The 72,089-nt window shown below is 45.5% G+C and overlaps 2 protein-coding genes across 2 annotated transcripts; one reads left to right on the top strand and one right to left on the bottom strand.

The window, feature by feature from the left end:
* Nucleotides 1-23,767: 23,767 nt before the first annotated feature.
* On the top strand, nt 23,768-29,038 carry otx2b (orthodenticle homeobox 2b). Its single transcript, XM_069661632.1, has 4 exons — nt 23,768-24,045; nt 26,006-26,213; nt 26,749-26,900; nt 27,467-29,038. Exons 2-4 carry the CDS (start codon nt 26,117-26,119, stop codon nt 28,088-28,090), a joined length of 873 nt encoding a protein of 290 aa, XP_069517733.1. The 5' UTR covers nt 23,768-24,045; nt 26,006-26,116; the 3' UTR covers nt 28,091-29,038.
* Nucleotides 29,039-46,498: 17,460 nt separating this feature from the next.
* On the bottom strand, nt 46,499-71,279 carry tmem260 (transmembrane protein 260). Its single transcript, XM_069662208.1, has 16 exons — nt 71,171-71,279; nt 67,713-67,744; nt 66,033-66,184; nt 56,665-56,842; nt 56,453-56,566; nt 56,141-56,320; nt 56,007-56,047; nt 54,797-54,883; nt 53,622-53,730; nt 52,580-52,752; nt 51,327-51,498; nt 51,010-51,149; nt 50,294-50,470; nt 48,646-48,699; nt 48,309-48,393; nt 46,499-48,156 (listed from the first exon to the last, which is right to left on the bottom strand). The coding sequence occupies exons 1-16, from the start codon at nt 71,277-71,279 to the stop codon at nt 47,896-47,898; spliced, it is 2,064 nt and encodes a 687-aa protein (XP_069518309.1). The 3' UTR covers nt 46,499-47,895.
* Nucleotides 71,280-72,089: the final 810 nt, after the last annotated feature.

Here is a 72,089-nt window from a genome sequence, read left to right as displayed (position 1 = left end):
CATGTCCAACCACCGGAGGGGGGGCCTGAGGAAGAGCGAGTGTGTGTGAGGCTGCTGCAGGAGCAGAGCGGCGCTGAGGAGTGTGTGGGGATCTCCTGCGAGGAGGCCGGCCCTGGGTGGTTCTCGCTGAAAGCCTATTTGTGGATGAAAGTGCGGCAGCCCTGGGGTCCACTCGCACAGAGAGACGAGGCCAGTGATTAAGGGGGCGTGAGGGCAGGACGGCCCTTTAATTTGGGGCTGCGGAGAGAAAAAGGGGGGAGCGGCGCTGGTGTATCTGTAGCCAGACAATGGCGATTACCTTCCTCTTTATCTGGCGGAGAGGGGGCTTTGAGAGAGCAATCTGAGGAGCGGAGGAAATGGCACGACACAGGATTAGTGGCACAACAGGACGGTAAATTAAATGTTGGAGATGAAAGAATGAGGCTCTGACATGCATCAATAGAGAGCATTTGCTGCATTCTAATAACAGCAGCCGAGGAGAAATACCTGTAGAGATTAGTGTGTGTGTGTGCGTGTGTGTGTGTGACAGAGAGAGAGAGAGAGAGAGAGAGGATACAGAATCATATAAATGACTTTGGACGTCTTTTGTCATGTGACAACCCTCAACGGGAAAGCAAACAGGAAGCGTGTGTTTGTGAGCATGAATGTAACTCTTCTACAAAGTGTGTGAGAGAGAGAGAGAGAGGAGTGGTGCCAATAGCAATCCATGTTAATGTTCCTTTACCTACTCAGGTGAGGTTTAAGCGCCATCACTTAATGAAAGGTGTTTGAGGGTTGAAGTGGTTCGGTTAATCGTCTGGTGTTATGTAACTTTTCTGTTCCTCTCGTTGTCAAAGCTACACAAACCCATCATCACCTTGGTCACCATCGTCTTGGTCCATAACATCCGTGTCCAAATGGAAACATGCAGCAGTGTTTCCCTGCAGCCTCATTCGAATCTGTGAATGTGAGTGTGGGTTTATCATTATGAGGCTGGCGCCTATCAGTACAAAATGTTGCACTGAAAAGACCCACAACACCTCCAGAAGCATCGTCAGCGAGCCCCAGCTGACTCCCACATGAGAGCAAACACAGCTCCTACGCAGCACTGCACCTCCACAGGACAAATAATCTGCTTTTATAGAGAACTGCACAGATTGTACGCTGTCTCTTTATTGCATTCGTGCATCCAAAGTTGGCCAAAACAAACAAATATTAAAAGATTCATTCAAGTCGTCGTTAGGGATAAAACAACCGTCACAAACATTCTCATTAGCATCTAGTTCAGTGACTGACAGGTATAACAATTAAAAAGTGAGACGATAACAACAGAGAATTGAGTGAACGAGTATAAACGACGCTCGAGTGACAGCTGACACAGTCAGCGAGAGCAGGTCCTGAACGCAGGCGGAAATGATTCAATCAAAGAGTATCTTTATCGAGGTTATTACTACACTGAAGCAGGATGATGAAGAGGAGGCTCGCCTTAATCTCAGCCACAATGGAGGGGAACAAAGGCGTACTTACAAGCACTATCAGCCACAAATATCAAATCAGCTCGAGCTGCACCTAATCCTGCCAGACAGCATTAATGCAGTGAACCTGCGGTCAGAGACATGCACACACGTGTGTGCAGAGGAGGTACACGCACGCACGCACACACACACACACACACACACGAGCATGGACATTCACACAGATGGCAACCTTTCATAGGTGGGGGCTGTAATATGTCTCATGTTTTCATGTCCGGCCTCGATTCAAGCCGAAAAACAGGCAGTACATTTAGGTTTATTAGACTAGTGAAGTAATACAGGACATCTCCTGTTCACTACACAGATCAGCCATAACATTATGACCACCTGTCAGTGGGTGGGATATGTTAGGCAGCAAGTTAACATTTTGCTGATGTGTTGAAAGTAGGAAAAATGGGCAAACGCAAGGATGTGAGCGACTTTAACAAGGTCTAAATTGTGATGGCTTGATGACTGGGTCAGAGCATCTCCAGAACTGCAGCTCTTGTGGGGTGTTCCCGGTCTGCAGTGGTCAGCACCGATCAAAAGTGGTCCAAGGAAGGAAAACCTAGCCCGTGTGGTCCGATCCAACAGAAGAGCTACTGCAGCTCAAACTGAAACACTTAATGCTGATAGAAAGGTGTCAGAACACACAGAGCATCGCAGTTTGCTGTGTATAGGGGCTGCTTAGCTACAAACCAGTCAGGGTGCCCATGCAGACCCCAGTGCACTGTTGAAAGCACCTATAAGATGGCCTGGTTTGATTAATCATGTTTTCTGTTACATCATGTGGATGGTCGGGTGATTGTGCGTCGCTTACCTGGGGAAGACATGGCACCAGGATGCACTATGGGAAGAAGGCAAGCCGGTGGAGGCAGTGTGATGCTTTGGGCAAAGTGCTGTTAGGAAATCTTGGGTCCTGCCATTCATGTGGATGTTACTTTGACACGTAACACCTTCCTAAACACTGTTACAGACCCCTTCATGGAAACGGTATTCCCTAATGGCAGTGGCCTCTTTCAGCAGGATAACGCTCCCTGCCACACTGCAAAAATGGTTCACGAATGGTTTGAGGAACACGACGAGTCAAGGTGTTGACTTGGCCTCCATATTCCCCAGATCTCAATCCAATGGAGCATCTGTGGGATGTGCTGGACAAACATGTCCGATCCATGGAGGCGCCACCTCGCAACTTACAGGACTTAAAGGGTCTGCTGCTAACTTCTTGGTGCCAGATACCTCAGCACACCTTCAGGGGTCTAGTGGAGTCCCTGCCTCGACGGGTCAGGGCTGTTTTGGCTACCTACACAATATTAGGCAGGTGGTCATAATTTTGATAATGACTGATCGGTGTATGTATTAAATGTTGCGCTGTATCTGCTCCAACACCAACTCCAAGTTCACTGGGAACCTTCACTCAAATTACAATTTTTTTATGATGTAAAACACTATCCATCCTTAATTTGATTATAACTTGATACTAAATATGTGGCCTTTGGGGATTTTTGTAACAAATATCAGACAACGCTTATAAAAAAAAAAAACCCAGAAAACCCCAAAACAGCACAAATAAATAGCTATCTTTAAGGAGAAACCAGGTGGAAATAAGAGAAAGAAAAAAGTGATCCCAGCTTGGACATTGTTTTATGTGTTTCGATGGCGACTGGGAAGGATTTAAAAATGACGTGCGCCTCCAGGGCGCTGTAGTGAAATGCAGAAAGCTATGGGGTCAAGAGGGTTAGGTTAAAGCTGACACCACTGTCACAGGAGAGTCTGTAAAATCTGTTAACTGCAACTTCCCCTCATACTACCTCTCTGACACACTCTGTGACCTCTGACCTTCTCCCCTCCCTCGTCCTCAGGGTCCCGTCCTCACTAGCAGCAGCAGCGGTGTCGGGAACGTCCTTGTTCAGGACGGCACTTGGCAGAAGGAAAAGGACACTGGCAACTTCATTATCCAACAATAACAGGCTAATTATTGTGTTTGTTAGCAACAAATCAGAGCACAACAGACTGCATGTCCCTGTCCTGTTTTGAGCATCTTAATTACTTACCCCCCCCACACACCCCCTCCCTCTCTCTGTTGCCACTGCTGCTGTTGTTATTTAGCATATAAAAGGCAACAGCTAATTGTCTGGACTATAAATATTCGGCATGCAATTAGCGTCCTGGCCTGCCTCTGCGTTGTGTTATCACCTCGCTGTTCGCTACGTGGCGCAGACCGCACACTCAATTCTCCATATCTAATGGGAGCTTGATAGCAGCACAGAACCTTTGTTTGTGAGAACAAATGAGCGAACGCCTCCCTGTCGTCCTGCCCCTTCACTTAGCTTTGAGGAAACAACACATTCACATCGTCATGAGTGAGGGCGCACGAGAGGGTTAATACCACAGATTTCACCTGTTCAAGGTGTGCTACAGAAGGCAGGGCACATTAGTGTGGCATATTTTATACACAAAGGCAGGAGTTTCAACATGAAGGAAATTAAAAGGTCACGCAGGGTCATTTTGTAGCTGCAATTAAGTGTTTGTAGAATGAAGACTGACTCTTTGTAAAGCAGCAGAGGAGAAGTTGTAGTCAGCTCGGCTCCTGCAAGAGAAATACTGAAGAGGAAACATTCCCCTCTGGCTACGGGGAGAAAGCAAAAGACCAAAAGCGTGAGAGACACGAGGAGGAGCTGAGTAAAAAGAGGAGTGGAAACACCGGGGTATGCAGCAACTCTCCTCCACCTCACCTAAAATCAAAGAGGAGGCAGAGGAGAGGTGCATGAGAGAGAGAGACAGCGGGGGTGGACGGGTAAGAGAGCCTTCACGGATGATTGCAGCCCAGTTTGAGCTGCTAAAGTGCAGACGTGAACTTCTTTCATCTTCCTTCAGGGTCACTGTCCATGGAGGGAAGGGTCCTGTCATCCTGCTCTCACTTCCCCACAGCGAGATTCCCAGCTCGGCGAGATTCCCACCCAGCAGAAGCCGTGGCACCCTGCGAACGCCGAGCAAACGCGGGCAGCAGAGAGTTAAAGCGTCACATGGCCCGAAGCAGGCTTTTTCTTTCACAAGGAGAGAGGCCATTAAGAAGTTCACTTTAGGACAAGTCAAAATGTAGAGGTAGGGCCAGAATGGATGCTTGGATGAAGCATGTGGAGTAAAAAGAAGACAAAAGCTAAAGTGGCCGTTTGGTTTTTAGATATAATGAGTTTAACTGGGGTGATTCCTGAGACTACGCCTTCTGAAGAGGGGGAAACCAAAAATGATTAATGGAGGACAGAAAAGCAGGTGGAGATTTAAAGGCAGAGAATGAGTGAGACTGACCCCGGTCTGCGTGGAGAGGCCGACTGGAGCCTGGAGGCTCGTTAGAGGAGAGATCCTGAGGGCTCCTAATTGGGCCGGCAGTCTGAGAGAGAGAAAGAGGGGAGTCAGTCTCAAGATCTGGGTTTGGAGAGGGGGGAAAGACGGAGGGTAGTGGGAGTTAATGGTGAAGGGGGAGGCTTTCCAAGTCACATGAAAGTTTGTGGGGATGAATGTGCCATAATTAGATTAATAAGTAGCTTAATTTATCGCAGCGGAGGATATCAGCGGCTCCACATTAGAGGCAGGCCCAGAAGATTAGCCTCGATCGGCGTTTCCAAAACACGATTAGCCCCCCGGCACAAAGACCAGGCTCTTTCACAGGTTCCTACCACCACAAGGGCCGGGATTAGAGCAACATGTTGAATAATCAGCAGTGCCCCTGCATGCTCCTCTCAAGTCTGCACTGCAGCTCCCTCCCTGTCCTGCTCACAACACCTATCAACTAGACTATTACAAGGCCAATTAGAGTCAAGAGCAGCTATGCTAACACCAGGTTAGCCTGAACCACACAGGTTCAGGTGGGTGTGAACTTTATCCACCTGCAGCCTTCAAGAAAACCAGTGTATGGGCAGTCACCTATTTGCCTGTAAGTCAAGCCCAGTCGATTAGCATCGTTCTGTGTGCACGGCTACTAAGTCACTCGGATATCCCAAGAGCCCCCAGGGGACACGCAGCATCATGGCTAATTGATTGTCCCTCCAACCTCCTCCAGAATGCCAATAAAGACCTCGGCATATGTTCGCTCCAGTCTCGGCCACAGAGCCGCATGCACCATGAATGCAGCGCTCATACTAAGCTTTAGATCCCTTGATCCTCTACATCCTCCACATCCGGACTCTCGTTTGAAAAAAAGAAAAAGAACAGTGGATGAGAAAAAAAAATTGACGGGCCTTGAGCCAAGATCTTTGCAGAGTAGGCCGTCCATGGTGGAGAGGGTGCAGCTGTTAGTCGTCTCCTCATAGGACACTTGTTAAACCCGCAAAATGTCAGGGACATGTTTTTAAGAAGAGAACACTTGACCAGTCTTTGTTTCTGTTTACCTGGAGATTACTGCGAGTGGCATGGTGCTGATAGCATCTCAGGAGGGAGGTGCACATCGTTCCCAAATGTTGCTATTGAGATGAGCTCCTCTTGACGTGCATTACACCAAAATTCAGCAGAATTTAATGCAGCACTAACAAGTGTTTTCTGCAGCCACTGGTGCAGATCCTGCCTGAGTGGACGCCCCGTCATGAATATGGACCCTCACCCCCCCGCAGCATGTTTATGAATCACAGTTGTCACCACCTTGTCAGGAAGATGAGTCCTGTTTACCCTTGAAAAACCAGCAACTTTTAAATTTCTCGCTGCCGTGCCACCAACTGCAGGCCAATTATCCTGTGTGACTATGCAGCGCCATGCGTTGGTGATAATGTGCGCAGAGTCAACATGTCCGACAGACCGAGCTCGCTGGCAGGGGTTGGCCTCCGCGAGCCCCAGAGCACCCTGGAATACGGGTCACTGCGGCAGGGCTCACCTCTGTTAGCTGAGCAGGAGGACTGTGTGTGTGTGTGTGTGTGTGTGTGTGTGTGTGTGTACTGTGGAGAACTGTGGGTCTACCTCCAGCACTGAGGAAACCTATTATCATTCATGCTTTTCTGCAAAGAATATTTTGTTCCTCCTGTATTTGCAACAACACATAAAGTTTTTAGTATTAGTAACATTTTTAGTGCTGTATGTTTTCTAATAAAATCCTCCTTTTGTGGAATTTAATCATTTTTTTCTCGACTGTAAATGTAAAACATTAAAAGCCTAACTAAGCTGTCATAAAGACATTAAATAGTGTGGTTTAAACTTGTGTTTTGTCGTAAATAAAAGTCTTTGTTAAAGTGCACCCTGGTGTCAGCAGTTTCTTATCCTCTATCACTCTTTAACTAAACCTTTAATACTTCCAATCTCTTCATTCCCCTCTATTATACGAGTCAGTGCTTTAAGCAGAAATCAAGCTTAGTTTGACTTTTTAAATGAGGAAGTTGACCTTTGAAATCCCTCGGTGGCATCAGATTGTTCACTCTAAAGGGTTGGCTGGAGTTGAGGAGACGACTTACCTAGCTGGGGTTACAAGGTAAAAAGCAGTTAGGATGTGGACCCTGTTGAAACAGTGCCAGTAACTTTTAAATCCTTCTTTAAGTGTGACTAAAGTTAGCATTGATCATGCAGCAGGCCATGATTGCCCGTCTTGCCAGCTTCCCCCGCGGTCAGCCAGCTCTCTCCAAAAGCATCACGGCCCAGCTCTTTCTCTGCACTCTGCTTGTTAGATAGCAGCTGTTACACTCTTTCCCGGTGAAGCAATGTCTGTTGCCGAACAAACGAGGGAAAAACAAACAAACCCCGGGCTCGATCGGGGCCGCGTGCAAGCGCGCGGCGTGTTGCGCTCCCTGCTCCGCTCCGCTAGCTACCCCGGCAGCTAGCCTTCGCCGTGCACCAAATTAGAAAGCCTTGCCATCAGGCAGACAGCTGGCAGCCTTCCCCCGGGGATGCCAATTAAGTTTGTAAATCATTTAGACAACAAAACTGTACAAGAGAAACAACATCCCATAGAGGCGGACGTCCCCACAACTCCCAGAAGTCCTCACCATGACCTCCGCTGCTCCCCCCCATCTGCAGCAACACCACCTCTGAGCGAGCACGGGCCCCAGAGATCAACAAATATGCTCAGAGAAATACATGAATAGCAAATCAAAGCCATTGATTTTGTCATGCTAATGTGTTGTTATAGCAAATTAAGATGTGATGTTTTATTAATAAGTTGGCGCCTGCTCCATCAGATAAAGATTGGCAGCTCAGTCTCCTCCTAAACAGACACAGATTAATCGACAGCTCCGTCATATCGTGCTTCTGATCACTTATTGTGACAGTAGACGACATGAGCACGTCAAACTTTCCATTCATGTCTTCTGATGCCACACACAGCGCTGCACAAACTACACCAAACTTTAGCAGCACGTTAGATCAAGTGTCCAAAACGGTAACCTGAGTTTGGGCCTCGAGGGGGAAAAAGCGGGTAGGGATTAGAATAATACCTAAGTAGCTTTCTGAAAATTGAACCCTTGAGTAGGAAAGGAATATGTTGGCCTTAGGCGAGAGTGTGACCCACGCTCTCCTGCTCGCGCTCAGACTTGTTGTTTGTTCACGGAGGCGGCCCGCTCCTCACGCGTTTCAGCGTGACACACCAGGATGTGACAGACAGAGTGACAGCGCGAGTAACTAATTGAGACGGGATGCAAAAAAAAAGATCCTCTGAGCCCTAAGTAAATGGAAGTGGGAGAATGCCCTCGTCTCCCGGCAGCCCCCAACCCTACACACACACACACACACACACACACACACACTCAGAGAGAGAGCACTATCCCTGCTCAGGGCATCTCTATCAGTGTTAATTAGCTGAGCAATGATTAATATGTGCGCTAAATGAAGTTGTTTAAAGTAATCAGTGTTTCCTTTGAAAGATCACTGGTCATGTCAATAAAGCGCTGAATTCCTTCAAGACAACACTGTTACAGCGAGAGGAGACAGCTTTCCACACAGGCCCAACTTATTCAGTCTCCATGGAGATTTTCTTCCTTCTCTTTAGTTTAAACCAAAAAGTTCTTCTTCAGTTTACTCTGACAAACACTCACACAGTTCATCAAAGTAGAGCTACATTAAATACGTGTGTTTGGCATCTTCAGCTGCAAGTTGTTACCAAGTTACTCCTTTATATAAGCTGAACAACATTTAAATTCAAGAGCCTCGTACAAAACCACTATTCCATCTGGTACCTATAATTACACTTTAAATAAAGCTCAGCTTCATATCTCTGTACTCTGGAAGTTTATTCTATCAACAGACTAACACATCCTGACAACATGTTGCATCAATAGTTCGACTCAAAGATCCATGCATGTTGTATTTGTGCAGCGCATAGACCAAATATCATGTACGTGCTTCAGGCACCATTTAGTCTAGTCATCATTTCTGTATTTCAGTGAAGCCAGAAAGTCAAGTGGAGGAGGCCGTGTGTTGTGTTACATTTATCACTGCAGACTTTTCAAATCCATCTACACTCATAGCTACATTTCTACACAATCATTATTAATTCAGGCAATGCTAAAAACTGACTTCAGCCTCTGCACCTTTAAGGGATAGTCTGGGCTTTTTGAAGTGGGGTTGTACATGCAGTAGTAGAGAAACTAAGCTAAGCACTGCTGCAGATGTGGTCAAGAGTACCACTTGAAAGAGTCACAGAAACATTTCCGTTTAAGTGTGCGCTGTATTTTATATTTTTGTCACCGCATCACCTCAGCGTCAGACAGCCCTTTCCCTCACTAATTTGTGTTACTCCTGTAGACTGCTAGATGCTCTACTATGTTCACCAGTTTGTCGCTAACTGTGTCTGTCTGCTGTTTAGTAAGCATCTAGCGCACACTTGGTCTGCACTTGCTGTATCTTTACTTTTTCGCTGAAAGTAGCTGCCGCCCATAAAAGGAACAACATGTAATATATTTATGCATATATACATGCAAAGTTGAGTTACTGGTTTCTCCAACAACCCTGCTGCAGTAATAACAATAAATGTAGCTCTGTTTGCTGAGTGTTTGAGTGTGTGTGGTGGAGCAAGTGAGTGAGAGAGACAGGAAGTTAGTGTGCGCGCAAGAGTAACGAGAGTGAACGGGGACCCGAGCGGACCAGCGGAGGACTGATCTGTAACTGAAAACAACAGAACGACTGTACAGTAAGGCTCTGTGTGTAATAAAGCCACGTACTCCTCATGACTGAAGCTGCGCTCCCGTGTCTCGCTCCCTGCTTGCTGCCGCGTGTGTAAAGTGACAGGAGTTAGCCCTGAAGCTAGCGGCAGCTTCGGCCCTGGGGCTGACCGATAAGTCTGCCCTGTGCTTTTCAACCACAGTTGGAACCATAGACTGTAGAAAATTGGTCGGAGCGCTGAAGCAGGAAAGGCTAACATTAGAATCTGGGGAGGAGACAACGCTCCCCGATATTTACAAGTTGGACTGCAGTACCCTTTTTAGATGCTAGCTGTCATTGTTACATATTTGTCCTTTAACTTTGATGGTGAGTGCATGAACTAAAGAATGAGTAAGATTAAGAGTCATATAACCAAAACACTCTGAGCTGTAAGATGCTAGTTCTTTTGTTACAATGCAACATTGATCAGTGCAGCTTTAATCTTACAGATCTGCTGTGTTTTCTCACACTGATGGTTCTTTGGCCTTTAAGGTTTGATTGCCAATGAGAAAACACCCTGACTTTAATACTACAACTGTACAAAACCCCCAACTTTCTTTCACCAGTAAACCTGATGTGCACTTACAATACCATCCTCCAGACTGGAAATCTACTAGCTGCATTTAAATAGCTAAATGTGACTCCCTCTGCCTGTGTAGTAATAATAAAGCGTGTTAGTTAGGAGTAAAGTATCAGCCACTGGAGGCAGTGCTGCACAAAGACACAAACTCTTACGTTCCTGTGTTTCCGCTCTCTTGTAAATCAAGAGCAGCAATCAGTAGATTAAACTGTTTCTATTGTCAGCGTCTCTGTGTCTGATTCTCTCCTCCTCATCATGGCTGCTATCAGATGACCTCTCTCCTCCGCGCATGGCACCAGAGCCGACACTGACGGCTTCATAATGCCGCTGCTGCTCGGTAAACGATCACTTTGCCTCCATGTTAAAGCACTCGCACCCCGGAGAGAAGCCAGAATTTAATTTCTGCTCCATCTAGATACACTTTTATTAAGAAGTGAAGGCTGGTAATTTTAGATACATGCAGTGTAAATGCACAGACAGCTAATGGAGGCCTTTCTCCTTTCTAATATCTAATCTCAGCCTATTGTCAGGATGGTCAGGGTTTCTAATCACTCTTAACCTTGCATCAGAGCCGTAACCCCCTTCTCTTTCTTTGCCCTCCAACAATTTAAACATCATTTTAACATAATAACAAGACTTTTGGCATCCGAGAGGCTGCACCTTCTACCAGAATCACCACAACTAATGGGATCTAATCTATATAATAAGGGACATTAATATATATGCAAATCAGCTGAGGCTGCATCTCTCATGGGGGAGATAGACCCAGTCGGCATACACTTGTATCATTTCTGTCACACGTGTCACTTAGTTGTTAATTACTGTTAACATTCCTAAAATGCAAATATGTAGTTCTGCAAACACGGCAGCACATGTATCCTCAAGTAATAATGTTCAGGGAGGGGAAAAAAAGGCCCCTTCCCCCCTCGAAGGTCCAGCAGTGAGGAGGGAATTTGAGGCATTGGGGGGTTGAGGGCTGCAGGTCGGCTGTTCAAAGCCACTCTGTGCATTGTTGGGTAGTAGGGGATTAGGTCTCTCCAGGCTGCAGAATTTGCTTTCTAATTAAAAGGGATAAGATGTAGAAAAATAGTGAGGGGCATTACTACTGTAGAAAAGAACGGGAGGGGGGGTTTGAAAAGGAGAAATGCTGAAAAGAGGGGATAGAAGTTTGTAGTGTCACCACTGGTGTTTGATCACAAGACTGAGCAAGAGTTACCAGCCTCTTGTTCTGACTCTCACTGCCCGTTCTCTCCCCTCGGTGCTCTGCAGACTCCGCGTAATTAACTCGCCTCACACTGACGCACTTTGAACCTAGAAAATAACACGAAATGTCATGTAACTTTTCCTTTTCATAAGCAACTGGGATGGTGGTCAACATAAGAAGTCACTAGCTTCAGTTGCGGTGTCTTTGCTCAGAACATTTCAAACTTTATGACGTGGAATAAAACATCCTACTCGGCACATTATCCTGTTAGTTACGATAGTAAAGACAAAGTTAACAGTGTAAAAACTGAGGCAGTGTTTCATTAAAGCATCTACAAAAAGATTCAACAAGAGGCCGACTGCAACAACAGAGATTTACTCAAGTACTGTAGTGCAAAGAGTACGTACGCGTAAATGTATATATTGGGAATGGTAGCAGTAGCTAGTTAGCTTAGCTCCGTTTCTCCAACATTTTCCTCCGTGCACGGACGAAACAGTCCCGGACTTGTTACACGTCTATACACTTCTAAAGTGGAACTTAACTGTTGCCAGCTATTTTGACAGGCATGTTTGTTGCTGTGCAGTGGCAATGACACATCGTAAAGATGTGTGTAATTGCGGACTTGGTTTATCAGCTTTCTGCTCTTGTTGTCCCTGCTGCTGTGTTGACCCTGTCACATCCCCTCTGCCTCTACACTGCCCCTACCGTTCATGTGCACACTTTTGAGGATGTGCACAGCCGACGTGCCAAACAGAGCAGCAGCCATCATGCGAACGCAAACATGTAGTTACAAGCAAGTATATCTCCCCAACGATCTTGAACAGGATTGGCAGTATTGATAATGGACGGATGGACATGAGAGTGATTTTAATGTTATCACTGATCATTCCACTTGAAAGCTAGTCGGCGTATTTCTGTAAATGTTGATGCTTTATTACTTCGAAATCAGGAATAGTATATTATTTCTGTTCCTCTACATTCATTTGACAACTATCAGTCAATTTCAGATTAAAATTAAAATTGTGAGTTAATACCTAACAAAAGTTACAATTACCACCTACAACGGTAAAATGCCACATAACTTCCTAAAAGTAAACATCGCGACCAATAAGTTTGGCCTTTTCTCGAGTCTTGAAATGCAACACTCTAACTTGTAACCCAGTGACTCTTTGGTACTTTTATTTACTTTAAACACCTGAATACGAACCACCAGTGATAAAAAAGATCAATAATGAGGAGCATTGTGTTAAAGTGAATTGTTAAGGATCTCCAGAATATTGAAACACTTGTTTTGAACCACTTAACTGTATAATACTAAACCCAGGGGGCTGCTCAGAGACCCAGCATGTGTTTCTGTTTAACCCCTTCCTCCACTGTCCGTCCTTCCTTCATTCAGCAGGCTGCTGTTTTGTTACCTTGTCCTCCAGCAGGGGTCCAGCTCTCCCCGGGCACCTGAGTTTTAAGCACACACCGAGGCTTGCTTATTTTCCCCTGAGCCCTGGGAGGTTAACGACATGCCAGCGACACAAGACCTCCTCCTCTCTCCCCCCTCCCCTCTCTCGGTCGGCACACATGCAGCAGGGTTTTGTGTTTGTTCTGCAGCAGCACAAGCCCCTGTAAACCCTGGAAACTCCATCTCAAACAGAGCTCATTTCTTGGTAGTGTCTGGTTGCGGAAGAAGCCCCCCCCTCCCCACCACAAACACACACACACACCACCTCCTCTATTTTTACCAAGCTCCATGAAGCTCTCACCTTTTACTCCCAGGCAATCCGATCCTATTTGGAGTGTGTGACGAGGGCCATTCTCCATCACCTCACTGATCAAGAGCCCCCCTGTAAAGCGGGCCCAGGGATGAGCAGGTACAGATTTGGGGAGAAGAGGGAGTGGGGCATGTAGTGAAAGAATCTGCAGTGAGCCAAGGAGAAGATTAAACGGCGGCTAACCGTCAGTACTCCCTCTAAACCCCCTCCTCCTTCTTCTACTTCACTGGTGCCCTGAGGGGGGAGCACCGGGGGGAGGGAGGGGAGGAAGAAAGCGAGGGGAGGCCGGTGGCACAGTGGTGGCTGAGCCATCTTGTCATCATAGCAGGACAAGCACATTGAACCGTGTCCTCTGTACCCTCCCATCTTATTCCAGACACTGTATCGCCCTCCGCTGAAATCCATCAAAACCCCTCTCTCGACCCCCCCGACCCCCCCTTGTTGGAGGAGTTCTCTCCGCTGGTGTCTTTTCTTTTTTTAAAGGGCAGAGATGAGTCCCGGGCTCTGCAGTCTTTCCAGGCGTCCAAATTAATTTGCGTCTGGGCAGCAACATAAGCAGCACGGGGCTGTTTGACGAGAGTGTAGGGCAGTGACATGCACTGGCAGCCGTGCCTTGATCTCTTGCTTTCTTTCCTCGTCACTTTCCGCCTCACCTTAGTGCCAGACTCATGCCAGCCTCGTCCACATGGGTGGCGCACACACACACACACACACACAAAAGCCTGTGTTTAAAAGAGGAGAAATAACTGGGGCGACTTCAAACCTCTGCTCAAGTGTTTGCAGTATCAAATACTCTCCTTAATGCAATCTTAAATTACCAAAACACACAAATCACAAACTGTGCTGTCCTCACAGCGGCTGGAATGAGGACGCGCGCACCAAATGAGCAATTTCAGAAAATCCCTCGGCTAATTTTCTGATCAATACCTCGAGAACAGATCAGTTTCATAATAACAAACACGCTAAGGACATCTACAAAACAGCATTCCTTTAGTTTGATGAATGGACGTCAAAGTGAACTTAATGCAATTTGACATGCATTTGAAGTTGTGATCCAAAAAGAGGGACCACAGTTAATGCCTAATTAGCGTCCCTAAATAATAAAGCAACTTAGACTAATAATTATTGCGTGTAGCCATTCTACCAGTTGCACTGACAATTAACCTTCCTCAACTGGTGAGTCGCAATTTGAGTAAATCCTGTTATCAGCAAATATAACACATGGCGCACACACACACACACACACACACACACACACACGTTTCAAACAGCACTCAAGGAAATCTATGCAGTGTTTACGGTCGGGAAGCAGAACAACAAAACAAACAGCAGATATCCACTTTCAGTAAACACCGCCCAGCCACTTCTACTGTATCTTGGCGGTGGCTTAGAGTGGGTGGGGAATCAAGTTTAGGTGTCTGCTGTGAATGTCATTGAACTACTTGTGTTTACGCAGGCTTAATATTGCCACGACAAGGTCTCTTTAAACGCACGGCGCGCGCTGCAGAATGTATCGGGTCAGTTCTGCCTCGGGCTCTGGTTTTACAAATGAGAACGAAATCGACAATTAAATAGTGCTGCCTTCAGAGGGGTGGAGGAGTTGAAGTACCACGGAGAGGTGGTGGAGAACAACGTGCGGCTGTCTTTGCTGACCACTGTTCCAATCACAAATGCAGTCCAAGTCTGTGATATGAGATCGCTGGAGCCAGAAACGCGATTACCCCGAGACAAAGTAAAGGTGCAAAGATTCAGGATGGAGCATTCTCCCAAAATGTCTCTCCCTCATCCCAATTTGGCAGCACTTGGCCTGCTGCCCACTCACATTGTGTGGACGGCCCTGCCACTGTTGCCATGGGGATGTATGGACCTGCGCAGGGCCCTGAAGGCAGCACGGCCTGGTGGTTGAGGTGGGGGTTATCATCAGCAGCAGACTCCGCTGGGCCCCCATCCAGAGGCCTGGGTGCAGCAGAGGAGGTACCCCCCTCCACCTCCGCTGGGCCTCTCTCCCGGTGGGTGCTGCTGCTGCTGCTCTGAGGCTGTGAGATGGGACTCGGTAGCGTAGGGCTCCGGCTTGTCCACTGGGGGTCGGCTGCCTGACTCCCGTAAGCCCGGGCCAGACGGGGTGGGCTGGGGTGGGAGGGGGCCAGGCGAGGCGAGCTGGACCGTGGCCCAGTGCGGTGACTGCCTGTCTGCCCAGGCGCTGGGCCACGCTGCCACTCCTCCCTGGGCTCGTGCCCCTGCACTTGGATTTCAAAGGGATGTGACGGGGAGGTGGAGGAGGGGGGCTGGCTTCCCTTCTCCAACGCAGGGTCCCTACCACACCAACTTCTCCAAAGCCCACCCCTCAAACAGCCCTCTCTCCCAGCCCCCAAATGCCCCTCCAACAGCTTTTCTGCTTCAGCCATGAACCCGGGCTCCCTCTCACACTGTGCCATTCCCACCACTGCTGCCTCACATTTGGGTGGAGAAGGGGGGAGGTTGTGCTGCTACACTGCACCCATCTGCCCCATGTCTTTCCATGCTGTGGACCATGATGCTGCAGCATGGCTCTCTGGGCGCCGTAAAGACTTTGGCAAGAACGCCGGGCCTTGGAGCACCCCTCCCTTTGTACTCGCTCTGTCCGCCACATGCACACACTGATGCACACCATCTGATTTAAAACGTATGAACACTAAAACTAGTGATCACGCTCGTGTGTACAGACAGATGGTGTTTAATACAGATGGATGACTTACACTGAAACATAATAAGTTAAACACACACTGACTTTACTTGAAGCTACCTCTCTGAACGCCAAACCGTCTGACTAAGATCTGAGTCAGATGCGGTGCCACTGTGTCTGTGTGGCAACCAGCTCGTTCAGCAACTGGCCCATCATCAGTGAGCATCCTACAAAACCAAAAATGACACTGACAGGCTGCGTTTCAATTGGCTGAGATCTCCTTTTCTCCCTCTCTCTCTCTCTTTATCTAGGTTTCTCTCTTCATCGCTCCCCGCATGGCATTTCTCTGGCAGGTCCTCCACTGAAAATTCCTCCCCTCCTGGTCTCGGCATTCCCGCAGCCAGCCTCCCTGCCCGGGTAGAGCGGAGTGGGCTGGGGTTTGGGTGGGATGGTGGGATGGCGCTCCACCCCCCAAGCCGGTCCTGAGCTACGGCTACAACTCCAACTCACAACACATTCCTCCGGCCGCTGACCAGTAACTCCAGCAACCAGGAGAGAGGTGAAGAGGAGGGGATGGAGGCTTAGTGCTGGGGCTCTCTGTGGTTTAGAAAGTCCAGGAAGCAGCTTTAACTCCTCGATATGGTTTCACTTTTGGGGAAAACTCTCAAAGTGATCAGTTTAACGAGAAGCCTCCTCTTTGGTTCTCTGATGCTCAACAAGGTAGCAGGATGTGGTGCAAATCAAAGGCTGTCAGTCCAAACTTGCTCCAGCAGCAGTAGGACAGGAGCCGGACCGTCCCCTCCTCCGTTTCCCTCCTACTTTCTCCCCCCCAAGCCGAGCCAGGCGCTCTGTTTACTCTCCTAATTACAGGGGAGGGGCCGGCTGACAGGCGAGCCATCACAGATTCCCCACAGGCCCGGGGCTGGGAACGCTACAAACACCCGCCGCTGTCTCCCAAATGTGACGGCGGTGATGTCCAACTGTCACGGGGGAGCCTTCGCTGGCAGAACCCGAGGGCCCAAAGAGAGATATTAAAGACATGAGAGGGATTGGCAGAGTTGGCACTAACAGGGGGTACGCTTGAGAAGTCGAAGTGGGGAGCTGGGGGCATCGCCAAAGTGTCATTCAAAGCAAAGTGGGGTTTGGACAGGGCACAAACACTGATTTACACACACACACACGCACACACACACACATCATTGCACTTGCTCTTATCGACACCAAGGCGGGAGAGTTACATGTACCAGACGAGAAATCCAAGCAGTGGAGCCACCAAACCATGTGATGGAGCATGTTCGTAAAGAAAGTTAATCCTCTGGATAACATTATTCTCTCCTTCTGGACTGTCTCAAACAGCAGGCTGACTTCTGACTTATTTTTTACAACATTTCAATAAAGAACCAGGCAACTATATCTGCTTTTACAAACACACACGTCTCACTTTGATTCCTAGTAGCATAATTATTTAAAGGGCCCCTCATTAAAGATTTTTTTTTGCTTATTTTACCTCACTTGGATGTTTTATGTTGAATGAGCAGAATGATGCATGTGCGGCTCTAGAAGATGTTTTCAAATGAATCTTTGCAGACCTGACTGAGGTCGAGATTTTGTGACATCACAGTGGCTCAGGAAGTCGATCACAATCCACTATTTTATTTGGCTTTCGCCTTCATTATATAGGACAGCTGAAGAGAGACAGGAAATGTGGGGAGTAGAGAGTTGGGGATGACACGCACCAAACGAACGGCAGACCAGCAGTCAAACCCGCAACCGCAGCCTCCGCACACGAGGCGCCTGCCCCACTAACCGAGCCAAACCAGCGCCCCACAATCTAATATTTGACCGACACATGTGCGATGTAATAACTTGAAACCTCCAGCACCTAAACACTAAAGCCCTTTTCCCACTGGTCAAAAAACCCACTAACACTCGGCTCTTTTGCTGAGTGGGAAAGTCTTCATTCAGACCCGGGTCAAATGACTTTGCTGTAGACCCGTGGTAATTAACAGAAAACCTGTGTCGACACGCTAATCTCCGCCCCCTTCCTGGCGCGATGCTATGCTCTGTCGGTAACTTCGGTGACTCCTTGTCATCTCAGCTACAAATTCCGCCCTTCTCGGTCCGAGCAGCGCTCGATCATCGTTCCAAATTTGTCGGAGCCGATTTTGATAAACTGACTGAATGACTAATAGATACAATAAAGACCTAACCACCGTAACATCTTCACTGTTTACTAACCATGTTTCGGGCGCGTTTGTGACATCAGGCGGTGACGCAGCAGAAAAGAGACCGACAGGAGTATACTTCACTGGCAATGGGAAAAGAGACAATTAGCATTTATTACCTTCCCGGGTCTGAAAAACCTGCGTCAGTGCCCTAATTTTGGTGGGAAAGGGGTATAAAATGGACTTTTCAGTGAAGAAGGAGACGTCTTGTGTCTGGCAGTTAAACTTTTGGGATTAACAACATTTGCATATTCAGTTTTTTATAAGGAGGAGAAGAAGTATTTGTGATTTTAAGCATTTTAAAGGAGATGATAGGGATATTTTTATCAAACACAAATTATTATTCAAAGCAGAATATTTTATATTTCGTAGAGCATGTCTGGAGGAGGAGGGGCCTTTAATTCATTTGTTTCCATGTGGGCTACATGTTTGTATGAAAGGTGATATACTGTATTAAAGATGAGTTAACATTTTGCATGGTTCTCCTTATCAAAAGATGAGGCACTTAAAAAGTCATGATGGATAAAAGAAAGCAGTTTATCAATCTGCGAGTGTAGCGTTGGTAAAATATACACTGAGTTAATAAACTGAACCAACAGTGTGTGTGTGTGTGTGTGTGTGTGTGCACTGCTAACCCTCCTCTCAGGGAGGTATAATCCAGCAGAGGTTGTTGCTCCTGTGCTGTTAGGGGGTCTCAGAGATCCCTGTGGAAGCACGGTGTCTGACCCTCTCACACATTCAGGTCAGATAACCAAAACAGCACTGAGAGAAGGTTAACAAGGAGGACTCGCCTCCTCTCCCAACAGACGGCTGAAACCGTCCCTCCGCTCCCCGTCGACAGCACACACCTCACCCCGAGAGGCAAGACAAGAAAACCATTCGATAAATCATGAATAGTCACAGTTGTGCGAGTGCTGTGACCATTTCTCAAAATTTATTATGGGGATTACACACAAAATCACACAATGTAACATTTCCAAATGTGTTATGAATGCCTCCCAGAATCCAATTCAAATCCTAGGTTACCAAATAAGCCTGAACAAATCCCCCCACATTGAGTTCTTCCTCCTTTGAAGACTTGAGAGGTCCGGTCTGCAGGGCAGGTTTTACCACGCCGTGCAGACACCTCAGCGCACGCAGGAGGAGGCTACTGACGGCTAAAGGTGGAGAGAGAGAGAGAGAGAGAGGCAGGGAGCAGGAGGGACGTTTGACAATGATTATTTATTTGCAATTATTTTTTAATTAATGTCAAAGACAATGTGGAGGAAGAGAGGGAACAAACTCCTACCAGAAAATGACACCAATAAACAGTGATACAAAGTTAACAAAGCTGGCATGTGTTTGCAGAAGGACAGTCCATGTGAGGACGAGCTCTTCACTCAGTTTAACCTTGAGGCGGCAGAGTCTCCTCCCGTCTTACATTCGTCCTTGTGTGTTTTTCCTCCAGTCTTGACTTTGCCTCCTCATTGATGATCTGAAGGCGACTGTGTTTAATTGCATCCGTTTGTTTGTTGGGCGAACTCCTGCACAAACACAACACAAACAATTACGGCACTAATTAAAAAGGCATGTCATATTAATGGAAAGAGCAAACTTGGCAAACACGAACAGCCGCCGTGTCACGGAGGCTCCACGTTTGAATGCAGGGTGGAAATGTGCGAGGAGAGTAAACCCAGGATTTCATGATCGGGACACTTTTTCATCACAGAAAACTAAGAGTAGAGAATCATTCCATTGCTTTTTTCTTTAATCATTTTAAGCAGAACTTTAAGCAAACTAAATTAGTAACATTGTGTATAATCGTAGAGATAAAATCCCAGATGCATAGTGCAGCCTGAGGATTCAGTCTGTGCCTGTGTGTCGCTGAACTCTTCCCAAACTGACTCTGAACGGGGCTTTCTCCCCCTTTAATCCCCGGGGAGGAGGCTGAATGTGTTTTGATGACCTCTCGGGTCACTTACATGTTACATTACACAAAGGTTTAGCTCCTTTGTGATAAGGGGACAGCGTGGGGAAAGCCCTCTGTTTAGGCACCTTGCTCGCTACGCGGTGCAGCGGTGGTGGCAACGTATCCATCAAACCTGCCAGGCTAATTAAAATACAGCCTGTGATTATCCTACTTCAGCTCATCTCTCTCTCTCTCTCTCTCTTACTGTCACCCACACACTCGCAACCAAACACACACACACGCACACACACACACACAGCACATGTATCTACAGTTATTAGCTTTTATATGGAGGTTTTACAAATGATTGAAACCTCTCTAAACACTATACATCACCTACACGTGACTACATTAAATAATAGAGATTTTTTTTATTACTATCTTTATGACACATTTTAAGATGCTGGGCTCGCTTTAGTGTATTATATCTCTGAAGAGATTCACCGGATAGTTTAGGTGGAAAAAATAAATTCTCTGTTTAACAACAAAAAATAAAGAAGGGAAACACAAGGTTGATAAAAGTAACAGTAAAGTGAATTATTGTTAAAAGGTAAAACTGCTCAATTTGAATCCTAAATGCTGGAGGACATTTTTTTCTTGACATCCGAGATTATCAGCGTTTCTGTGTGAATTAGCTTTAGAGGATTTTATTTCCTTCTTTTTTTCTGGCTCTTTTTTTAAAGCACAGAATAAATTCCACCAACACATTCCTCGTCTTCAGCCATGCGGATATCAAACAGGAGGGAAAGAGGCAGAGGAGAGGAAAGTAGATGCTTGGGAGATGTATGAATGTGGTGAATATGCAGCTTTAAATTCAGAAAATCATTTAGAAAAAAATGCCACTACCTTATTGGGCTGTTGTATTTTTATTTGTTTTATTTAATTTTTTAAAACAAACATTTATCATTTCAATAATTTATTGAGTATTTCTTTTTATGCCTGCACAGGGCGCAGAGCAGAGGGAGAGGGGGGCTGCCTGCCCAGTAATTATCCAATCTTGAACTGATTTTTCTTTTTAATGCTATCAAACAAGGGTCAAACATCAGGCCTGTCCAGTGTATTAATAACACGAATAGGCTCCGCATTAGCTGCTGGGAATCACAGGTTGCAGCAGGCCTGCAGAAAGCTCGCCCTCAGGTTGAGAGCAGCAGAGGCGGAGATAAAAGCGGCGTCGTCAATTAGCCGGCAGTCAGAGGGAGCTGCTCGCCAGAGGCGTTTCACTGCTTCTGCCTTTAAACGTCCTTTTAAGATAGCGGGTCCCCGCGGAGGGCCTGGCTTTACACTTTAATACATTATTTAGCTATTTAAACGCTCAGATCCTGCAGATATTAGCATCACACGTCACGATTTTACACGCAGCTGTTTGAAAGTCTCCCGTTAGGATGCATTAGCACGCACATGCAAAAAATATCAGCAAAGAAAAAAACGTATTTTAAAATATATTGTTTTTAGTTTAAAGCTAATTATTCATGTGTTTAATTCTGGGACTATTAAAGTCTGACACATAACAATAAAGGCTGTTTTAAAAGGGGCTATGAGTGTTTATCAATTTAAACATCAGATGCGTTAAATGGGATGATTTTTGGCTGGGGTTTGGTGGGGGCTTCAAAAAGAAATATGGGAAGGCTAAACCGTGACCTCTGTGATGCTTATAATAGAAACAAATGTTAAAGCAAAAAAATTATCTGTACACCTGTTTGAATCTGCCTTCTATGATATATTACATGAATATATTTAAAAACATTTTAATCAACATAAACAGGCGACATTATGTGATTTTACTCGCCTTTTAGATGACAAATAAATGTATTTTAATCGGCAGTAAAATCCTGATAAACACTAAATAAGAAACAAAGTGGATACCTGCATGTGTGGATGTGCTGCAGTCCCTCTCCTCCAAACAGAACTTCTCCTCTGCTCAGATGAAATCTCATGTTTGGTTGTTAATCCATAGTTATGATCCATCCTCCCGCTTCCTCTGATCGATAACCTGTAAAAAGAGATGTCACTGAGTTTGTACAAAGTTCACACCAGTTTGTGTTTGCGGGCTGCAGGTGTGAGAGGAAACCAGTCCTCCCAGCAGCTGCTGTCAGAGCACCTTTGACTCTGGCCTTCAGCACGAGCCACAGAGAGAGGCAACATGACGATTCATAAAAAGCCACCGTGAGCCTGCCTGTGTTTATAAATCTAAATCAATATTCAAATCTGGTTCAAGTGAGCGGGTGTGTCCGTGCAGGCGCGCACTGTGTGTGTTTGAGACTGTGTGTGTGTGTGTGTGTGTGTGTGTGTGTGTGTGTGTGTGTGTGTGTGTGTGAGTGTGAGTGTGAGTGTGTGTGTGTGTGTGTGTGTGTGTGTGTGTGTGTGTGTGTGTGTGTGTGTGTGTGTGTAGGTGTTCCACAAAGCCTCTTAAGATGATACATTTACCAAGCCGTGACAAAAACCCTCGGCACATTATTTTGAGATGGGCACGAGGGTTCAAAATTCAAGTGACACAGAGGAGGCTGATTTTTCCCATGCAGCTTGAAGGTGACACAGGAAATACAAAAAAGAGGAATCCTCATTTCAAATGACTTTTATATGATTTACATTAAATACAAAAATACAGTATTAATTATTATTATGATTATTTTTTTATATTATTATTTTTTTCTAATGTTATTATTATTATTATACAGCACAGAAATCTCTCTTGTAAGTTATATAAAAATGTAAACACGCCTACCTTTATTCTGCTCTTTCTTTTCCTCCTCCTGCAGAAATCGTTTCATGTGAAATAAATGAAAGTCTCTCTGCTTCTCCAGCCGGATTGTTTTTGCTTTTCTCCCATCATTTCTCCTCCTCTGTGGGAGTAAAACGCAGGTCCGGGTGCCTCCAGAAGTCGTCGGCTGCTCGGTGGGAATTCTGCTGTAAATATTGTGGGGGAGATATTTTCTGTGCAGGCCCGCGTGCGGCTGCATGTTGGGGGAGCAGACTGGCTGGCTCTGCGGACGGGAGGACAGTTTGAAGAAAATAAGTCGCTCTAAATCCCCTTTTTTTAAGCGACGCGCAGGAATGTGAGAGGACGGAGCAGCTTTCACAGGCAGAGCGCGAGCTGCAGTCCAGGAGAGAGTTTTTTTTGTTTACCCTCCACAGTCTTTTTTAATCACAGATTTATTATCATGTAAAGTTTTTAACGCTTTTATACAACAAATATTTTATTCTCTTAAAATCTACAATTTTATGTCGAGATGTTTAATGTTCCTCGAAGGTCTGGAACTTTAAAAATATAAAATACTTTTTTGGGTCACATTTATAACACTTAACGAATATAGTGATGCAATTAGAAATATTTTATGTATCCAACCTCTAATAAACTGTATGTACATTAAAGTCTTTATTTTACGCACACATTTCCGCTCTTCTTTTCCTCAGCTTAATGAATCTACTGGAAAACAGTGAAATCAAACATGAGATGTAATAAAAATGTGAATAAAACGACTTCCTTGCTTTAAAGTGCACTTGTCGTCATCCCCCGGTTATATTTTCAGTGTTCCCTCTGCGCGCTGGGATGGGGATGTTGTCAGTCGCCCTCGCGCTGCCATTGGCTGAAAACTGTGCGTCAAAAAAGTAGCTGGAGACATTTGTTTCCCAGAGAAAAAAAAAGCCCTCATCCTCCCCACCGGTGTGAGAGACGGAGACAGAGACAGACCTCAGCTCGGTCCTGCGGCTCCCATTGGCTGGCACTTTGTACAAAATCCAACTCAAAGCACTTCAGTCACAACACACCAACAAATCCTAAAGGCGTTCATGCAGCCTCCTCCTCCATCACTGCGCCGCTGTAGCACCGCTTCTGCACCCGATGTACCCGCTCAGCGTTCAACTTTTATCCGCACTGTTGTTCTGAGTCTGAAGACGGCTGCTCCTCTTTCTGCTCCTCTCTCTGCTCCTCTTTCTGCTCCTGCTTTTGGCTGCTTTTGTGCTTTTTTATGCGCCAGGACGCCGTTTGTCTGCGCTGAGTTTTATTATTTCTCCTGGAGGAAACCGAGCAGACAAAGAACTTTACAGCCGCCGATAAAACGGTAAGTTTGACTTTTATTATCATCATTTATATTAGATCACTATTATTATATTATCATAATTCTTTTTTTGATTATTAGCCTTTATCGAAATAAATAATCGCAAAGCCAAAGAAGTAAAATCGAACATGTGCCAACAGGAGACCGCACCAGTTCTTAAAACACATTTTAAATCAGATTTTTGAAATAAATGTCGCAAAGATTTTATTAAACTACAGACGAAGCTCTTAAACTAAGTGTGTTATTTAATTTAAGGAGACTACAGAGGCAGCAACTGTGTGTCTGCTCGCCAAAGCCTTTTACAAGAACACAAATCTCAAGGATATAAAGTGAGCTGAAGCAAAGTGGTGAAGTTAAATAACGATTCTCTGCTGATGGAAGCAAACACACTCCTACAGCTACATTAAAGCTTTTTACAGAGTAATGGTTGAGATGATATTGTACAAATGTCACCCTCCCACTGACTGAAGCCAGTGCTGCAACCAGAGCACAGGCTCTATATTCGGTAAATTAAGTTTCTACTTTAAACGGGAGTGTGTCACACCGCAGAATAAAGATTTACGCACAAAATAAGACAACAAAAAGAGATAGATGAGGAGGACTGAGACTAAAAGCTGCAGAACATTTAGGCCTCTAATATCGAAATTAGTCTCGGGGCCTTTCCCCCTCTGCTCTGCCTGCACACATGAATAATGTAGAGACAATAAACCAACACGTCCCCTTTAATAAGTCATCTGCTACCCGAGTGTGTTTATGCGTAAATCCGGAGTTAAACTCCATTAAATCAACATATCTAATAATTACAATTCTCCTCTGTAGTTTCTAATATTTGTACAGCAAATTGCTGATAATTATTGACATGATTGAAAACATATTCTGTGCTTACATTTCACTTCAACATTAATTATTGAAGAGGGAACCGCAGCTGATTCACAGCATCGTTTCCAGGAGCCTGCAGCCCTGTGCACCGTGTTCACACAGAGTGCAGCTCCGCTCATACACGCCACTCGGATTAGCTCGTTAATTCATCAACAGAAAAACATTTATCATAATTAATTCTCGGACAGGGAGGTTGTTATCGAGCGGGTGTGTGCAACTGGTTGACGGGTGTGTTTGGAGTGTGACAGATTGGGATGAGGGGGTTAAAACCGTTGGATATTGAAAAAAAAAGCAACTAATCAAGACGCGCAGTGGGGATGACGGCTGAGGGTCACTGGAGATGAAGTGACAGCGATCACACGTTTCCCCATCAGCATCACAGGGCACATTTATTACTGTTAATACAACTGAAACAACGACGTGTTCAATATGGAAGCCCGTGTTTTTTTTACTCTTCGATGCGTCCCTGCATCAAATAATGTTTTTTTAAAAAGGTTAAAAAAAACCGAATATTTTTTCCCCTAAATTGCCTCAAACATCGAGGCAAGGCTTGTTAAAAAAAGCACTTGACGCCATTTTTATTAAGAATTTAATGACAAAGGAATTTATTTAGCAGTTTGCGCTGAAAGATTATTTATGTTCACTGTCTCCCTGACTTTATTTTAAGATTTATCAACACACGTTATTAAAATAGAGTTAAAGAAACAGAAGCAAAGCACAGTCAAATTATTTCTCTTCACTGTGGCAAACATGTTTATCAGGTGTTTTATTTTAGTTTGAATTTAAAAAGCCCGAGCACTTTAAAGTTCCCTAATTTAACTTTATAACACTTCATGATCAAGAGCCTCTTATTGATCTTTAAAGTGACTTGTTGCACTTTTAGTGCGGGTGTTTTTTGTTGTAAGGGGGCTGGAGGGGGGGTGAATTGATCAGGACAGCTGGATGTGCGCTTGGTTCTTTTTGAGGAGCTCCGTGCGTCTTGGAGAGGGATTATTTCACGACAGCGGCATATAAACAGTCCTGATATTTATTCCCAAAGTGCGTCCTCATCGATCTCTTCCTCCCTTGTCTCTTTTTGGAACAGGTGCCCGCTGTAAAGAGGAACACACGGCGCGCAGAGGACACCAAGTGCATCTCGGGAGCTCCATCCATTTTCAAAATTTTCTCCAACTTCAGCCCTCAGACAAACATTAGCATGATGTCGTATCTAAAGCAACCACCTTACACAGTCAATGGGCTCAGCTTAACTACTTCCGGAATGGATCTTTTGCATCCATCAGTGGGCTATCCAGGTGAGTTCACAGCATGTGAAGAAGAAATGCAGAAGAGGAAAAAGCATCGCTGGCCTGAGGCTACAAGCTGATGGATTTAGAATTTTAGAATTTTTAATTTCAAAACTTTTAAATCTTGAAATTGTTTTAAAAATTAGGGATGTACAATCAGGACAATTACTGACTGTCAATATATTATTTGGCCAAAAAATGTAATCTTGCGCACAACTTGGAGGGGACAGAAGTCTCATCTTGTGTTAATTTATTTTGAGACATGCCTTTCGAATAAATTACAGAGATATTGCTTTGATTTCTGCAGACTGTATCATTCTTTTGGCACATTAGACTAAATTACGTCAAGTGCTACAATTTGCCCCCGGCGTCTGAGTCTCACAGGACTCGTACGTAATTACGCAAACAACGACAAAAAATCACTCTGTGATTCTGCTACAGATCTGCCTTTGATTTCTTTTGATCTTTTACTTGCTTTTTAGAAGTGGAAACATCAGCACCAAAATGTAATTGATTTACAATTTCCTTTTTTTTGTTTTTCCAGCAACGCCACGGAAGCAGAGGCGAGAGAGGACTACTTTTACGCGCGCACAGCTCGACGTTTTGGAGGCGTTGTTCGCCAAAACTCGATATCCGGACATATTCATGCGCGAGGAGGTCGCCCTGAAAATCAATCTACCTGAGTCCCGAGTACAGGTGAGTTAATCAGAGCAGCTGCCTTGTCTGAAACATGATCGATGCGGAGAGATAAGGTTTTTATTTGTGTGGTGCGACAAGGTGGAGCTGTAGGTCCCAAACATTTAAACCATTAAACAACTGCACAGTGTAGAAAAATAGTTTATATAGGCTACACCTGAATATATATATTTAAAATTCATACATTTAGAATAAATATATACATTTAAAATAAATCTATTTTATATCTGCACTGAACGAAACTCTCATCTAAACCCGTGACTGACAGAATATGTGAAGCTCAGCATTTTGGCTGCTTTAAATCAAGTGGAAAACTTTTGCCAGTGGGGTGAGATAATTCCACTTAACGAAAGATTCCTGTTTCGAGAATTTAAGCAATTAAATAAGAGCGATCCGTCCTGGTAGCGAAACTAGTTTGAGAAAAATCTTAATTTGATTAAAAAGTCTGTTTATGGTAAACTTTTTAACTGGTTGTGCTCTTCTCGAAGGCGTAAAAATGTGGGATAGATTTTCTCTACAATGAAGGGATTTCGACACTAACATGTTCCACTATGTGCCTCTTCCAGGTCTGGTTTAAGAACCGGCGGGCAAAGTGTCGCCAGCAGCAGCAGCAACAGCAGAACGGGGGCCAGAACAAGGTCCGACCTGCCAAAAAGAAAAGTTCTCCGACCAGAGAAGTGAGCTCGGAGAGCGGCGCCAGCGGCCAGTTCACGCCCCCCACCAGCACCACCACCGTCCCCGCCGTCCCCACCAGCACCGCCCCGGTGTCCATCTGGAGCCCGGCGTCCATCTCTCCGCTCGCGGACCCCCTGTCTACCTCCTCCTCGTGCATGCAGAGGTCCTACCCCATGACCTACACGCAGGCCTCGAGCTACAGCCAGGGCTACGCCGGCTCGACGTCATACTTCGGCGGCATGGACTGCGGCTCTTACCTCACTCCCATGCACCACCAGCTGTCAGGGCCCGGCTCGACCATCAGTCCGATGAGCACGAACGCGGTCACCAGCCATCTGAACCAGTCCCCGGCGCCCCTCTCCACCCAGGGCTACGGGACGTCCGGCCTGGGCTTCAACTCCACGGCGGACTGCTTGGATTATAAGGACCAGGCGGCGTCCTGGAAACTGAACTTCAATGCCGATTGCTTGGATTATAAGGATCAGACATCCTCGTGGAAATTCCAGGTCCTGTGAACAGAGCAATCAGGTGTCATTAAAAAACAAAGTGCACAAACAGTGACGATCACACCTCAATAAAACACATCGGACTGGTTAGCAGAAGGCAGGGCTCTCAGGGGCCTCGAGGTGGTCTTTTGTCCTCCTAGAAAGAGGAGAAGTTTAATTTATTTTAGCACTGGCACAGAGATTTCCCCCCCCTGATTATTCACAGGTTGTAGCCCCTCACCCATGTCTGTCTGTGCGCCTCTGTGCGTAAAAACACCTGTTGAGGAAAAAAGAACATCACAGCCACGGAACTAATGTTTATCCAAGAACAAAACTCAGTTCATTCTTCCTCTCGGGATGGACAAACCTCCTTTAAGCTTCTCACACGACTTTGCCCAAACTGCAGGCAGAGAGACACGAGGATGGTGTGTGGACATGGATGCACTACTTTATTTAAGAAAAAAGTGTTTATAAGGAATCAATATGTAGTTTCTAAGAGACAATCAGTGTGTGTCTTATATAAATGGTACATATGTGTTTTTTTTATCTGTGCTAGCCTTCGAAACTGTGATCTGTTGTATTGTATGCAATCTGTGAGCCCCCCTCGCATCAGACTCTCTGCTGTGATTTTAATAGATTTCTAACTTTTGGTTTTGGAACAACAAGGATGCTGATGGTTCGATCACCGGCACCGCAAAGAGAGACGAGACTTTCCGAGCACATGGTAGTAATAATGAAGGGTTTCAGTCCCACTGGAAGTGACTCTCGCGCTGCTGAGAGCTCCACACTTTGCTCCCCCCCCCCTCCCTCCATTGATCTCAACACGCGGTGATTGTGGATCCGTTACTGGCTCCAAAGATGGTGTGACCTCACCGCTGAAAAGACATGAATAAAGGTCCTGTGAGCTTACTCTTTCATCAAGAGACGATCTCTGTGTGCGTGCATGTGTGTGTGTGTGTGTGTGTGTGTGTGTGTGTGTGTGTGGAGAGGGGAAAAATGGAGAATAAACAAAGCTGCAGGCAGGCAAGGTGTGCACAATTAACGGTGTGTATATTTTGAGATTTGAGTTAAAGAAATATTCATATGATAATACTTCATCTTCATTTTAGTCCTGACTTAGGGTTAGTTAATTTATTATCTAATTTATTAAAAAATCTGTCGATTATTTGAGAACATTTTGAAAGAAAAAAAAAAGCTCACTTTTAATTTGAAAAGGTGGATAACGGAAGTCGGGTAGGTTTGTTAATTAAGCCAATAATTAGCGTCATAACGGCGCACAAACATCAACATATGTGATATTATCCAAAAGCCTACATTAACCCAACAAGGATTTAAAACACTTAGTAATTATTGCTTTTAGAGCCAGATAATGCCCGTTGTAATAATAAAGCAGAATCCTCCTCAAGGTGTGTAAACGAAATGTTGCACAAAAACAGTGACCCTGGGTCACAGTGGATCCTGGCTCCGCTCAGATGGGGGAACTATTTTTTTTTCTTAGTTTCCGGTCGCTAGGCTCAGATCGTCTGAACAAAGAGAGTGCTCGCTTTGTGAGAGCACTTTTTAAATCCCGGCCTCCAAGAGATGTTAATCCCAATATTTTACCGCCGGGGGTTTCTGTGGGGCAGCAGTGGTCCCTTTCAAAGCCCACACCGCGTGGGTTTACACGCCGGATCTACAAATGTGCGCAATAATACCAAGCCGAATATTTCATCTAAAGAAGGAAAAAAACAAGCACACGTTTATTCTTATTTTTATTATTTTAGTTTTTGCACAGAGAATCTGCACTAATTCGTTTTAATTAAAATGTTCGAGGGCCCTTGAATGCATCTCTGCAGCGGAGCCAAAACGACAGAACAAAATGATGCTGAGCATATTTTTTGCTCGTTTGTGTTTTTTTAGTAGTTGGAAGTGTAGGTGATAATTTCTCTAAATATTATTCTTGGTTGTGAATAAAAAAGTGAGCACTAAACCCTAAAAATGTCCTGCTTGTGCTGCGTTTTGAAACCGGAACTCAAGAAAAAAAATCACCATTAAATTCCTGTAAATGTACGTGTAAAATACTGAAACATTATGCAGCGGCTTTCAAACAATCTATGACTTGGTTTGCATTCAGGACGCTACCTAAACGTTGCTTCTTAAACGCAGCCGAGCAGTCAGAGGGTTAAATCTGCCTCTAAAGCAGCGTTTGTCTGCGTTCACTCTGCGTTAAAGTCCAACGTTACACCGTCAGCCTGACGACATGAGAGCGTCTGTGGGATGTGTAATGAGTCGACATGGCTCTGCAGAGGGCTAATTGTTAGAAGTCCAACATTCAATTAGCATCCTTGACATTGCCAATAATCTCTCTTTCATTGGAGGCTCCGCTAAAGGAGAGCACTAATTAAAAGCGTTGCTCGAAATAATCGAAGCGTTAAAGAGAAGAGCGACTTTGATTCCACTCCTGCGTGGACACAAAAATAGGTGTGTGTGTGTGTGTGTGTGTGTGTGTGTCTGTGAGTGTGTGTAAGAGTGTGTGTGTTTTAGGGGGGTTGGATTGTACTTTTGAAAGACTTCATCACACAAAAGGCCGTATCCATAACTTATTCAAGGGTGAAGCAGAAGTGTCTGTTTATATCCGGGTCCTACGTTCTTCTTATTTATCACACATGCTGATTTTGGCGTTATAATATTCAGGAATCAATTATAATATCGCCGCAGTGCAACGCCAAGTTTAGCAGCATGCATATACATCGTTATGGCGATAAACAATGCAACAATTGAACTTGGAAACAATAGCAGAGGCTGACAGAAGCCTGAATATTCATGAGCTGCGTCTCCGCTCAGTGTCAACAACTCCTGCAGCCAGACTGTGCAGAAAAACACAGAGACAGGGAGGAAAAAAAGGTCACTTTCAAATGTCAGCTGTGGAAAATCTCCAGTTTTTAACGACTGAGAGAGGCGAGAAAAAAAGAATTAAAAGTTTGAAAAGGGGAAAAGATCCGGACTCTAAACTTTGATCAACTTTATCACAACAAATAAAGTGGGACTACATGAAAAGGTCGTAAATGATTCAAAGAACTCATCAGGGAACACCAACATTTCCCTCTCAATAGCACAGATGATTTCAAAATAAAAGCTTTAATTTAAGTCTAAACAATGCACGCGCATGGCCCTAATCAATGCACACTGATACATCCAATATCAGCTGACGCACAGTGGCTTCTTCCCGCGTGTTATTGTAACCTTGGAGCCTCGTTCCCTCAAAAGTGCACAAGTCATGAGGAGGATTAGACATCCGGCCTCCACGATACTTCATACATACATACAAAGAGTTTTAATCAGGAGCGAGGCAGCGCTATAAGGAGCATATGGGGGCAACAGACGCGGCATTAATCCCTCCTGGTTTTTGTCTAACAGCGCCCCTTGTCCCCTTGTCCCCCTGCCCCGCTGCCCGCTCCGTCGCAAACACATCATCCTCCGGAAACCATCACCGGCCTGTTCACAGTTTCTGTTCAAAAGGCCGCACCGCCTGCAGGGGGAACGAGGGGTTAAATCCCCGATAATGTGGTCTGGTCATCAGTTATGAAAATTATATCAGAGCAGCAGGAACAAACGATCTTATTTTGAAAATATCAAAAGGAAGTTTAAGCTAGGTTTTCCTGCTAAAATGTGTAGGTGTTTCCCCCCAAAACAAGTCAAAATATAATTTACTTTTGCTGTTGGACTCACTAAACTTTCATTAAATATAAAGCCTAATGAATGGGGATGAAAATGCAAATAAAACGTGTTATTTTGATGAAGAACAAGAGAAAGACAGACAGAGTGAGGTTATAAAAACTTCCTAGGAATGTGGGACAGTGTTTGAAAATGTAAAAAATTAATTTATGGCTCTCAATTAAAAATCAACACAACTTGCATGAGGCTGCTTGATATTTACAGTATTTGCATGTGGTTTTTTTTGCTAGACAATGTGATGAAATTAAAAATAAAAGCAATATTGATGTGGAAAACTGTGCCAACAACTAATAAAAAAGCAGAAATAAATAATACTTTTTAAGCTAATCCAGCAGTATCCCCTTGAACGTGCTTATCCGGGCTTAGTCGACATTTTGTGAAATTATTTAAGTTTGTGACATCATCAATGAATTTGATAATCTTGTCAAAGATTAAATTAAAAGCGTTTTGTATAGCCTACATAATAACAGATTTAGATGTTTTTAAAAAATGAAGTCTAAAGAGATTTGAAGTAAGCGCAGTAAAAAGCATGTTATTTTAATTTCTCAGACTGCTCACACAAATCCGTGGATTTACACAGATCCACAACTGATAATGATACTCGCAGCTCGACTAGCTGGAGGTCTGATGAAGCAAAGAGGGCCACACATTCTTTCTTTCGGCACCGGCGAGCGTCACAGAAACCTGCAAGATAACGTTAAAAAACACTCACAATATGTCACTGTGTTTTCAGGAGGGTCTTCTGCCCTCGTAAGTGCTCTTTAACAAAACTGTCTCGCCAAATATGCCGAAACATTTGGCTTATAATGTTCATAAGCCCCACAGGACACAGAGGGCTTATCAGTTCATTAGCCACTTGATGGCCTATTTCAAGTTATAGTAGGAGGGAGGAGGGCGATGGATGAGGATACCACCATCCATTACTGAGGCATATTTTGTTAAGCTATTCAGGGGCAGAGAAAAAAAAGCCTGAAACCCATAAGAAGATTACCAGATCTCAGCATATGTTAAAAAACACATTATTACTATGCTTATGGGTGCGGTTAATACCTAGTTAGTTAAAGCTCACCTAGTTTGGACTAAAGAGGCCGTGCATTTAAAAGGACAGTTAAACAGGAAGTTTTATTTTGACGGTTTGGGATTTATCAGCATAAATCAAGCTTTTTATAAACTAAAATAACAGATATAGTAAGATAATTTATGGTTGATGACTATATTTTTCTTACAAGCAGTAATAACAAACTAAAAAGGTTAAAACTTACTGTTAGTGTACTTTATGCTTGCATTATTATTAAATATCCTCCTATCATTAATAAAAATGTCCTTCTGAGACAAATGGAAATGTTCTCATAGTGGATTATACCTCGTCCTAGTGGTGACGGCCCACACGCAGTACGTCCACGACTGCTATTCATTAATGATGCTGAAGTCCTCAAGTTTAAACACACACAATTTGGCCACTCGTTATTAAACAGAGCAGTGGTGGACGAAGTACATGACTTCATTACTTGAGTCAGAGTATAAATACGCCTGGTCAAATATTACTCCAGTACAAGTGAAAGTTGCTCAGTCAAATGATGACATGAGTTAAAGTACTGGAGTACCTTCTTTTAAAAATACTTCAGTATTCAAACTACTTTTTAAAAAAAACATTGTATTTTCACAAAGCGTGAGTGACATTAGCTAGCTCATATATTACACATGTACACATTACACATTCCAGATTTGAAGCTCCAAAATAAAAGGAGCAATAATAGGAACAACCAAAAATACCTGATGAGCAGGGAAAACGTCAGCCAGGCTTTACACAGTGAGAAAACCACCACTACATGAACCGCCTGATCTGAGTGACGTTTGCTCTACGTTCAACCATGAAGACGCGTGAGGTATAGGTACGGCAACACCACTTAGACAAACCACACGCAGAACTACACGAACACTTATTGTCTTTGGGATTTCAGAAAAGAAAAGAAAAGAAAAGAAAATTCATCAGCTGACTTCAGAGAAAAAGGAGCGAGTAACAAGAACATTCATAGAACTGTAGTGGAGTCATAAACACAATATTTGTCTTTTAAATGTTGTGGAGCAAAAGTCATAAGTTTGCCCAAAGAATAATACTCAAGTAAAGTACAGATACTCAAAAAATGTACTCAAGTACAATTACTTTGTTGCTGTCCACCCCTGAAATAGAGCGACATTGTGCAGAGCAAATGGCATGTGAAGCAAAACTTGAGAAACAGTGTTAAAAAGTGCAGCCAATTCCTGGACTTATATGTTAGGTCTGAAATGTAAATATGAAGAGATAATAGACAGAGATGCTGCTAAATAATAATTTTGTGTTTAATAATAATACGTCTGCATGCAAAGAAACCAGAGGTACATCTTACTGTTTGTTCCTCCCATATCTCAAGGCCTTCTTCTATGGATGGAGCTGCTCAGCCATCTCGTGTTCGAGGTGACAAGATGAGGTTGAAAGCTCCTGAAACAAAAAGTGAGTTGAACATTATGTCTAGTTTTTATTCTTTTGAAGCTGCAGTTTTCAAGGTCAACAATGAAGCTTTATTTCAGCATGAACGGCATCCGGGCGTGTGGTCTGAGGGAACCGAGTCACAGCAAAGTGAGGATTTTTTGGCATCAAATGTGAGTCAGAAACAATACAGCACACACCAAACTTCAGTAGTGCTATTAAGCAACATTTACATAGCGCGCGTTTGATTTTCTCTTCTGGCTTAATTCTTACTTTCAACTGAAATTGTGGGGGAATAGCAGGAACAGCTGACACTTGACACTGCGTGTAAGCCATGATCAAACTCCATAGTTAATGGCCTCAAACACACCTTTTGATCACAAATAGCTTACAAATTTAATGACTTCATGGTGAACGGAGCCAATTTCCCTCCATTCTGCCAGTGTTCTCACCACAGGCTGCTCGGCGTTTCAAAAAACAGCCACACAAGAGAAAAAGTAGTGCAACAATATCGTTTCGCATTAATCCCTGGCCGCATAACTTCTGCAACGTCGGTGAATTAAGTCATAAAAGGCTGTCTTTCTCTGTGAGTAGTTCAACAAATATAATGCTGCATTTTCTTGAATGTGTTAGACTGTGTGACGACATGTGTCTCCCCTGTTATACGACGGTAGCTACCTGTGAAAGACCCTCTTCTCTCCTCCTCACGAGGCCGCAGAGACTCCTCATTAGGACAATTAACACAGGTGCCTGTGATGAGGCCTCACTGATCATTTACACCTTTCTAACAAACACTCTATCTCTTAATCTCCTGCAAACATCATTCTCTACAGAGACAGGAGGAGGAACCTAAAATTAATTAGCTGCATCCAACAGATTAGAGCCTGGAGACCCCCCCCTCCCCTCCCTCTCTCTCTAAATGGACAGCAGTTAGTTAGACTACAGTTCAGAGAGGACACGCAAATCAGCCCGAAGGCACAATCCTTCCTCTGCTTATTTCAATATTTCATTGAGTGTTATACATCAATGAACTGTTTCAGGGTGTCGTCGCGCAGAAGCTAAGCCTTTGGAATTCACGGCCCGCAAGTGTATGCCTTCATCCAACGTGCTCTGAATACACGACGAGCGCAGGCGTCTCTATCACACAAGTGCAAAACAGAGTTTGACTTCCTGAAAGAGCACATTCACAAGACGGAGCTGCACAAACTTTAAGTTGAACATATTCAAGTGGAAACCTGAGAAATACGAAATAACAGGAAGATCTTCACAGATGATTTAGATGTGCAGTACATCAAATTAAGAGGTAGAATTAAATAAGATGCTGACAGGGAGAAAGTACTGATGGAATGATGGAAAGCTGTATGAAGCATAAGCATACATAAGCACTTATCCTGCACTAATCTTCATATGTAGGAAGTTAGCATACAAGGATGATAGCCTAGTGGTAAGGGCTCAACAACAACAATAAATGTCTGCAACTTGATACCACCTCAGAAATTTTGTCGCCTCTTTCTGTCCTTTGGTTTTCTGTCTTAGTCTTCGCTTTCAAATGCATAATATGCCCAAAAAGGCCTTTGACAAATAAGCTAGTTATTTAGCTTCTCCTTTCTCTAGCTGTGAGTCGCTAAAAACTGGGACAATAGTGAACAACAACTCCAAACTAAAGATATAAAGCCAGTTTAGCATGTATAATGACATGTTGGAATACAGTTAATTTTGGGACTTTTCCAGCATGATGCAAATACTGCAGTCAGAACTCACTTACATTAAACACATATGTTACAGGGACAACTACAGAGTTAAAAAATGAAAGCATTGGGTGCTCGCGTGGCTCACCTGGTTTAGCATACTGCTGGCTGAGTCGTTACTGCAGCTGCAGACGTTTGAGTCCATACAGGCCCTTCTCCTTCACATTTCCCGTCTCTCCTCAGACCGTCAGCCTCTAAAATAAACACAAAATGCCCCAAAATACTTAAAAATAAAGAAATAAATATGTGGATTTTGACCCTTTTCACAGCAGACTCTGACTTGTGCTGAAGAATAGCACAGGTGTTATTAATTGCTTTAACGATGATGATTACAGTCAACGGACACTTGATGGAACCGAGCCCTCGTTAGCTAAATTTGTTTCACCTGTGCTTTTCCTGCTGTTACAATCAGGATGTCTGCAGTTAAAGACATTTATATTCTGTTCCTCCGTCTTTACCCCTCTTTGCTTCAACTGTTTTATTCCAGTGAACAGACATTTTTAAAAATCATCTCACATGAACATGGCTCTAGTGAGAGGTGCATTATTGGGCAATTGACAATGAAGAATGGTTGACAAGCACGTAGAAAGACATAACTCAGTGCAAAGCATGGAGAGTACTCAGCCTGTGGAGTAGCCTCAGGTTTGTCGGTTTACTGTTAACATCTGATGGCCCAAATATGATTCATTGGTGCAGTTTGTCTCCTTGGAAGAAAAGGGAATAAACTTTAATTCACACAACACTGAGATAAAGTGCTTAGTATGAGGCTATTAATAAGCATCACATTTTACAGTACAGCTGCATGAACACACACGCAGCAACAGTTGCCTGCTGAAGAGATGATGCTCGAGGGCCTCAGAGCCAATATGGCCGTCAGACAGACTTCTCCTCTTAATGCAGGCCAAACATTTAATATGGCTTAAGGGTTAAGAATCTCCTCCAAGTGAAATCTTCGAGGGATATTCAAAATCTCTCTTTGGTTTTATACAGCTAATTTGACAGTTTCAAAATCCCTCGATCCTTTTTTGATCAAATTTACCTCCCCTAATCCCCCCGCTCCCCCTCCACCTGTTAGTCTGGGCCTGCCTGCGTGCCTCCCTCTCCTCTCCTGAGAGCATATGGAGCAGAGGCTGACCCAGGGAGTCGTTGAGTGTGGGGACAGATGCAGCCTCTCCTCTCCCCTCCCCCCTCCCCCGTCCCCTCTCGGTCCACCCGCCTCGACCAGCCCTTCCCTCATATCCACCTGTTTGGGTCACAGACCAGGGGGACGAGTGGCTGGTGCGCGTGCCACACCAGTGGCTTGGCCACTGCGTTATTATCCCCCGCAAGACAAAGGGGTATTTAGGGAGGCCGGCTGCCCGCCCGAGGGGGACACAATGCCATGAGGCTGGCAGGCCTGAGGACTCGGGGGCCGTCGATCACGTGCCCGCTTTATGTGAATGAGCGTCAGGGGGCATCTGGTGTGTGTGTGCATGTGTCTAACCTGAGGTATTATGCCAGACGAGGGGGCACAGGACAAAGAATATGACGTGTGTGTGTTAAAGAGGGGCCAAGGGGGGCACTTAAAAACAATTGCATCTATTATAATCAAATGAGGTCTGCACTTGAATACATTTTGCTCTGACTAATAACAGGTCAACTTCTGCTGCTAATGAAATTCATGTTGGGGTACTGCTGCTGAATGCTTGTAACTGATTTTGACATGCAAGTTAAATACTTGTCAGTACTCTAAATATCCTTCAGTGAGCCTTTTAGTGACACATGTTGCACTTGAGAGTAATTTTAATGCTTCAGATTAAAAATAAAAACCTGACAAAATATTCATAATTCAAAAGTCCATTAAAAATCGTAGCATTTTACAAACTTAAGTAAATACTTCTAACATTCTGACTACAACCTGGTCAACATGTGCAACAGTCCAGATCAATAACAACTGATCAGTTCAAACAAGCTATAATTATCTGCTCCCATCTGTCCCTGTGCTGTGTGATTTATTAACTCCAGTGAAGAGCGACGGTGTTATAGCTGCAATATCTGCTTACCGTGAAATGCCTGACAATAGTGGTAAATAGTAGTATCTTAAAAAAGCTGCATTAGTATCAGTTATAAGTGTTTCTAATGTGGTGTTTTCATTATTTCGGCCCGCTCAGAAACCTCAGTTATTCATGTGTGTGTTTTTGTTTAGTCTAGACGATGTTACATCATCCTGGCAGGGCTGTCTGTATGTTATTGTGTCCATTGATGCTTACTCCATCGTGTCATGCTCTCTCGTCAGGCACGGTTACACATGGCTTGTGGCGCCCTGACCTACAACTCCCCCCCTCTTGTTTGTCAGCGGTTGTTTGGCCTACTTTCATAAGGACAAACACAGCCATTTGTTTTGTTTTGAATTTCCATGAAAATGGAATAAACAAATGGCGGGGAGGGGGACAGTTGGAGCAGGTTGTCTGCGTGTGTGTGTGTGCGTGTGTGCGTATAAAAAGATGGCTGAATAAAAGAAATGTATTAAAAAAGTAATTAAAAAATGTCCCTATGGATATTTATTGTCCAAAATGCTGCACTTGTTTTAACAATCAACAGGAAAAATATTAATTTGCTAACTTTTTTCTTCAGTCTTCCCCGACCTTCTGGACACCAACTGAACCACGAGCCGCGAGGCCAGCAGACCGCCACACTGAATGAGCCCCTCCCTCCCCTTTTCTCTCACTCCATGGACAGTAAGGATGCTACAGTTCATTAATGAGTCTGCTCCATGGCTCTTTAAGAGTCCTTAATTAGTGGCACACTGACACTGGCCAGCCATGCACCAGGAGGGGCGTGCTGGGAAGACTGGGAGGCACACTGGGGGAGGGGAGTTTATATTAACACTGTGGGCTTCACTGTTCTTTAAATATGTCGTGGTAAGAATCAAAAAGGGCATCTAACCTATTCTGGAACAATTGGATCCTAAAGAAAATCAATTGTCTCGACACGAGGAACTCGATCAAACAGGATTGATTAGCTCTCTGAGAGGGAGAGACAGTGAGAGCGCTCCGAGCCGAGGCGATGGACTGTAACAAACACATGTGATTGAAAAGCTTTAAATGGGTGTCAAACAAGCAGGGACATAATGTTTGACTTAAATTATCAGCAGTCCCACAGGGGGCTTCTGGGACCCGCTCCCCAGAGCCGGGGGTGTGTGTGGAATACAAACAGGGGATTCACCAGTGACCAGCGGGTCAGCGCTGGAAGAGGGGACGGGTGCCGCTCGCTCCTGTGGGACTTGGCGACATTCCTACAGCAGCTTTTTTAATTTGCTGGACATGACCCCCGCCTAGCAGGCGCTAACGGGACAGACAGCACTTCAAACATACAGACACAGTCCCTCGAGTGTGTGTGTGTGTGTGTGTTTGCTAGGCAGGTGGGGGCGCATAGGGGGGTGGGCTGTTGTAGGGTCCCAGATGGGTTAATGGGGAGTTTAGCATCAGGATTACAATGCAACTGTGTGGCTTTGGAATGAGTAGTTATTACCCCAAGCCCACACTGGCGGCCTTATTTTACTGCTCACCAACTACACCGCTGAAGGACAGGCCATGGTTCAAAGCACAAATACAGAATATATCACCATTATTATGAGCAGAATTTACACAAATATTAAACAATAATCTAACTTTGGGAACATTTTGAACCAGAAAACTGTTGATCTAACCAGAAATAACATGAACAAATCATGTTTCCAGTGTATTTTGATGAAGTAGGCAAAGCTAAACCTCGTCTAGCTATCATTATGAGTCGCTGTCGTCGATTAAAACACAAAATATGCTCCCTCTCATGGCCACAGCTGGTCATTACCATATTATAAAGACAAATACATAGCTAAAATGATGTTTGTATTTCTGTGTCTTTCCCTGTTTTCTCTCCTCTTCTCCATCTCATCCCCCCCACTAGAAACACTCCATCAGGGTGCTAGACTAATCTGTTTGTCAAAACGTGTCTTTCCTCTGTACCAAACATCCCTCCCTCGCTCCCTCCTTCCTTCCCTCCCCAGCTGCTGGCCATCACAGGTCCAGCTCCAGCCAGCCAGCCAGCCCAGGGAGATTGAAATGTTAAGGGCAGGGACGACAGCTCCACTAATTAAATTCCCCAGGTTAATCCCTGCCGATCCCCTCATCGCACTCTCCCACCAGGCCCTGCAAGGAGACAGGGGGCAGAGACCGTGGGGGGAACAACAAACAAACCCTCTGCACCAACAATGAGGAGGAAAAAATCCTAAAAACAAAAGACATGTGAGAAGGAAAAGACTGGAACACCGCGCGGAGGAGAGGGCGGTTAAAACCAGCAAATATGTGGACAAATAAGCATCTTTGTGAAGCACCGAAATGTGAAAATGTAAAGTAAAACTCTGCTGAGAAGGCCTTGTTCTTACAACATATAGACTTATCAAAGCTAACCGCTAACACACACATGCTGTCAACTCTGCCCTTACATTCCTAGCAGGAGCCTCAGACCTGTCATCATCTCAGCATGTACAGTGGCCTCATGTCTGACCCTGCTGCCACTGTACTACAGAGGACAGCTGACACGCTGACCAACAACTAGCAAACTATGTGACCTCCCACCTCCTCACCATATCACAAGTGCAGGGCTCAGAAACTACCTTCAAACTAAACTAACGTTTTTCTCCTTTTAGAAGCTTTTATTCTGAAAGAGACGATCAACTGGCCAAGACAAATAACGCTTTATATAACCTTCGAAAGATGTCTACAAACTTGGTGAGCAAACTAACATTATGTAACTCTCCACAAATTAACTCTCAGTAGACTGAAAAATAAAGACAAATCTACAGCATATGCCTGCCAAGTTAGGGGCTGAATGGCTGTAGTGGGTGCAGGAAGGTGGGTGTAAAATGAGCTGAACAGAGCAGGTGCTTCTGCACAAAGTGGGTGTGGTGTTGGAGAAGACGTGGGTGTATTACACAGTGTGGGCGTGCTGCGTCACACACACCACGCGCCTGCGTTGTGGCTTCGCTCAGAGGTGTAATGCCTGATTAGGGGATTACAGGAAAGTGCTTCTTTGCAGTTCTGTGAGAAACAATTATTAACATGTTGGTGTCTCTAATCCTGGATAAACACAGCTTTTCAAGAACAACAGCGAGTCTTTCTTCCCCCCGTTCTTTTTAAAAAATCCGTGTTTAAACCCCGTAGTCACTTGAACTCCAAAGCCTAACTAATACCAGCGGCGGAGACAGGCCAGTCGTGTGGAACAGTGTCATTACAGAGGTTGTGCTCTTGGTGGAAGACGTCGCCGGCCAGCAGGCCTTCGCATCAGAGGGGGAATCCAAGTTTAGCTCGGGGAGGGAAGAGCATTGTGCTAAGCGTCGCTCGTTGAAAGGGCATTAGACGGAAACATGTTCACAGCCTGTAATCTTTCATTTGTTTGTACACTTTACTCGTGTAATCTGCTTTCTGCTAACACAGAGACGATTCGCTAAGTCATGCTGGGGGATCAAGAGACCCAGGTAGAAGCACAAAGACACGACTGAACTTTAACATATGCACAGTTTTGTCTGCTAGCATGAGAGTTCAACTTTAAGTATGGACATGCTAAGTGATTAGTTTGAAGCATTTTTCCTATATGATTTTAGGGCAATAACAAACTACAAATCCCACTTTATACCCCTGTAGTAGCATTAAGTGAGTTTGTAAAGCAAGCATCTAAGAGCTAATCACACACCTGAACTGATTTTTGAAGACAATTTAGACCCAGTTGTGAGCGATAAAAGTCGAGCAGGAAGCAATCAACACACTGCTGATTCCTGAACCACCACCAGTACACCCCCACAAATGTACCTGCACACACACACACACACCATCATTTCAGTGTTGCCTGTGGCTTTGAAATACAGCACATCAAAACATCCTGTAAGTTTCATTTCTGATAGCCTTGAACCTGCTGACTGGCCATTTTGTCCACTAGCTGACGCTTTGAAGAGTAGCTCATCTCAGTCCTGTCTCCTGCCGCCATCCTGTGCGGTCCTGAGAGCAGATGATTGATGATGCATTCAAGGAACATGTGATTATAGGTTTCTTTAAATGCATGATGCTGGGTTGATTATCTAGAATTGATTGAGATGATTTTTTATTGACATCTGAGTCGGTTACCAGTGAGTCCATGGTTCCACAGGAGAGGGGGGCAGGGCGAGCGCAGTCCTAAAGGTGCTGGTGTGCGATGTTGGGGATGTGTGCTGCCCATCTGGCAGGGCAGGGTTTAGCCCTAATCTCAGAGCCCCTCGGCAGGGGAGCCCCAGACTGTTGATCACTAGCCCCCCTGCTGGCTCCTCCACACTCCTGACCTCCTCGGCGCACAAACACACAAGAAAACAAGTCTACACACAACATCAGCACATAACCTGCACAGGGCTACGCAAGATTACATTCATATTCCACAAACCTCTCATTTTACAGGCGTATGTCAATATTGGGGGAAGAGTTTGTTGTCCAGTAGAGACACAGCGGCTTAGGAAGCAGCTCCGGTACACAAATACACACGCCACGAACGACAGGAAGGAAATGTGACCTGACCAACAGGACAACAGAGAAACATATCCACACGCACGCAGAGGGCGCACAAACTTGTTTTTGTGAGGCGACGCAGAATAACACATTTATCACACACACGAGTAGAAAGCGAGTAAATATACACACACATAATTACAAAAACATAGACAGATAGGCAAACACACAAAGACACCCAGAAGCAGTCACCCAGCCATACACACCACACACCTAACCACTGATAATCCCCCAGACACAGGAACACACTCGCACACACACGCACACACACACAGAGCGTCATTATGTTTATCACTGTGAACCAGCCCACCGACACCCATCACTCTAATTCCATTTGTCTGTTTAGATTCGTTTTGCTTTAATCCTCCCTTGTTTGTGCACATCTGCAAGCACTGCAATAGTACAGACGCGGCAAGACAGGACACGAGAGACAGACAGAGAGAGAGCTCACAGGGAGCGCTCTCCCTCCTGACACCCTGGTCCCCGTAGCTCCGGCAGAAGGGGCAGACAGGCGTAAACTCCTTGCCCAGGGAGAAGCTCCCTGTCCCAGCCGCGGAGCCGCCGCCAGGCCCGCAGGCCCCTGTAATCACTGCAAACAGTCAAACATCCAGTCACACAGGCTCTTACACCAACACAACATTACAGGCTTTTTACACAGTATTACACCACATCTTATTATCCCATTCAAGTCCCTCTATTAGCTCAATTGGATGGTGGGATTTTCATTTGTAAATTGGGGGATTTTAGATTAGCTTGTCTGTCAGCGATGAAATGCCCCCTGAGACTGTGAATTATGTGACCAATCACATATGAATCAATGCTTACGCATGCTGTAGCGCATGAATGGATGGTGTCAGCAGTAGGAAAGGAAACAACTTTAACCTAGATTATGTGCTGTATGCATACTACATCACAGATTGTATCACTGGGAGCATCATAGGTGTATGGCTGCATGCTAACAGATAAGATCCACTATGGTGTCTTTTAAAAAGGGGGCTAAAAACACACATTAGTATGAGCCTTGATGTGACAACAAAACGTGAATGACACCATTTTTGTGTAGCCGACAATGAGCAGTGTTAGCTTTTATACGGCGAATAATATTCAGGTCTAATGGAGAATTATTAGGGAGATAAATATTAGCTGCTTTACACACCTAGCAGCAACATTATGCAGAACTGAAGCTGGTTGGTTGAAAGGAGGCGAATGAATTACCCCTCTTCCTCCCCAGGCCTTCCATTCAGACACGGAGCGAGCGAGAGAGGGAGGAGAGAGAGGGAAAAAAGGCACCCCGAGCTAGTCGAGAGACCCGGCAAATTATGAAAATGCTTCTCTGTGTCCTAAATGGAGGCCGAGCTCTTTAATGTGGCACAAAATTAGAACCTGGGGGAGGAAGTGTGGCCCGCTTGATTGGCGAAACCCCTCCTGGTCCACTACCCCCCTCTTCCCCTCCCTCTCAAAGCACACACAGATATTATCCTGTGGCTGGTGGCACTCGCTCGTATTGAGGGGGAAACTGAAGGACCCCAGAGAGAGCCCAGGGGCGTCCATAAAGGTGCCTAATTTGTCAGTTTACTCCTCAATTATTTAAATAGATCTAAGAAGGGAGCGGAGAATGGGGCTTTTTCTGCCTCCTCGCAGTAAAGGCAGAGAGAGACCTTTCTCCACGGTAGCCATTTTCAATTGCGCTGTGCACTGCTGTCTTTGATATACAGAGGAGCAGTGGTGGAGAGGGGCTGTATCAAATAAACAAATGTGTGTACACAAGATAACAACGGCAACTTGGGGATAATATTCAGCCTGTACGGAAGAACTCAAAGTTATTCCACGTTTACAAATTCGCAGATTAAAAACTTTATGAGCGTGTGCGCACGTTAACATCGTGTGTGTCACGCACTCGCATGCATTTACACATCGATCAGCGAGGATTTAGGTGAAGTTTGGACCATTTTTACTCATCCCCCTGCTTTTACGTTCATCCTAACCATCAGGTTACGCCCAGCAGGAGCACCAGGCAAGGCCACCTCTCTGCCAGAGAGACCACTGGAGGTATGCGGGGCCCGGGGCCAGAGATTACCGAGCAGTTGAAGATTGATCCTGGAAATGGAGATGTCGCATTTCCCAACCCTCTGACCTCTAATCCCTCACATATCTGCCTCTATTGTTTGGTTTGTTTAACTAGAGGGGTGAGGTTTTACCGAGTGAGGAGGACGAGGATGCTGTGAAGGTGGAGGGGGGGGGGGGGGGTCCACTCCACACAGGGTCCTAAGGTGACCTTATCTTTCACATGCATCTGGATGAGGCAGGTAAAGGAGCCTTTCTATGTCTGAATGCTTCGCCGCTGAGGCCTGTTGAGATCATCTGTGAAGCAACAATGACTTTCAATAAGCTCTATATCAGCAGCCGTGCCAGGACTGGGTCCAGTGGCAGCACAATAGTCTGGGTGCGCCTACACAAAGACATGAGCAGCAAGACAATAGCACAGTGCTTTAAATTCAGGAGAGACACTTAGAAACACTTTTGACACAATAGAGCAAAAAGAAATACAAACAGGAAGACAAGAGAGAACAGTACAAACACCTGGACAAATAGACTCAGTAAAGCTACAAACATACTGCACCTGATGTACAAACAGAGGCAACCTCACACTGAGAAACACACACATCAAGAGTGCGAGCAAACAAACACCTGAGACAAGTCAATCAGGACGTCACGTCAACACAGACGGGCGGTAATGGGCCTAATTCTACCCAATACACACCCATTAGGAAAACAAACCTGCAACTTAGCACACTCGAATAAGTACAATCCACAGCTAAAAATATGTGTGGAGTTTGTCAGCAGGCATTGGCAGCCTCCACAAAGATGGGTGGCACCTCGTAAACACCCTTGAAACAGGTTTCTCATGCTTAGCAAAGGGATCTGCAGGCAAAGTTTTACAGAGTGTGAGATTCTGCAAAATCTGCGGCCAGCTCAGTATATCATGCCTCTCACACCCTCTATTCTCTTCCCAAACACTAACCAACACACCCCGGCCCCTCCGCCTCCCTCCACTCCAAGCTTCCATGCAGCCAGAGAGAGGAGAGGAGAGGAGAGGAGATAGGCCCAGTTGCTAAAGCTGTCTTTTCAGCCCCTGCTCCCGCTCGGTCTATCTGAGATACACAGCAAGCGGAGGTGTCGCTTTTCCGCTGGCATTTCGGACAGTATCTACTTATAGACGGGAGAAAAAGAGAAAAGAAAAACAGAAGGGGTATTATCAGGGAGGGATGAGAGCAGCAAAGGCATTTTGTCTTTTTATTCCCCTCCTAAGCCCTGGGCTTTGCTCCCAATCCGATTGGTCGATACGGCCAGGGATGTAAATGAAATGCAAAGAGGAATAAGGCTGGCTTCCCATCTCCAGTGTGTGCCCCCCTAAGTCCTCCGCCCCTCTTTCTCTGTCTTGCTCTCTGGGCTGTTTATGGTGTTGTGTTTCTGTCTCCCCATTCACAGACTTGCTGCTCTCCCTGTTTCCGTCTCACCCTCCTCGCTCTGCCTCCCCCTCCTCCTCCTCCTCGCTCCTCTCTCGCCGCATCCCTCCCCTCTCCCTGGCTGGGCTCACAGCTCTTATCTCCTCAGACGCCCCACATTCCAGCGTTGCCGTGGCTCCCTGCCTGCATCCCTGGTCACGGCGATTCCACGGGTTCCCACAATCCTCGGCAGCTTGCTGATTTAGGGTGGGCAACTGACTCTCAGAGACAGGGGAGAGGAGAGGAACAGAGGGGTTAGGGAGAGACAGGGTGAGAGGGGATGACAAGAGAGGGATGACAGGGAGAAAGTAAAGTAACAAAGACGGCATAAAAAGAGGGGAAATTATTTAAACATAAAACAAACAGTTGAAGAAACATGATCAATGTGAAAAAAGGGTCCAAATTGTATCAAAATAAACAGAATCTTTATTGAAATATTTAAATCTGTAGAAGCAGAGTGACACTTTTCCCTTCTGTATGAGAAACCATCTGTGCTACAGCAGGTCGAAACTCATCATCCAGCCAGCTGACAGCCGCTAACCGTTCCTGCGACCAGAGAGGGCAGATTACATTCGGAGAAAACTACACGTGCTCTAACTGTCCTTCGCTTTCTAGTGCTATCTCAGACAGCAGGCTCCTTCAGCTGAGTGTTTAAAGCTTCTGGCCAGACACTGGTTTGACCTCTGCGTAACAGCTTACATGGCAGAAGGTTCATTTACATCATCAGCAGTATTTACAAAAACAGTTTGTTACTGAGGTTTCATCCCCTGAGACAAGTGACTCTGGTCTCTTCTGCACCCCTCGCAGGGATAAAAGTCATGTTTCCTGCGAGCTGGGAGGCGGACGGTCTTGCGTGTCTCCGTGTGTCCATGTGTCCACGGAGTTTGCATGACTTTGTCCGCTATGACGATCAAAGCTCTTTGCTTTTTAGTGTGCCGATCTGTTTATCGAATATGTTTATATGCGTTTCCGGCAGGGAAAAGGCTTGGGTGGAGATTTAAGCATGTTCACACACACACACGTCCACATGCAAACACACAATCATCGCACACAAATCAACGCACCTCTAAAAGGGTCCCTGGCATTGTGACATTTTACATTTCATTTAAATCCATCAGGGATTACCGCCCTCCCGTTAGGAAGGAAGAGAGGAAAAAAACACTCATCGAATCCATTAGTTTGAAACATTTAAAGGACCATCTAAGATGGACTGATGGAAGGATAGAGGGGCGGGTGTGTGGGTGGATGGGTAGTGCCGGTTATGCGGAGTGGGGACTGTGTGGCACAGCACAAGTCTGTCCTAGATTAAACAGCCGCTCTAATCCCCCATTTCTACCCCCAAATTGGTTTTCCCTCAATCTCGGCCTTGCCGTCCTAATGTGAGAAAAAGAGAACTGGAGCAGCGGCTGAGGCAAAATAATCAGCACGTTAAAAGCTGTGAGAGCAGAGGAGGAGAGGAAAAAAAGGACGAGATGTAACGATAAAGCAATCGAATGGGCAAGTTGAGTTTAAGGGGAGCACGCATCGCTTGATTGGGGTCAGTCAAGGCTTCCTGAAGTCAAGCTCTGTCTCTGGTCAGCTGTAAACTTCATCAAATGAAGCTCAGCTGAGTGGAAGTTCACTGTCCTTTGTGCAGTTCTGTTTTGATATAGAGACCAGTGCTTCTGCATCGGCAGTCCTCTTTACTCCCGACAAATTTGGCTTTGTCCATTTAGCCAGAACCTTTGCTAAACACTGGAGCGCCGCCTTTAAACCAGGAAAAGAGCTACATTCAGACTCCTGTGTCCAGCACTTCAGCTTGGCCCACACTCTCGGTTTGCCAGCTCCATGGAGGGCTCTCTGGATCTTGTTACGGGGTTGGCCTCCGACTCTGGCGGAGTCTGTCCCTCTCTTTGAGCAGGTGAGTAATGGCTGAGCGGATGGCGGGTGCCTGGGGATCCGCGGGCTCCTTCTCTAAGTAGAGACTAAAGTGCTGGGTGCTGCAGGTCAGCAGGCTGTCTGGACTGTGGCCCCGCTGACCGGAGCGGAGCAGCCTCTCGCAGGCCAGTGCCAAGTTCTTGTCCCAGTTTGGAGGGTAGTCTGAGTGGGCCTCCACAATCTCCTTATACAGCTGTCCAGCAAACACAAACACACAAACACACAGAGACACACATAAAAAGCAGATGTTAGCACGAATAACATCAAAAAGCCTCTGAATATGTCATACTCTTAAATCTGCCCCATTATGGTAAATGACAGCCTGTTTGTTGAGGTCAGACTCACTGTGTAAGACAGCTCAAAGAGGCGAGCGCTCCCCTCTCCCTGCATCCTTTCTGCCAGGTCAAACAGAAAGAAAGCCGTCTTCATCCTGAAACAAAGCACGCAGGCTCAGGGCTAAGTGCTGGATGGATGAGCCATGCAGATCCACACTCACAGACGCACCACTCCAATGGAGTGATTTATGTAGATGCCGATACCAAATAGAATGTACATGTAGATGCTCTACCACACAAGACTGGTTTATGGAGATGTCGTAGTGGGCTGGTATGCATCGTGACGCAGCTTTTTATCTGCACACTAAAGTATACAGAAAGAGTCTTATGGAAAGAGTTTACTGTACCTGGCTTGCCACATCTCCTCATTAGCGACGTGCTCCCAGGACGCAGGATGGAAACTGTTCACACATGAAGAAGCACATTTCTTTATCAGAGCAGCTTCAGGCTTTTCTGAATAGTTCCACTAACTATAAATGATTATTAATGTGAATATATTGTTCCACTCGACGGTGCCGCTTTGATACACTAAACATCGATGTTTGCTGCATAAACATTAAACGACTGAGCAACAATACCAGCAAACACATTAGACATGGAGTAAAAGCACATCTCCCTTTTCTCACTTTGTTGACTGTAAACACTTGACCTCTTCTTCAAAAGAATATTTTAGCGGGGCTCCCGAGCTAATATTTGGCTTGTGGGCATCGACGGACACGCTTGTCGTGAGGGTGCGGGAAATAATGTCACAGTATTCAGCCGTGGATATCTGAGTGAATGAAGGGCTGCTGGCAACAGCAACAGAATATGCAGCTTTGACTAATTCCACTTTTGACACAGTTATTGACAAAATGCAATAAGAAACTCATTATTTTTCATCTTCAGTCTCATTTCAAACTGCTGAGGGCCTGATGTCTGCTCTGGTTAAAATCACACAGAGCTGGATCACAGCATGGAGAACAGAGGACAACCTCACGGAGGGGAGCTCTGACTGGAGACCACAGAGAGGCGAGGGGCGAGGAGGTGTCGATGATGGAGTATGTGGCAAGGAGACATTAGTTGTTTATGAGTCAACATTTCTATTTTTATTAGAAGAAACAAACTCTGGAGTGTTCTTCTGGTCGGCCTACTCACTTAAAGGGCCAGTTCGCTGATTTTCAACCTCAGTCCCATCATGCCATTATGGTAGGATAAATATGCAATTTGGCTCTGTGCCTTTGTACGATGCTATCCGCTTCTCCAATGGGCCCTGGAAAACCTCCGCCAGACAATGTAAAACACGTCATCTGGCGGAGGCCAGGGAGCTCGCTAAACTACACATCCTCAATCTAGGATGCCGGCCTTCGATGTCATGTCTCATTCAAAATCGTCAGGTTTGAAATGTCGACTGCAGACCTGAAGATTTTTTAGACGATCCACTGGTATATTCTCGTCGTATTTCCGATTCTGTACCGCTCTAATCCATTGCCTGCAGTGATCAATGTCCTTGACTGGAAAGAGGTAGTATTTCACTCCAGCGGGGCGCAATGCATGCTGGGTGTTGTAGGAATGTAGAATGGGCGAAACCACAAGATGTTTGTACAACTTTCTCCACAGATATGGCACCAATTTCAAATATTATTGCTTCTATTGATAACAGAGAACACCAGCTTTGACTGACAGTGGCTTTTTCCAGGGGCGAATTGCTTCTTTAACCCCTAAAAGCCCACTGACAGGGCCAGTCCTTTACAAGCTCATACTGGGGAGTTATTTATTGAAACATACAAATCCTTTTTGTCTTCTAGAAAAGATCTTAGAAGTTTCCAAAGATTACAAATAGGGTTTATGAATATATATCGGAACAAGCTGATACAGTATAACTATATTATTGTCCAACAAATAAGGTGATTTTTAGAACCTCTAAGCTACTAAAGAGGAAAGAGGAGGGCAAAAGTAAATTTCTAGCTGTTAAACATGTGCAGGCATGTTAATGATTCTGTATGTTAGTGTATGCACCTGTCGTGTGGTTCCGTCCACTTGTACATGTTGCGTGTCCGCTTGGCCCACCTCTCAGGATGAAACTGCCTCTGAGCTGGCAACAGGAAGTCACACACTCCCCACGGCCAACGAGAGAAACTATGCTCCCAGCTTGGGTCTCCCTCAGGCAGCCCGATGCAGGCAACAACATCCCTCCTGTAGGAAATAAAGAGGTTTGCTCAAATCCTCAATTTGTATCCCTCTTTCTCCTCCGAGTTGCTGATGACACAAACATGAACACCATAAAGACAAATGTTTCCTCAAATCCCAGCACCCTCTAGCTTCAGGCCCTGAAGGTTAATCCCACAGGTCAGTGTTGCCCCACAGAGAGACAGGCATGTTGGCCTGGCAAACACTGCCCCCTGGTGGGCTTGGTATTAACAGGTCTCCAGACAGTTTCCGGGTCCTCTTGGAGGAGTGAGAGATGAGAGCAGGGAGCAGCACCAGAGACTGTTTAACCAAATCAAGTAGATTAGACGGCTTCTGGAGTTCATCAAACTCCTTTTATGGTTCTACGGGCTTATCGTCTCTCCGTGTGGACCGTCTCCCTGATCTCTGCCTCATTAGATCACCCACTTGTTCATGTGGACCATTGTTGCCCTCCTAGTTCACTCTCTCTCTCCCCTTTTTTTACAGCTTTCTTTTCATCCGTTCAGACCACCCTTTAATCCTCTCTCTGTGTCTCAGTGACTCACTGCGTGTTGTGCGACAGAAACTGCTCCAGATTGAAGGTGTCTTTCTCCTCAGGGTGGAGCGGGTCCCACCAGCGGCCAGGGAAGTGGACCCCAGGGTGGTGCTGCGCCAGCTTGGCCACATACCAACTGTATGTCATCATCTGGAAAGAAGAGCACCACCAACACAGTTCAATTCTTCATATCCAATGTGATTAGTAACCACCCAGTGTATCATTCTTGAGCTGCTTTTTGCTTCTTGTTTGGTTTGCATCAAATATCAAAACTTTAACAGCTTGAGATTAAACAAAGACAAACTGGTGGTGTGTCAAAGCTCTGACCTCCTGGTCGACCAGGCGTGTGTCGGGACGAACATCCTCGCAGTAGTACAAGTAGCGCAGAGAGTTTCCAGGCAGATCTCCTCTGGTCAGGATGATGGAGTCGTTCGGGACTGAGGCCAGAAGCTCCCTGCCGAACCTCTCGACCACACTGTTCCGGCTCAGATCACACTCCCTAGGATCATCAGCATAAACACCATCACACTGCAGAACATCATCAAAACACAACGTGTGTTTACTTGGATTTAAAAGGCCTTGAGTGCATCTTTACCCCCGCTTAGAACTGTGTGATCTGTAAAACTGTGCGCATGTGAGTGAGTCGCTGCTTGTAGGTACGCTTCCAAGGTGCTCTGAGGGTAAGTTGTCAGTGCCCCCGCCCCTTCCCCTCTGCAGAGCGCTCTGGCTGCCTATCTAATCGTGTGGAGACAGGTGTGATGGGTCTGACAGCACAGGCCATGCTCTCCCCTTGATCAAAGCCGCTCAGTGATGGCTGTCTGGCACTCCCCAGCACTACGCCGGTGTAATCTGCCTTCTCGGACAGCTAACATCTCAGACTGAGCTCTGCGAGTGGAATCTATGTGCTAACCGTGCCTCTCTTCAGCCCTCTACCATGGGGTGAGCAGAGAGAAACCTGACATGTGGAGTTCAGACCTGCAGTACGAAGCGCAGAGGAGAAACAAATCAGGTTGACTCAGGGAAACTTCAGCAGGAGGATTTTAGAGGAAGCAGAATGAGGTTTTTATTTCACTTCAAGAGAGGTATTTCAGGTATCTTGGAGGGTATTTGCATGCAGTGTAGCTACTACAACAAAAACTACACAGCAGCACTGACTTCATAGATATATGCACCGAGATCTGGCTGCTTTTTAAGATCAGGTCTATCAGAGGTAGAAATCACTAATCGCCTGTAGAGCAGCCATAATAATTAAGGAAGTAAAGCTTCTCTGATGGTATCAAGTGCAAAATATAGTTCTTGTAGGATTAGTTTTGCAAAATGTCTCATACAAAACCAACTTTATGTCTAAGCCCTAAAGAAAAGTACCTGCAACTCTCCAACAGTGGAAGTGAAACTGTCAGTATGTTGACGTATGCGTTTTTAATGTATAATTCAGAGCACTGATTTTGAAATGAAACAAAGAGAAAAAGGTGGAAGGATTGTTACTTCTAGAAAAATTAAAAACATAACCTTACATTCAAAAATAAACAACTGCTTCTATGTTTTCTTCGCACCAAACAGGAAGTTTGTGCAATGCTCACCTGTGATTGGTGTGCACCATATGTGCCAGCAGAGCCACGGTGACGACCCAGCCTGAGGTCTTCCACAACCCCCCAAAGCCCAGCCTCCTTTCCAGCACCGTGTGTGTCCGGCTCAAGCCGAGGCCTGCCAGCATACACACTGCAGCATCGCTCTGCAGCCAGAAACGCTCAACCTGCAGAAAGAGAGTGTACAGACAAGTGTTTCCTGTAGGCTGTTGGCTCGAAGTGCAGACCTGAGTTTACTAATAGAGCCATCCCGGGATCGGCACTAACATATACTGCGGTTCAGTGCAGGATATGCACACTGCCTACATAGATCTTTTTATATAGTAAAGTTTAAATTGCAATTGTGACTTATGGGACAAATTCGCCCCTGGAAAAAGCCACTGTCAGTCAAAGCTGGTGTTCTCTGTAATCGATAGAAGCAATAATATTTTAAATTGGCGCCATAGCTGTGGACAAAGTTGTACAAACAGCTCGTGGTTTCACCCATTCTACATTCCTACAACACCCAGCATGCATTGCGACCCTCCCTCTGAAAAGAACGGCCCAGCGAGAGACGCTGGAGTGAAATACTACTGTTTTCGCTGCAGGCAACGGCTCAGAGCGGTGCAGAATCCGAAATACGACGAGAATATACCGGTGGAATCGTCTAAAAAATCTTCGGGTCTGCAGTCTACATTTCAAACCTGACGATTTTGAATGAGACATGACATCAGAGGCGGGCGTCATAGATTGAGGAAGTGTAGTTTAGCAAGCTCCCTGGCCTCCGCCAGATGACGCGTTTTATGTAGTCTGACGGAGGTTTTCCAGGGCCCATTGGAGAAGCGGATAGCGTCCTCCAAAGGCACAGAGACAAATTGCATATTTTCCTACCATAATGGCATTAGCTCCCCTTAATAGCATGATAGGACTGAGGTTGAAAATCAGCAAACTGGCCCTTTAATAAACATAAGCTATTAAGGTTTTAAGCTATAAGTCAATGAAGAGAACAGAAACAGACAAGGAAGATGTCAACATTAGTGTCGTCCTCATAGCTCACCACTCCGAGCAGCAGGGGTCGGCTGATGTCCAGGTTTGCTCTCCAAGCAAAAAACAGCGAGTACACAACCAGCATGGCAGTCAGCAGCCAGGCCACGGAGCGACACATCCTGGGACAGGAAAGACAGAGACATATTCACATCGCTTCATAAACACTGCTCTGTGTACTCCTGTACTGCAATTTCCACACATCAAGTCAAGTGTAATACTTTGTTTGTTTTCTCTGTAAAGATACTTGTTTGGAATAAGTCCGTTAAAATATTAATGCAGGGATGGAGATCACAAGCCCGAGGGCGAACGTATACGCCAGCCAACTGAGAGGTGCATGATTGATTTTCTAATGCAGACTGAGTCATAATGAGCCGCTGCCAAGCGCTGAATCACAAACTCATTACAGTACAGCTGTAAAATGTACTTATACACTCAAAAGAAAGCTAGCCTTATGGCAATAACGAATCATCATCTGAACCTGAAGAGACACTTTCAAGCCAGGGAAGATGACTTTTGGTTTCCCTGCCAACAAATTGATCTGATGTGCTCCAGTGACTGGCCACGAACTCAAACTGTCAACATTAAGGTCTGTTTTTTCTGCACATTATGCTCAATGTTTGGAAAATAAATGCAGGTTTCCACTCAGCGTTTTAACATGAAGTAAAGAAGCATTTGCACGGCTTCCTTTTGGCATCCTATGAATTGACCTTGCTCTTTTTCATGTGTGTGTAAGCACTCAAGTTTATCAAAGTGCACCCCAGGAGAGGGAGGGGAGGGTGCAGGGGGCAGCCGGTGCCCTACAGAGCCCCCGGGCCTCGCTCGGCTTTATCAGCTCCACCCCACAGACCCCAGGAAAGGCTCTGCTGTGATGAATAAGTGGATCACACCGCCACACTGCCACAAACACATACATACAAACAGTGATTTACTTGCACACACAAACATGTTTTTGAAAATGTAAAATACACATCAACCTGTCTCGGTTTGAATGTGGAGCGTCGCGACAGCTTGACAGTTAGGTGGCTCAGTGTGTTTTTGTATTCCTTTTTCCGTAGATCAGCATTTTGTCAGTGGTTTTGTTCCCCGTCTTTTACTGCAGGGGATTAGATTTTTGGTTGGAGTGGCTGCGGAGATGCGTGTGACAGAGTTTGGTGTTTTCGTATGCCGGCTTCTCGCTCGTCCTACCTGTCCCACGACGAGAGGAGAAGTCCTGCTCCTGCCAGCGCCAGAACAGGAAGTGAGAGGTCATCCAGGCAGTGGTCCAGCTGGGCCCTGCGCACACACACAAACACACACATAAGATAGAGTATATGACGGACACCAAAGACAAGCTCAATTACCCTCCCTGCTTCTGAACTCAAGGACAGCAATTATTAAATGCCCTCCATCCCCTATCAAAACAAACTCCTTGGACTGCGCGCTCCTCCTTTCAATCGGATTGACAGATACGAATGACTGTGTCATCCACCCCCCCGCTGCCCCATCCTCTCTTCACAGCGCCTGTCAGTCAGCGAGCGCTTGCTCAGAGCACAGAGATAGTTTCCTGCCTCTTCCTTAATACCCATCTCTATTTGACAGCTTATTGAGTCTCTATATCTCCCAATGTACACTATGTGTGACTGTGCTCACAAGCGTGTGTCTGTGGGTGTGTGTGTGTGTCAGCTTCTCCAGCGGGTTTACGTCTCCAGTGCGACATGCCTGTCATGTTCGCCTCTCTTCCCCATCTTGAAGGTGTGCTTGTCCATCAAGCAGCGGGGGTGATGGAGAGGGGTGGGTGCCTGGCAGAGGGGGGGCTGGTAGTGGGGGGTCTTAAGACGCACATGCACCCCCATCCCGTCAGCTGGAGAGAGATACCAGGAGTGGGATGACTGCAGTGGCGGTGGTGGTGGTAGCAGGGAGTAGGGGAGGGGATTGGGCGGAGGAGGTGTGTGTGGGGGGGGGGGGTTGCTGGAGTGGAAAAATACAATTTCTCCAGCTCTATTGCAGTGTCTGTCATCACAGCTTGTCACGCTTAAACACCAGAGCTGAGTGATCATTTCAAACTGCTGGAGAAACAGAACACAGCGATTTGGCCCTCTAAGCAGGTTCAGTTCTGCTTTGATGGGAGAGAGTGGAATGGGAAGAACAAAAGCTGCCGGGGAGAAGAGAGGGAGAGAGAGGGACGGGCTGCGGAAATGACTCCAGGCTCTCTGAACAGATCGGAGTGTGTGTGGTTAAACCTGTGTAAAACAGCAGGAGAACCGTCAGAAGTGCGCCGGTCATCGATCTCCAAACCTACGGGTGCCCTCACTGTGCTCAGATCAAATCCCACAAGTTATCTCTATTGTGTCCATCCTCCTCCATCTTTGAATCTACTGTAAAGGTAGAAACAGAAACCAAGGTTACACAGACTCACTTTAACATCGTGGTCAGGTTCACAGAGCTCTCCGACTTCGCCTGCAAACACAAAAAAAAGAACATCATGAAAACTATCAATGCACAAGGTGCATACGACAACAGAGCACATTTACAGGTATGTGGCACATGTACCAGGCTGAAGGTGCCATATTCAGCCCTCAGCAGGTGGGTCAGCAGGCCTGACAGGGTGGTCTGATCCCCCCAGCTCCAGCGGGCTGTGTTCAGGTAGGAGGAGACGGGCAGGTAGATGTACGGGAGAAAGCCAGCGAGGAAACACACACCCAGAGACACGAGGACGCGCAAAGACAGCTCCTGTAGAGATTATTCACAAAGAGATGATCTCAACGCTTTTATAGTCTCCAAACTGGATGTTATTTATTCTCTTAACACATATTTAAAATCTGTTCAATGTTAGCTTTGATAAATAAGACAAAACAACGTTACCCTGTGGGAGTAAAGTCGGTAAAAGACCCAAGGGATGATCACCAGCACGTACAGAACCAGGGTGTGCTGGTTGCAGAGCCCCAAGCCACAGCAAAGAGCTCCCCAATGTGCCATCTGAAAAGGTCGAGCATTTTAGTACCGAACTGTGAGTTCAAATTAAAGTCACAGAAACTGAGAGACACGGGTCCCTCAGGTGTCGCACTTCAAGTTACCTTCCTCCTCTGAGCGGCGTTTTCAGCACAGTGGAAGCTGACCGTCAGGAAGAAGAGCAGACCCACAAAGAAGTTGTTGAGGGTGAAGACCTCTGCGACCATCGACCACTGCCAGCTCAGTCTGGAGACGGCGAACAGGCCTCCGGCCAGCACGGCTCCGGGACCAGGACCTGCCAGCCTGACAGTGAGGGAGGAGAGGCCTTCGATGAGTTTTAGCACGCAAACCCAGGAACATCTTGTGATCATGATCAGAGTTACACATCTTTTAATTTTCAAATACTCCAGCCCTCGTCTTACTTTTTATTGTTGTCGATTTCAAAGGCTACAGAGCTTTTTTTCAGTACTTTATTTGACCGACACATGAAAAGGCAAAACAACAAAGTCAGCAGCTTCACAATTATTGTGCCACTTCCCTCAGACTAATTTGGGGACCCATTTTAATCTCCCCTCGACCCAAGTTTGCTTCTCGGACAAGACCTTGAAAAACACTCAGTGAATTGGGCCATTAAAATATCACCATGAGAAGTCTCTCCACAGCAGCAGCAGCCGGTCGATCTGGAGCAGACCGGCACAGAAACCACCGTGGTAGAGATAGCACTTTATCCTCAGCTTCTTAAATATAATGTGTGCACAAAAGTTTCCCCTTTCCTCCTCTCCTGTACTGTCTCCATCTCCTTTGCGGTAATTGAAGCAAACTTGGGATAATCTGTCATACGCTAAGACCCACCACTTACTAAAATGAGAGACAGAGAGAGGGGGGACAGAGAGAGAGAGAGAGAGCGAGAGGGAGGCGACAAATGATGGCGGGGCGAGGGGAGAGAAAAGAAAAATAGTGCAGAGAAGTGTGCGTTAAAGGGGTGAGACAGTGTGCGGGATAAAGGATGAAATAAAGAAAAAGGAAGTTCAAGAAGAGAGAGGGGGAAAAAAAACAGAGCCCGGTCCCCGGCATGCTGGCTCTGAAATATGAGCAGGCTCGACAATTAGGGAAGTCAGGCAGTATGGCCCTTTCCGCCATTGTGTGGAGTGGCTTAGAGTCCTCATCAGCCTATCAGCTAACTGACAGGCAGAGAGCTGCTCTATTCAGCACCGCAGATACAAGCTGCAGGCCAAACGGCTGCCAGGTCCCTTATGACCCCACAATCCCTTGCCGGTGACAGCTTCAAGCTCCATAGCAAATTAGGCGCTCTCACATTACAATCGCAGAAGACAGATTCCATTAACGGTATCTGAAATTGAGTAGAGAGCAGGCCCGTTATCAGACCTGACTCATAAGCACCGCCATTAATCACAAGGCATGATACCATTTATACATTTCCAGCTCTCTGCCTGCCGCTGTGATAGTCAGCCACAAAAGGCCTGATGAGACTTAGGCTAGGGGAACAATGGAGCTTTCTGAGGAAAGCGCGGTAAATCAGGAAAAAAAGGAGAGGGAGAGCGAGAGGATGGTGGAGGAAAAAAAAAACTCTTGCTTGCTGACTACTTCCCCTTTTTTTCGTGGGTTTTCTCTCTGCTTCTCTTCACTATTTTTCCTCTGTGTTCTCTGTAAGGCGAGCTCACTGAATGAATATGCATATATGTGTGTGTGCGTGTGTGCGTGCGCTTTAAAGGAAGGGGGGGGGTGGACTGTGTTGATGGGGCGTCTAGGAGTGGGTCTTAATAAGAGATAGCAGAGTCTTTCTCACTGCACCGCTCCAGGAATTAGTTGTAACTTGAAGGAAGGATGAGGAAGGATGGGCTGAGGATGGAGGAGGAGGGAGGGACGGGGGGCAGATGGGGACTTTTGTTGAGGTGCAGAGACCCCCCGCACCCATAATTTTACCTCCCTGCATGACAATTAACCCGTAGCTTATATGCCAAGCAGGGGGGCTGATTTTGGGGTTACACTGGGTGCAGAACAGTCGTGGGGGTCCTCAGACGGGGTTATTACACCAAGTTTGCAACACTCACACACACACTCCTGTTCCCCCTACTTCTTTATTCTCCCTGAGTGCCTGACAAATCTCTCTGTTAGAGCTTGTCAGTCCGCGAGAGCCCACTGATGTGTGTACAGTGCAGGCTGTAAATGACCTGTCTGTCTGCGCAGGACCACCTGGGTCCCCCGTCAGCCTCCCTCAGCCGCTCCGCAGCTCATTCTGCGGGCCCGGCTGCTCCCAGGGCATGCGGATAAAGCAGGACACATTCTGACACCAGAGTGGCCGTGTTCCCTGTTATCGCCGCTCAATGCAGTGCAGGGACGCCGCTGTGCTGAAATGTTGTGGCTCAGTGACAATGGCCCGGTTGAGACGTGGCAGGGGAATAAAACGGCTGACAACGAGACTGAACTGCTCCGCCCTGCCAGAATATCTGTGTCAGCACTTGGGTAATTAAGTGAATGGCAAATATTGTGCATAAATTAGCAACTGTAGCATCTTGTTTTGCTAAAAATTATGTGTAAAAATGGGACCATGTTTAAGCAAACAATCAGGCTCAAAAGAAAGGATCAAAGGTAAATAAAAAAAACATTAAATGACAAAGATACAACAGGCTCTGGTAAGCAATGTCCCCTTCAAGGACACAACAAAAGCTCAGAAAAAAACCCACTTTGAAGTGTCAAAATGGGACCTGCCTCAGTTCTACAGTACGAGCCAGAGACGTGCCAGCACCAGTCGTCTGTGCTAAATAACAGCACACAAAAAGCCGACACCAGCACTCCGCACTGATTGAGGCTTCACAATGGGGCTGGCCGAGGGAGCCGCTGTCACACACCACCCCGGGGAACAGACAATACCACAGCTGTGCCATCGCGGATCAGCGCTGCACTGTTCTCGGTGGTTTGGGGGAAGCGTCGCTGGAAAAGAATCACACATTCCTGAAGAGGGTAGAGAGCCCGAGAGAGGAGGTGGCCTGCTCGGGCTGAGGCGGAGGTTTCCAGCTGGCCCTCGATGACACCCCAGGGCTCTCCTCTGGCCAGGATGCCAGGCAGGGTACTTAGTAGCTATTATATGACAGTGGTAAGTGTCACATGCTCTGCTTTGAAATTTCAAAGCCAAGCAGACACTGATGCATAAATCTGAGCTTTTATATGATATTTAAACATGTCAGGAAGACATATACACTTCTACATAAATACAAGTGCTTTAGAGTCAGTCACACATGCATATTATCGTGTATTATCTTTAAATGTAGACAGTGAAAACAGAAGCATTATCTTTTTTGTGGATTTGAAGGAGCTGTCCAATGTTTTGAAAAATAACCCTCATGACATCATCCTTACTTTGGCTTGGGATAGGAAGCTTATGTACGACATAAACTGGAGTCGTTGAGACGGGAAGACAGAAGGACATTTAGCAGGCAGGAAATACTGTTACAGTCAAAAGTCACTACTTTTTGTTGATATAGTGGTGAAATGTGATACATCAGCGGAGTGATACCTGTATGTCTGATTTTGCACTCGAACAGTAAAGTTACGAAATCTATCTTGTAGTTAAACTCATCATTTATTGCTGTTAATATAAGTCAAGAAACATAACAGACCATGATGGGAAATGTAGTATGTAGCGTTTGGGCATCTCCACGTAAACTTAAACCTACTGACTTTGTTTTCTTAGTTTTGCAGACATGTGTCTGATGTATAAATTAATTCATGATCATGCACCCCCGCCACTTAAACAACGTGTGTCACAATTCCCACCCACATCAGAGACTGCACCAGCTTAAGTATTTTATTTATTATTTTTAAAACAAAACTTAAAAGCAGTCACATGATCGTATGATTTTAACCTTTGTATGGAACCGTCCTCTATGGAACCGTCCTCCAACATCGAGAGAAGGAAAGGTAGCTTTGCAATGTATGTTGTTTTTATGTCATATGCTGTTAGTTTGTATCGTGTTTAATTGTTTGTATTGTAATGTGTGTTTTTTAGATCCTCCTGTCCAGGGACCACAGATGTAAATTAGCTTTATAGCTAACTCTGCCCCAACAGTTGTGTTCTGCACGGTGCCAGACAAATAAACTGATTAACTTAACAATGCAGAACTTTTGTCTACCCCTATTGGCATTACTACACAAGCATTAAGGACACCTGTCTCAGACCTATGCCTCCAGGTATTACAATATTATTTTACTGTAATGCTAAACACTTTACTTTTTTATCTGGGGCATTACAACTTTTTCTTGGACGTTTCTGTTTCTTTTCACCATTACAATCAGCAGGGGATGGTAGACACCAGATTTAACATGTGAACTCATATGGTAAGGATTGGATGGCTTGGATGTAATGGATGTTCATTTATATGTGAAAGTCCTGCAATCCATCTTTAAGTCAGGACTGGCCGCTTTTATTTTGAAAATCAATTCTTAAAAGTCCCCAAACTTTTTGAAAGTGCAATACTAAAACACGAGAGTGCGCCTTTAAATAAAGGAGTAAATTGTAGTTAAACTTTATGTAATATTATTAAGGACATATGCCATTTCTTTATTTGTTTATATCTTTGATATAATAAACATTTTGAATCAATCTAATGACAGATTTAAATACCCAGGCTTTTAAAGAGCAACATCATTTATTGATATAGAGGAAAAACTATACTATTTGACTCTTTCAGTATTTCCCCTTACTGTTTCCGAGAGTCACTGATTTGAATCTTGGATGTCACAGCCTATTTTTCAGCCAGTCACCACACCAGGCTCTGTCTCTGTCTCTCCTGCCTCCTTTCGCTGTTCGGAGAGGAAGCTGTCTGCTCACACAGAGAGGAGGGTAAATAAGGGTCCCGGCTCTGCCGCTCAGACACCCCTCCTCCAGGAGAGCGCTCCACTGCTCCGAGTGCGTGTAAAATTAATCACCACAATTCTGCTCAAACAATGCAGCCACTGACATGACAATTTCTCCCAGAATGCCGTCTTAATCTCCACCCAACACACAAAAAATTACAGGAAGAGGGGAAAAAAAAACAATTTAGAAAAATCCTGTGTTTATGCAATTCTCTGAATGCCATTTTTATTGCTGCCTTTTCCAACAAAGTCATTAGGCACACACCAGTGATACATAAATGTTGCTGTATAGATTCCATTAACTAATTCTGGGTGAATTGTAATTGCCGAGTCTGATCCGTCTCCGTGCCTGGTGCCTTATTAAGACCGCCTGTGGTGGGTGAGGAATGTAATATTGACGTCCGAGGCAGACACAATCTCAGGCCCACGGGCGAAAGGAATATTAAACTGCTGCTGTATTCTGCTGTCTATCTAGCCCTCCTCCCGCCTCCTCTCTATCCCCATCCCGTAGCCAGTAATGAGGAAATAACATCTTCATTAGACATCTGTTTAACTGTATTAGAGGATGAGTCCTGGGGGAACCATTGGTCATGCTGAGGATGGGGGGGAGTAAAGGAGGTCTGTTGGACTACAATATGACAGAAGAGATACTGCAAGAATGGAACAAAAGGTCCAGAGATTGGGGCCTTTTAAATAATCAAACCTAAAATTGTCTTCTGCATTTTCAGCATGGAACAGGAGTGGATGTATTCTCTGTGGCCACTTTGGAGATTTTATCCAAACATAGCAGATGTGAGAGGGAGGGGCCGTCCTGCTACCTGCAGGGAGAGGTGAGGACATCATCCAACAAAACAACTCTGTTCAGCTGTTTCCCTCATACCAAAGACTCACACTCTCTGAGAAAATTTAACTACAAATGGCTGCAAAACAACAATACCCACACACCTGACATGACCCCCAACAAGATACATGCAATCCCTACCTGTGTGGAAAAACAACCCACCTGAGCGAGAAGGGAAAGCGCCATCAGGACCATATGGTGGAGGTCCTTATAAGGAGCTGGGGATGGCACCACGCCCACCCTCAGGCCCTCTGAGGTATCAGCTGTGCCACATGGGCCAGCTCATGGTGGGGGAGCCTCTCGCAGGTGTGCGTTTTAATATGAGGACCACCAGGGACAAGGGAGGCCAGACACTTCAACAGTCCTGTTATGTAATCATGTGATCAAAGAAAAAGTGCTGATGACGGAGCGTTCAGGGTTGTTTTTGTGCTCTGATGGCTGTCAGCAGGCTGCCGTGTCTGCTGCCGGTTTCTCGGGATAAGCCCGGGAATGGAGAGAGATTCCTCGCAGGTAGCAGAGATTCAGAGCAGCTTTGGCAGATAAACTGTGAAACGAGAGAGCGCAGAATACCGAGCTGTCTGGATAATCCCGCTATGAAGGGTGCATTCCTCCAGAGACTCGCAGCTGAGGCCTTTAGCTTTCCACGGGGCCAAATGTTTCTGTCTGTGAACCTCCGAGTGCAATCGATAGTAATTATCATTACGTCCACCATCCTCAAAGGCTTGTCAGGCCGTGGTGTGAAAACATAACAAGACAAGCAATTTGGCCATCAAACCAAATGATCAAGCCAAGAGAAGTGTAATTGACAAATCAAAGGGAGGCTAAGTGCTACATTTAAACTTATGCAAGAGAGAGAAGTGGCTTCCAAGCCTATCAACTTACATTCCCCCACATTAAACACGGCAATCTGGCCGACTAATTTAAATTGATACATCAAAGGCTTGCCATGTTGGGTATACTCCAGATGAATTTCAAGGTCTTACAATTTACTATTTGAGAGAAACTGCCTTCAAGTACCCGTATTAACTCAAATATGTTCCCCATCTGAAAAAGATCACACAAAACATTGATTTGTTTGGAGGGGAAAAAGTCTATTTCACTCAGCTGATGCAAACCTAGAGATGAAAAGAAGAAAGATTTTGTCCCTCAAAGGGACTGAAAACAACAAACCACATTTCTGAACCTAATTATGTCGGGAAAAGACACAACAAAGTGGTGTTTTTGCAGGACAGAGCAGGTACGAACTCGTGTCAACTGGTCAGTTCTGGCGTTTGATCTGAGGGAAAGGCCTGGCCGGAGAATCGCTGCAGGGATGTTGCATGCCAATCTTCTTGGTACGGTCAAAGCAAATGCCAGAACTGAAAGGGGAGGGGAGGTTGGGTTTCTCGATGGTCAAGACCGTCGTCATCTTTTGCCCTCTCCGCTAACCTCTCAACAGGAAGCGTGTGCCAGCTGATCCACAGCCACGAGCTCATCCCAAACTAGGCGCTGAGCAGATAATGACTAAAACCTTTTATGCTTATTTTTCAAATTGAAAGCGTAGATTATACGTTCATACTTAAGAGCTTATATGGTGTGACTGTGTGCTCTGGCTGAAGGCCTCACTTCCCATCATCCCTTGTTGGGGGGGTTGGAGGTCCTCATAATGACTTTTACTTGACTATAATCCAAAATTGGATCTAAATCCGCAGAGATTACAAACAGGGCTGCAGTTAACATGCACACTGTGAGCCAAATATCACCCAGACTGCATGGATATTTTCTGGCCACAACATAACCGTCTGCACACGTCTGGCCAAGAGCTGAGACCAATCGTCCAATTGACTAATAACTCATTAAATGCATTAAGACGAGGGCCCAAGAGCTCGACAGAACCCATGTCTTTATTCTCTCCTGTTCGGGCAGGTTCTGATTCACCTCTGAGACGCAGTGAGGCAGGGCCGAGTCTTCAGCTGATGCAGTCCGGGCTTACAGCCAGTCCCCTGAGGAGCACTTCCTCCTCAGCCCATGCCCTCCTGCACCAGGCCTGACCCTGTACCCTGACCTACTCCGGACCACCTGCCACCCAGCGCAGAGCGGCCAAGCAAACAGGAAGTAGGCCCAGATCTGTGCACCTGCAACCTCATTTTCACCTGCTTTTACCCCGCTATCACGGGGTCCACACAGCCTGTGGAGGTGTACAGCAGGAAGAAATTACATCATATTCAACAATTCCTATTCTGGAAGTGTAAATTAGGAGTATACGACACGCTTGGAAATGCCCTGGTATGCATAAACAGCGACAAAAAGGAAAATTGTTGACACTAAGCTGCCACCTATAATGCAATGTGGGAAATTACTAAGATCAGCAAACGGGTGATGTAAGGAAGTCCTGCCAACCATGGGAGATAATCACACACAAAGGAGAAGAGGTAAAATACTCCTTTCATGATAGGGTCCGCAGCAGGGAAACTGCAGGGCGGGAGATGCAATGCAGAGACTGTTTTCATGACTGCTGAAGAGAGAAGAAAGGGAGGAGCAGAGGTAGTGATCTCGTCCCTCTCAGGCGCAGGAGGCAAGAAGGGAGAGATAAGAAATCGTGCCATGTCAGGATTGAGAGCATGCTGGGCAGTGTGGGGGGGGGGGGGGGGTGCAGGGGAACATGGACGGCGGATGGGGGTTGGAGGGCACGATAATTGTCATATACATACACACGCACACTCACGACGGGTGGCTGATGGGTAAACAGGCAGGGCAGGGAGGTGGGAGGGAGGAGGGCGGCTGGGCTCTGCTGCTGAATACTGAGCAGAGGATCAGGGACGACACTGCCAGTCTGTCAGGACCCAAAAATACCACTCTCTGTTCCAGACGGCATCACGGTGCAAAAAAAGTCAGTATGGGAATGTTCAAAGGCCCCCGACACTCGAGAAATGTCTTCGTTTTTTTGTGACTTCCCTGGGATGCAGAGTTTTTATTTACTGAAGGCTGTTGTCAGATTCCTCTACTTAATACGGGAACGTTTCTCTGTACTTTCCTGACATTTTGAGACGTAATCACACAAGTACAATTTTGCGAAAGTAGTTCAAGTGATGAGGCCGATAATTAGAGAGAACTAGAAGACAAAAAATACATTTCTCTGCATAATATTTACACTCACACATCAAAATAACAGATCCATCAACAACTTGTGGAAAATGACTTATAGGACAAATTTGCCGCTGTCAGTCAAAGCTGATGTTCTCTGCAATCGATAGAAGCAGTAATATTTGAAATTGGCGCCATAGCTGTGGAGAAAGTTGTACAAACAGCTCCTGAGTTTTGCCCATTCTACATTCCTACAACACCCAGCATGCATTGCATCCCTCCCTCTGAAAGGAACGGCCCAGCGAGAGACGCTGGAGTTAAATAAGACCATTTTCGCTGCAGGCAACGTCTCAGAGCGGTACAGATTTAGAATTACGGCGACAATATACCGTTGGATCGTCTAAAAAATCTTCATCGCAGTCGACATTTCAAACCTGACGATTTTGAACGAGACATGACATCGGAGGCCGGCGTCCTAGATTGAGGAAGTGTAGTTTAGCGAGCTCCCGGGTCTCCGCCAGATGAAACGTTTTATGTAGTCTGGCGGAGGTTTTCCAGGGCCCATTGGAGAAGCGGATAGCGTCCTCCAAAGGCACAGAGCCAAATTGCATTTTTTCCTACCATAATGGCGTTAGCTCCACATAATAGCATGATCGGAATGAGGTTGACAATCTGCAAACTGGCCCTTTCAGAAGTTATATTTCATGTGCCTACCTGCAGACAGAAATGCAGAGGGCCCCACTGGCTGCAGCCCCCAGCAGACTGCTCATCAGGTTGACACTGTGGGCTGGAGAGAGGGAGGGCAGGAGACACATAGCCAGGCGAGCTAGTAAGGTGAAGACAGGGTATCCTGGAGGATGGGCCACCTGAGAACAAAACAGAATGAAGAATAAAATCTCCATCCAGACTCACAGCTTCAAGAGAACATAGCCGAAACAATGCAATGCTTCATTCATGATGAACTTTAGTAAACAGCAGGCTAATTAGTTGAAAGTGCAGACTTTATTTTGATAAGATACATGATGAGTGAGAGCAAGCTTACAAACACCAGACATAGAATGTAGGAGATTACTACCGAGCAAGAGTGAGAAAGACTGTGTTAGGGAGCAGCGAAGAGGTCTTATTTGTGCAACATCCTTCAGTCGGAGGGGCAAATTTAGCTGCTGTTCTGCCCTCAGTAGTTTTACGCTGTAGAGTTGCAGTAAAGGAGAAGAGAGAAATGTATCCTGCCTGGCATGACCGCAAACTGACTCCCTCTCCTCCTCCTCTCCCTCTCTTCCTTTCGTCTTCTCACTCCTTTTCCTCTGGCCTCTTCCCAAGGACAGTGCCGCTCCCTGGAGCCCGTGGTGGAGCACGTGGTGCTCGCCAGCCCCAGCCCCCCAAACCACCTCCGAGCCGCAGTCATTCTCGCCTGGGGGATCTTAGCAATCACAGCAATTAGCCGCTAAGTCTCCTCCACCCAGATAAGGGCTCAGTCATTAAACACAGACTCATTCCCTGGCCCTGATAACACGAGCCACGCAAGGCAGGGAGAAGGGGCAGCTCTTCTGATGAACACAGAGCTGAGAGGTGACAGCGTGGCTACCTCGACAGCCACCTCAGACACAGCAAAGTCTTGTTGGTTGCACACAGAAAAACTTGACCCAAAACAGAGGGGAGGGTTTTAGACAGAGCATGTAGGTCAGGGGAAGTCACAGAGCAAAGGGGGAGAAGTTACGTAGAGGGAAAGAGATAGGAACTCAGCCGACAGATGGATGAGTGTGAGCATCAAAATGAGCATCAGTTAAGAGAGTGTGTGGCCGACATGCAGCAAAAGGACAGCTGAGGGGCAGAGGCAACAGGGAGCACAGGAAGCAGGACTCTGGAGCTCCGGGGATCAGACAGGGGGGGCCAGCAGCCTGGGGCCCGGGGACGGCCTGCGAGGCCCTGGGGAGGCCTGAAAAGCAGACAGGCAGGCCACACGGACTGCAGCACTAACGGCAGGATTACTGGCATAGTGACACCGACACAGCCTCCCTAAAAGGATCACAGCGGCGTAATAAACTTTATTAAATAATAAAACTTATTATAACTGTTAACCCGATTTAGTTCATTCTTCGCGGCTTACACACACACAAAAAAAGAGGGGTGGATATAATAAGCCTTATACCGTACATAAGGCAAAGCCTACAAAAGCCATCGCCTTACCATTGACTTTAATTGGATTTGAAAAACGGGTTGCAAATTATAGCATTCTCTACTTGCAACTTAGTAAAATAAGTGTATAGAAAAGAAGGGGAAAAACCTGTGGACTGAAAGTAAATTAATCTGCTTTCTGCCCATGCTTAATTAAACTTCCTTAATGCTTATAAGAGTTAATGAGTGAATTGATTAAACAATACAGCTAATACTTACCCCCAGCTCACAGGCAGTGGTGATCAGCTCTCCTGTGGAAGAGAATAGGGGAGGAAATTAATGTAAACCCAATAATTATTATTAAGAGACAAGTCTGCTCCCAAAGTTTTCCCAAATCAAATACTTGCACTGGGGTTTTGCATTAATTTGCCAGGATCAAAACCTACAAATCTTCCCAGTGTGACATTTCCTAAGCGGCACGCTCATTCTCTTCATCTCTCGCTTCTCCCCTGATGCCTCCCTCCCTTCCTCCAGCACATACACACACACAGATATAAACACACACACACACACAAACCATTAGGCTCTCTCTCTCTGTCGCACAAAGACACACATATGCTGATCTGAGAATAATGCTTCCAGTCCCATCCTCCCCAATGCATCGGGGTCCTTTCCCTTCCCCTTTCTTCTGCCGCTCTACGTGCCTCTCTCCCGCTCCCACACTCCCAGTGTCTCAATGTCTCCTCTAGTCCGTTGGGCACAAACAGAAAGGCAACGTTGGTGACAGTCAGAGAATGAGGTAAGCTGTAAAAATAAGAGCCGGTTGCACAATTTTTTGACAAGCTCTGTGTGAGGCGCAGCACAAAGTGAAAAGAAAAAAGCCCTAAAAGCTATTTGAGGAAGCTTTAATGTATCTGGGCACAAACCCATTTGTGCCAGAATACACCCAGAGCGTTTCAAATTAGACTGATTTCTCACCCAATGTTTGCATCTCCCACTCATGAAAATTGAAATTTGGTTCAGATTAAATGACATTGATAAATGTTTGGGTTCAAGACAGCTCCCTCTACTGGTACTAGATGGGTAGTTAATACAATCAAAACAGCATCCTTGTTTTTCCATCAGCAATCGCAGATCATCAGTCAGTTAGACCACCTACATAACATCTATCAGCAATGCCAGGTGAAGGAAAATAAATACATTAAAAAAGGTGTTTTGATTATTTTTTTTTCCTCCCAATAAATAGACAGCAACACAACTATAGCTGGTTATTTTAAATCACAGCATCTGTAAGTGTTCAAAACATATTTTAAACTCAAAATACACATTTAAAGAGCGACAACATGGGCCCTGATTCAGCCCCAACAATTATAGAACAGAACGGCTGAATTTCAGATGGCACTGGCTGCATCACATATTCTGCAACCTTGCCGATACAGTGAATTATTATGCCTAAATTTCTGCCACACGAGGAGCCCTAACTCTTATCAGTCTAATGGACCATGAAGTCAGAACTCCTCCACCTGCACAGCTTAAACGTTTTCACAGCTCCATTTCACCTGGCATGAGCCGCCAGCTACCTGCCATCATTTTACATCACACTTTCTCAGCCCTCATCGGTTTTCTCAATTTCACTCATTTCCCCTCAGTAGCAGCACACTTTTACACCATTCAACGCAGAGAAACTCTAACTAATATTGAGCCAAAACATCCATCTCAGTGCCACAGAGATGCAGTTCTGCAGCCCCAATACTAAAAAAGGAAAATATTGACTCAACGGGGTAGCAGCACGGGTGCCAAGAGTCTTTGTGATAGTGGAGCATGGGCACCCACACCAGTCTTCCCATAATCCCCATCATTTCCACACTCCACATTCCTAGACAACAGCGTACCCGCGGGGCTGTGCTCAAGCCTCTCCAGGGCACATCACACCTAAAGAGATTAGGACACAGAGACGGAGACCTGGAGAATTCGGAAGGGTGTTCAGCTGGCACTATCAGAGCGGGCATCCTGCACCGTCCCTAAACACTGTGGAGAAGGGGCTGGCCATTTTTTCAAAGGCCGCCGTTCGCTAGGCAGCAGCACAAGCAGCAGGGCTACTCAGCTACTCCAATTGCCTGCTCTCACCTCGTCTCTGCTCGCTCATATCTGGCCGAGCTTTTCATACGCTTTCATTTTGCTAAATGTGCATTCCCCCTGCACAGCAGCTCGTATGCCAGAGCAGTGCAAAGCTAACAAGCAGAGCCTCCATGCCCTAAAGTCCACATTTACAAGTTTGTAACCTAGCTATCACTTCGAAACACTGTTTGTAATTGTGCAAGGCAGCTCCTTCATAAACTGCATTACAAGTGTGTAGGAAAACGCATTGGCCTACATCATAGAAAGGCACTGATTGAACACATTATTGTCCACTGTAAAGCCTTGTTACAGAAATGTGCAAATTAAATTTATGCATACACACACATTATACAATACAAACAAAAAACCCATATTATTTTATAGGTCAAGGGCTGTCAACAGTACTTTTTTTTTTTTTATAACAAATGGTGTCTGATTATCCGCCAGTGCTGGTTGCTTTGTGAGGGGAAAAAACAAATTGATTAACTTTCTAATAACTATTGAATTACAAATATTTCTATTCAGTTAGGGATGCACAATATGATCTGCACGTTATCGGTATCTGCAGATTATGGCTTGAAAATGACATATCAGCAGATGCGTCGTTTTTCTGCCGAACAACGCTTTAACCACGCTACTGCCTGCACCACGCCTCTTCCATCAAGTGTGAAGAAGGGTGCAAGATGTCTGTGGTATGGCAGTTTTTGGCACTACAATAAGAATGGCCATGATATCAATTCCACTACAGGGGAGACTTGATGTTCTCTGCAATTAGGTGGAAAAAACATGCCTAATATATCGGTATCAAAATCGGCAATCGGAAAAAAGGGTTGGAAAATATCTGCATATCAGATATCGGCAAAAAATCCTATATCGTGCATCCCTACGGTCAGTCTACGTGGCTGAAATTCGGGGTAAATTGTTGATTAAAAAAAGTTGATAGAATGACAATGATCATAATATTTACAGATGTTAAGCTATCGGGTCAAGTCTGACACTAGATTATAATTCCTTCTGGTGCTGAATGTACAGCATTATTAGTAAAGTATTATCTACATAATTAGATCAAATGCACTGCAGCAAACTTTCAACAGTGTATAAGCTTTCAAAAGTCCTTTGCAGAATAGAATAAATAAGCTACAATGTCCCACAAGAAAAGGGTCTTTTATGTCTGACCAATAAAAAAAATAGCCAGAATCAAAAATAAAACACTTAAAATAATGTATACATGAAATTGAATTTTCATGGAACAAGGATATTTTGACTTTGTTTGATCATATGATACTCTACACCAGAAATGTTTGCTCCGAGGGCAAATATACTGTATTTAGTATTGTATTGAAGCTTTTAACCTTGAGAATGTGTGTTGCATTTCTTAAGTCAATCAGCAAGTGTATTAGTATTTATTCATGTATGTGTTTTTGTATGTTGTTGTAAGTTTCTCATGTAATAACAAGTTCGTGTTTATCCAGCTGATGCACCTGTACCTGCAGTACCACGGCCAGCACACGTTTAGAAGCAGCAGCCACACAAACAGACGCCATATGATTGGCTGTTATGCCCCACAACAAAGCCACATGACCAGAAGAGTAAACATTAGCTAGCAAGCTAGTACCAACCTGAGTCTCCACCAGGAACAGTCTTTTGCACACAGGGCACGTACAGGGCGGTGACACAAGCGACCGTAGCACCTGTTAGGATCCAGCTCGTCCTCTTCTCCGCAGACATGTTCTTCCTGGACGAACACCGATAATTTTAAACAACTGCTAATGTCGACTAACTATCAAGCTAGCTCCCGTTAGCATCCATACATTTCGGTCGCAGGGGACCGTGAGTCGAGCTTCAACGTTACGCTACAAGTTAACTGAAAACGGATTTAAGTTTATACTTAAATTAAACTTTAAACGATACCAAGATCATTCTTACTTTAAGGGTTAATTAATTTAGACGTGACAGTTACCGAAATTGAACGATCCTGTTCCCGGGAACATGCAACCAGTTCTCGCGAATAGTGCTAAACTCGCGAGACTTCCGGACGCGCCATTCCTCAAAGTGCCCAAGTTACAGCAGTCTGCTTAGTAGTAGTGATTTATATTGTTGCTGGATAAGCTATGTTTGTTGCAGCGGTGTTTTTTATTTCTCGGAGCCGTGTTGTCTGTATGTATACTTCCTGGTTCTCTGTGACTCAGAGCCTCACAATGAAAGGCTGAGATTTCTCTCATCACCTCTATTCACATGGCTAACTGAGGGAATGTCTGCCCCTACTGTCTGCACAAACACCAGGGCTGGTATTACTGCATAACTTCTATGTAAATATGTAGCCTATATAATAAATACTTCTATAGTTATTTGTGTCCTTTTTTTTTTTTTTTACTTGTTTTATTAATTTTCACACACTTGTGTTTTTTCTGCTAAAATAAGGATATGTAGACTGCAGTATAACATGTATCAGTAGACAAAAATGAAACATAATAGAGCAACTCCAGCTGCTGAAGAATTTCATGAGATAAGCTACAATAAAAAGCACCAGAACAGCTG

This window comes from Semicossyphus pulcher, unplaced genomic scaffold (assembly GCF_022749685.1).
Source record: "Semicossyphus pulcher isolate SPU_LCO1_2020_fin unplaced genomic scaffold, fSemPul1.0.p SCAF_14, whole genome shotgun sequence".
In the NCBI taxonomy this organism is placed as follows: domain Eukaryota; kingdom Metazoa; phylum Chordata; class Actinopteri; order Labriformes; family Labridae; genus Semicossyphus; species Semicossyphus pulcher.
This window is presented reverse-complemented; position numbering and strand designations above follow the sequence as displayed.

Excerpts from the sequence above, each read along its gene's own strand:
- otx2b (XM_069661632.1), top strand. The coding sequence starts at position 26,117 with ATGATGTCGTATCTAAAGCAACCACCTTACACAGTCAATGGGCTCAGC. Across the intron at positions 26,214-26,748 it reads TCCATCAGTGGGCTATCCAG|CAACGCCACGGAAGCAGAGG; the intron begins GTGAGTTCACAG and ends TTGTTTTTCCAG. Across the intron at positions 26,901-27,466 it reads TACCTGAGTCCCGAGTACAG|GTCTGGTTTAAGAACCGGCG; the intron begins GTGAGTTAATCA and ends TGCCTCTTCCAG.
- tmem260 (XM_069662208.1), bottom strand. The coding sequence starts at position 71,279 with ATGTCTGCGGAGAAGAGGACGAGCTGGATCCTAACAGGTGCTACGGTC. Across the intron at positions 56,321-56,452 it reads ACCGACTTTACTCCCACAGG|GAGCTGTCTTTGCGCGTCCT; the intron begins GTAACGTTGTTT and ends TAATCTCTACAG. Across the intron at positions 53,731-54,796 it reads CTCCTCTCGTCGTGGGACAG|GATGTGTCGCTCCGTGGCCT; the intron begins GTAGGACGAGCG and ends TTCCTGTCCCAG.